General features: G+C 36.8%; 5 protein-coding genes across 6 annotated transcripts; all 5 read right to left on the reverse strand.

The window, feature by feature from the left end:
• Positions 1–8,687: 8,687 nt before the first annotated feature.
• LOC143852057 (uncharacterized) lies at positions 8,688–9,339 on the reverse strand. The gene has a single exon (XM_077361557.1). It carries the CDS (start codon positions 9,200–9,202, stop codon positions 8,999–9,001), a length of 204 nt encoding a protein of 67 aa, XP_077217672.1. The 5' UTR covers positions 9,203–9,339; the 3' UTR covers positions 8,688–8,998.
• Positions 9,340–11,005: 1,666 nt separating this feature from the next.
• LOC143849912 (metal tolerance protein C4-like) lies at positions 11,006–26,069 on the reverse strand. The gene is made up of 11 exons (XM_077359210.1): positions 25,937–26,069; positions 25,698–25,753; positions 25,400–25,514; positions 25,189–25,246; positions 24,995–25,113; positions 14,974–15,093; positions 14,379–14,480; positions 14,213–14,285; positions 12,447–12,514; positions 11,456–11,516; positions 11,006–11,362 (listed from the first exon to the last, which is right to left on the reverse strand). Exons 1-11 carry the CDS (start codon positions 25,979–25,981, stop codon positions 11,238–11,240), a joined length of 942 nt encoding a protein of 313 aa, XP_077215325.1. The 5' UTR covers positions 25,982–26,069; the 3' UTR covers positions 11,006–11,237.
• A 10,346-nt stretch (positions 26,070–36,415) lies between these two features.
• LOC143851725 (uncharacterized) lies at positions 36,416–37,075 on the reverse strand. The gene has a single exon (XM_077361209.1). It carries the CDS (start codon positions 36,927–36,929, stop codon positions 36,726–36,728), a length of 204 nt encoding a protein of 67 aa, XP_077217324.1. The 5' UTR covers positions 36,930–37,075; the 3' UTR covers positions 36,416–36,725.
• A 1,656-nt stretch (positions 37,076–38,731) lies between these two features.
• LOC143851316 (metal tolerance protein C4-like) lies at positions 38,732–49,470 on the reverse strand. Of its 2 annotated transcripts, XM_077360701.1 has the most exons (14): positions 48,951–49,038; positions 48,777–48,828; positions 46,278–46,349; positions 45,769–45,901; positions 45,530–45,585; positions 45,232–45,346; positions 45,021–45,078; positions 44,827–44,945; positions 42,702–42,821; positions 42,107–42,208; positions 41,941–42,013; positions 40,175–40,242; positions 39,184–39,244; positions 38,732–39,090 (listed from the first exon to the last, which is right to left on the reverse strand). In XM_077360701.1, exons 4-14 carry the CDS (start codon positions 45,811–45,813, stop codon positions 38,966–38,968), a joined length of 942 nt encoding a protein of 313 aa, XP_077216816.1. In that variant the 5' UTR covers positions 45,814–45,901; positions 46,278–46,349; positions 48,777–48,828; positions 48,951–49,038; the 3' UTR covers positions 38,732–38,965. The 2 variants fall into 2 exon arrangements, with proteins under 2 accessions (XP_077216816.1, XP_077216815.1); XM_077360700.1 differs by lacking the exon at positions 46,278–46,349 and having other exon boundaries at positions 48,951–49,470.
• A 3,749-nt stretch (positions 49,471–53,219) lies between these two features.
• Positions 53,220–58,707, reverse strand: LOC143850850 (uncharacterized). The gene is made up of 4 exons (XM_077360118.1): positions 58,600–58,707; positions 56,650–56,771; positions 53,790–53,897; positions 53,220–53,691 (listed from the first exon to the last, which is right to left on the reverse strand). The coding sequence occupies exons 3-4, from the start codon at positions 53,877–53,879 to the stop codon at positions 53,380–53,382; spliced, it is 402 nt and encodes a 133-aa protein (XP_077216233.1). The 5' UTR covers positions 53,880–53,897; positions 56,650–56,771; positions 58,600–58,707; the 3' UTR covers positions 53,220–53,379.
• Positions 58,708–60,948: the final 2,241 nt, after the last annotated feature.

Here is a 60,948-nt window from a genome sequence, read left to right on the forward strand (position 1 = left end):
CAAGATGTGTCAAGATGTGTCGGGCATCTTAAGGAGTGGCGTGATGAAATCATTTCCCTAATGATGACTTTCTTATTAAGTAAAGAAATTGGCTGATTTTTCTTAACAACAAAACAAACCTAGGGAAGTGATATGTTCGCCCGTTTTTTTTACTCAGGATAGCCCCCTCTAAGGAAGGGTTGAGAATCGGCCAAGTGCTAGATCGATTGAGGAACCTATATAATCTTTCTATATTTCTTGTTTAGTGAAATATTTCTCTAGATCGCATGTGGACGTAGGATTTTGTGCCGAACCACGTAAACCCAGTGTATCCTTTGTGTGTTACGCCGTGGTTTGTTTTATCATGGCTTTGGTCGCGGATTATGATTGGACCTTTGTCTGTCGATTTTCTATAGGGAGTGTGCACATGATTGGATGAACACTTTTTTGTAGTCTTATCGCCCTACACACAAAGTTTAATATATTATATGAAAATTTTTTCCCACATGGGTATTTTATGATGAGAAAATAATCATATATTTTTGTTTATAATATATAAATTTTTTTTGTTATTCTCATTTACCAAATTATTTTTAAACTTGCTTGGATTGCAGGAAAAATATTTTTGCAGAAATTTTTTCTTAGGAAATTTTGTTATTTTCAAAATTTGGAGGGAAATGATATGGTTATGTTTTATTTAGAGGGATATTACATAAATTAAAGGTCCCTCTAAGTAAAAGATGGACATTCATTTTATTTATCATCTCTAAATCAAATAATTGAAAAGGAAGAAAATTCAGAAAATTATTTTATTTTCAAGCTTCTCCAAAAATTTCCTAGGATCCAAAGAGGGCATTAGGGTTATTGTGCGTGATAAAAGACCACCTGTCATCTGAATATTTGCATCCACTTCCTAGGAACTTATGCACCCCTTAAATGTGTACCCATCAGTAATTATTCTTCTCTTAATAAGTTCCCTATGTAACTATCACAGTATGTTCCAAACACAAATTTCTGTTTAACTCAATCATGCTTTCTTTATGTTACAGTGAAGGATGATATATGGTTGGATCGTTGTTGAATGATCCTAGTTAATATGGATTAAAGCATGACTCCGTTAAATAATTACCAGCACTTGCGGTTCTATTTATACAGTGACCACTTCATTTTATACCCTCCATAGCTCTTTTATGGTAAGTGTTCCATTGACCCATTTATATGGTAAGTGCTTATGTATTTTCTACTGTCGGGCACCTGCTTAATTAAGAGAGGATTTACATTTTTAGAAGTGCAAATGTAGGACGTGCATGGAGGGAGGGCATCAGGGTTAGACACACACAAAAGTACTGGTTATTATGCTCTCTTTCATTCCTACCTTGGCAACCCAACTTGCATGGTGAGATCTTCTCGATGAGGCTCTTGTGCTTGGTCTCCTTCCTCGTGTCTTAATGTCCTCGAAATCATTATCTTCTTACGGACACGGAGAGAGAGAGAGAGAGAGAGAGAGAGAGGCTAACTTGAATTAAAAGAATTAATCAAAATGAGTGAGAGTAAGAGTGATGAGTTTCGATATCAAGGGTATCATGTCCTTGGTTGTTCTGCCCCTTCCTAAGACATTGTTCTAAGGTTTGGGGAGTAGTCTTGTTTCTTTTATTGTATCATCTTTCTTTATTTAATATACTGGTCGGGGTCCGCATAACCCCAATTTACCGATAAAAAAAAATGACGAGCATAGTTAAGAGAGAGTTAGTTAGAATAGAGAGAAAATGATGAGTATAATGTGTTAAGAATTTTTTGAACTTAAATTGAGTTGGAGAAGCATATTTAGGTGTAAGGTTGGAAATTATGAGATGACTTTATATGGTGCGAGGAAGTAGGGGTAATCAAGGTTTTTGTCTAGGACAATCTTTGACCATTACTTTAATATCTAGATGGGGATTGAGTTCATCTTAGCCTCATCATGACATAAGATTATGAGCCTTCTATGTAACTTTGGCATAAAGCAAAACCTCATATTTGCAGACTTGCATGCAAACGGTTGAGAGACGCACTCGTGAACATGCAACAGGCAACGATAACCTATCTAGAGAGATGGTCTCATTGTTTGGATCTAGTGAAAATTTTATGGAAAATTTTTCCAAGGCCTGGATGGGTTGCAATTTTCATGTTAAACAAGGAAATTAAATTTTCTTTGGTAGAAAAATTCCAAGGACAATGAGTCAGGCAAATGTTGGAAAATTCATTTTCCAAGAAAATTATTTTACAATATTGATTCTTCATGTATCCAAATAGCCTAGAAGTTGTGGGAGTAGAGGGATGATTACCGTAGCTTCCAAATAGCTTTGAAGTTAAGAGTATAGGGATGATTACCGTGGTAGAGTGAGGGAGTCGGATAGAATATAAAGAGACTCAGTGGCTCGTGTTGGATATTTTTGTACTTAAATTGAGATAAAGAGGGAGCAAATTAAGTTGGAAAAGGTGAGGTAATTTCATAGGGTGCAACCATGCAAGGTTAATCAACGTCTTTTGGCTAGTACAATCCTTGGTCATTAATTGGATCAATATCTAGATTAAACTGAGGTTATCCTAGCCTCATTACTGGGGTAGACTATATATAACTAGTTGTTTGATGAACACCAGGGTTTTATCACAACAAAGGAAAGTGATATATTCGCTGTATTTTACTTGGGACAGCCCTTCTAAGTGTATTTATGAGCATGGTTTTAAATTCCGGTTTCGGTATAAATTTTGGTCCTGGCTGAAACCGAAATTCAGTAGAAAGTCGTGAAATGTTAAATTTTGGACGAATTTCTGTAAAAAAAAATAGTATTTTGTCAAAATTGCTGAAATTTCCAAAATTTCGACTGAAAATTGGTACATTTCGGCAATTTCGGTTTCAGTCTTGACCGAAATTAATCTTGAAATTTAAAACTATGTTTACGAGTACTCTTATACGCTAGAGGGAACTGTCCCAGGTTAAAAAGGGGTGATTATATAATTTCCCCCCAAAATTCTCCTTTTCAGGTATTTTGCTCGGGTTGTGATGGAGGTTAGTAGTGTCTTTGTAATTCTGCTGATGTTTGGCAATTAAACGCCTGTAGCAGCCGACGTGACACCCCAAAACCGAGAATAATATCCAGTAAAGCTAAGATTTTATGTAACAAAATAGAGTCCTTGTATAGGAAATTGTTCCTTAAATTTTGCAAGTTTATATTTTGAATAGGTGGCTTCACTCTCATGCAACAGCCATTCCTCAAAATGCCTTCTGCGATTGTCCCTAGCAAATCCCTAAAGAACAAAATCAAGGAACAAGTAAAATGGGTTAGCTGTGATTGCTTAATTACATCTTCAAACTGTTAAATGGAAAATGCTTACAACAAAGTGACATTTATCTTCTTGAATATTAGTCCTAAACGGTTGATTTCTTTAGTCCTTTTGTCTTATGTTTGAAAATTCTGTTTAATATGGGGTTTATTTTTGTAGTCCGTTCGTCTAATGTTTGAGATGTCTGTTCGAGATGTGACAAAGACCATGTGGATCGCCTCATCATGTTCTTCAAGATTAATGGTTGATCTAGCATACATGACCCCCTATATATATGCCCTTCTGCTTGATCCAATAATTGTCTTTCACCCCTAATTGTAAAAGTGGTTTTTTTTTAAAGTTGCCACAGTTTATATAGGTATGAGAGAATTATTAGTAATCAGATAGGTGTTATCCATCATCCCGATCCTTACCTATGTGACGCTTCCTTCGTCCAACTGTTTACATCTTTCATTGGTGCCTCTATCATTGTCGTGCTAGAGTACATAGATGCTGTGACCACCGCAACGGATTCTGCTAAATAGATTGAAAATGTTTCATGTGGAAATGCATATGTACTTAATTATATATAATATGTTCTTGTAAGTTGTAACAACATTAATATTGTTCCCTTGTATGTACTTTGAACAACGTTTCCAAAGAAGGATCAACCGTTACTTATGTAATCAAATGGTCTTATTAGTAGAAAGATTAAAGGTTGAGTCTGGAGGAATTTCAACTATTAGATCCTTTAATATATATAAATAAAAAATGGTTTTTGTGTCTGTAAGGGATGGTTTTTGTGGGCCCGCTTAGAGTCAATATTGAAGCCTATATTGGGCTAAGGCCTTGAATAAAATTAGTGGTGCCCATTTTGATCAATCTTATTTCTTTAATTTTATGGAATTAAATTACACACTCCACTCTTTTGATAATGTCACTCCTCACTTTGTTAAAATCGTGTGTGATGGGCTCTTGGTGGCATTTTGAGCGGTTATAACATTATTTTTAAAAGGGAAGGATATCAGCACAACCATTGTTTGATATTTACGCTAACCTATCTTGTCTTTTAGTATTTAAAGAGCTGTCATAAGGTTATTACGGTTCCCAAAAAACTCTCACAACCCAATTAAAAAAGAAAAGACAAGCTAGACCCGTGCCAATAACAAACGTGGTTGGGCTGATAGCATTTCCTCTTCTAAAAATATAGAATAAAAATAGGCACTTGTATAATTTTTTAGGGAATTGATATCCAGACCATAAGCCCTTCTGTAATTGTATTCTTATCTCAACTAGATACCATCCACTCATATGACATGTTTTCTTAGCGTGTTTTGCTAGCTCCTTGTCATGCTAACAAAAATTAGGCGGAATTATCAACATGACCCATGCTTTTCAGAAAACGAGGGACAAAAGAGGTATTGTCATTAAAAGCTGGACGAAAATGCCCTTTTATTAAGCAATACGTTTTCTTTTCCACTTTTCCCTCTTCCCTCTTCTTTCCCTCTTTTTTTTTTTACTTTTTCATTTTCAACTTCATTTTTTTTTACCTTACCAGTCATCTTCTTCATCATTTAGCCACAATTGGAGGCGGAAAAGCTCGAAAACTTGAAACGTGAGCTCATTCCCATCTATCTCTCTATATCTAGGTTTTGTTTTTCGTTTGTTTTAGGGTTTTGCATTTGTCTTTCTCCCTTTCAATGGAGGATGAGGAAGATGAATCGTAGGGTAGAAAGAAAAAAATGGTGACAATGAAAGAGTGAAAAAAAAAACAGTAAGTAAAAATGTGTTCATAAGGGACTTGATAAGCCCATTCGGAATTTGTAATCCCATTTTGATACAGGATAACCCTAACCCCAAAGACTTGAAAACCCCCTTCCAAAACTCCAATACCCTCGACCAATTCTAAGGGACTTGATAAACCCATTCGTAAATTGGTAACCCCATTTGATACTAGATAACCCCAATCCAAAATACTTGAAAACCCCCTTTCAAAACTCTAGTACCCTAGGCTAATTTTCAGGGACTTGATAAGCCCATTCGGAAATTGGTAACCCCATTTTGATACTTGATAACCCCAATCCCAGAGACTTGAAAACCCCATTCAAAAACTCCAGTACTCTCGCCCAATTCTCAAGGACTTTATAAGCCCATTCGAAAATTGGCAACCCCATTTTTTTATACTAGATAACCCCAATCCCAGAGACTTGAAAACCCCCTTCCAAACCTCCAGTATCCTTGGCCAATTTTTAGGGACTTAATCACCCCATTCGAAAATTGGTAACCCTAATCATAGAGACTTGAAAACCCCCTTCCAAAACTCCAGTACCCTCGGCCAATTTTCAAGCACTTGATAAGCCCATTCGAAAATTGGTAACCCTACTTTTGAGAGTTATGAACCCCCTTCTAGAGAGTTGATAAACCCCTTCTGCTACATAACCCCCTTGCCTATAGCAACTCTTCTAATGGCATTGCAATTATGCTCATGATAGAAATAACAAAAGAAATGGATGTTGTTTTCATTAAATGTGCTTCTTGTATTATATCCCAATTTGTGTATTACAAATTTTTTTTGAAGTAAATAGAAAAATATGTAGCCATCCATTCATGTATTACATTAACTTTTTCTTATATAACCAGTTGTCTTTCAAAAAAGTGAGTGAAGCCATCCATGCATTATCTCCAGAACATACCCTAAAATACAAACTGCTTAAACCCTAAACAAGATAAATCAGAAACAGAGGAATGAAAAATAATGCAAAACCCTAAAAAAAGAAAAGAAAAACAAAACCTAGATACAAAGAGATAGATGGTAAGAACTCAACATTCAAGTTTTCAAGATTTGCAGCAACAATGGTGGCTGAACAAAGAGGAAGATGACTAGTAGGGTAAAAAATCAAATAAGGTGATAATGGAAAAGTAAAAGAAGAGGGGAGAAGGAAAAAACAAGGTCAAAACGTGTTGTAAATGCCAAAGAGCATTTTCGTCCGGCTTTTACTGACAAGACCTCTTTTGTCCCTCGTTGATAATCTTTGAAAAGCATGGGTCATGTTGATAATTTCACCTAATGTTTGTCCCCCATTGCTAATTGTTCCTAATCCAATAATTCCTAGAATCTTACTTTCCGCGTTTGGTTCGCAATTCATTTTAAATCGGATTGTCCATTAGAGTGTTCAAGTCCCATCAATCAATGATGCAGGACGGATCCACAACTAGTGTTCAACTGTTCATGTCCCATCTGACTATATTTAATTTGTGTCTATGTCGCTCACTTGAGACACTTTGACAGACACATAACTTGTGTCAATGTCCCATCGGACCATATTTCGGTAATCTATAGCTTCCACTTCACAATCTAACGGGCACACAACTAGTATTTATTTCCCATAGACTAGATTTCGATTGTGTCTATATAATTCACTTTAGACAATCCGATGGACCCACAACTTGCCCATCTAACTAAATTTCACTTATATTATATCCCAACTGGGATAAGATGCTCAGTATCCGGAGATTTTACATTGTTGTTTGCGTGAAGTCTTGTATTTTTCAAAAAGTACAGTGGGCCCACTTTATGGGATGATCCAAACCATTCATTTGTTGGGTCACAGCATGAAAACTCTCCAACAGACCCACAATTTGTGCCTACGTACCAAATTGGATCCTCTGGGTCTATTAGACCGTCGATGTTCATTCACAGCCCTACTTTTATAGCGTGGAAAAGATTGGCGTAGTGGGTCTCACCTTTGATTGATCTAAACCATTCATTTGATCGGACTTGCGGATTTCACATGACATGAAAATCACTCAATCCTTGCATCCATTTTAGCCAAATGATATTGGTACAATCATGTTTTGATAATTACACTAAGTCAGTGTCTTTATTATTTAAACAGCTGTCAAAGCTTTTTGACGCCAATTAAAGCAGAAAAGACAAGCTGATTTTGTGTAATTATCAAAACGTGGTAGTGCTGATATCATTTTATTGTATTTTTTTCATCAAAACTATTACCTACATATAATTTTTCAACAACCGTGTCCAATGACAAAAAATATGAACGCGAAATGTATAGCTTAGGCTTAGGACAAGAGACATCTAATCAAAACCTATTAAATGGATGATCCAGATCAGATCAATCAACGGTGAGACCCATTGTGCTGTAATGTGTTGGGTTTCCACACAAAAGCTGTAATGTGTTGGGTTTCCACGCAAAAGCAGATAGTCACACATCAGTCATGTGAAATTGATGTGGATGGGTTATAAGGGAATGGGCACCTTCCCTCTAATAGCTAGCTTTTAGGGGCGAGTTCTAACCGGTTAGATTCCTCTATCAAAGCTCGGGGTGGGGTTCCACGCAAAAGCAAACAGTCCCACATCGGACATGTGAGATGAGCTCAGGGTGGGTTCCATGCAAAAGCAAACAGTCCTACATCGGACATGTGAGATGGATGTGGATGGGTTATAAGGGAATGGGCACCCTCCTTCTAATAGCTAGCTTTTATAAAAACTTAAACATGAGGTTGCGCTCTACAGAAGCATTCCTCATGGAATATATTCTAAGTCAATAGAGGATCACTTCTGTGGTTTGCAGCTAACCAGCAGGTTCTCACGCAGAACCTTTTCAGAGCTGCAAGTGAGGGAGTGTGGTTACCATTTTCATGGCTACCGTATATACCCCAATATAGAGTTATGTACAAGCTTAAAGATGTAAACTCAAACAAAATGGCCAACATAGCCATGCTTGGCACCTAAGAATTTGTTTCTCAACCGTTGCTATGGGTTGCTATCCTTATCATCTTATTTGTTTCTCTGTTGTACTTTGTTCTTTTTAAAATATTAGCCATATATAGTGAAATATATCATGGGTCCACTTTTTGGAAACAATTAGAGCATCTGAACCCTATATTTGATGCATAGAATGCCAAACATTAGTTCCAGATAATATCAATTGTACAGTCAGTAAACTTTCCATGAGCTTCTTATGAAACATGAACACGTCGATTTATACTTAGAACACTAGTGCCTCCTTTAGGATTCTTTTCCATTTGCCAAGTCATATCTTTTTCCCTTCCTGACCAAGTAAAGCAACAGAACAGACTGTTCACAAACTTACCGGCCACTTCCATAGTTCCATCCCATAAATTTGGGGATTTGGGTGGCCAGGATATGTTTCTTGATCTGATTTGGGGCAAAATGAAGTGCCCCAAAATCTAAAACTAGGCCCTCCAAGACACTTGAACACGAGAGAGAGAGCTATCAGACCAATTGGCTTTGTTATTTACTTCCACAGTCCCACTGAAATTTATTAATTACATGCAAATACTCTGTTATGGGAATTAAATTAGGAGGAATTAAATCAACCATATTCTCAGAATTCAACCTTAAATTCTCAAAAAAATGAAATAAACACCAGAAATCTCATTCCATTTCTTAATCAAAGATAGAGAAAAAACTAACATACACCGACAAAAATAATAAGCATATACTACAGTCTACAGCAACAAGAACAGAGGAAAAACAAGACAGATCTTTGCGTTCAACGACAAGTCTCTTCAATTCTGCTTAAAATGAGTTTCCCATCAAGACCCACTTAAGAAATTCCATTCCCTTGAGACCAAATCAACCAAACCTCTCTTTCTCTTCTCCCTTTCCAAAACCTATCTATGTATATATCTAACTAAACCCAACCATATAAAGTTGAGGAAGATAGTGGTGTCATGGGTAAACGACTAAACGCCTTGCACAAATGGTGCAAAAGTACCTTCTTTTGGTCTTAAAGCTAAGAGGGAGAAAACAAAACGTCCACTGGCTCTCAACGTCCATGGCTTGAACAACTCCTCCACAGTATGGACAAAAACCTGGAGCCGTTTGAGTGCCCAACACCCTCTCTTCCTCGTCACAAATGAATAACAAACACATCTCTTTTCTGTGTTTTTAAGGAATAATCTCTTCCTTTTTACTCGATTATTGCCTTTGTTTTGCAAGAGTTGGGTGTGAAGAATATTTATAGGGGAGTGAGATTGTGGAGATGACTGTCTAGAATATTCGAGGAGGTCTGACTTGTGTAGCCGGGTATGGCTCGCGCGCGTCTCGCTTGTAGTCGGTTATATAGGCGAGACCCGCCTTTCTTTTTAGTCCACGTTTTTCTGCTGCTAAGTGAAAGGAGAGTGATATTTTCGCCACATTTTCCTTTCTGGGCCTCTGGGCCACCCCTTCTAGTGTAGAAGGATTAGTTATAAATACTAAGGTTGCAACTCGGGTAGCGCAGGTTGGGTATTCCAGAACCCTACCCTACCAGAGAAATTATGCCAGGTTGGGTCAATTTTTTTTAGATTCATAAACCCGACCCTATCCGAGATAGTTTCTCGAGTTTGGTAGGGTTAGGTCGGGTTTTTAATGTTTAGGTTAGGATAGTGACTAATTTTCAAGACTGTAGAACACAACAAATCTTCACACACAAAATCCCTAAGCCTCTGTTTCTTTCAACGTAAGATGGGAGTAAAACAAATGTATGACCATTTTCAAGGTAAATTTGTTTTACACCAAATTTACGTAGAAAGAAGCCAGGCCTATATGACTTAATTTTAAGTCATAAAGTGCATAAATTTTAAGAAGGAAACTACTTTTTCACATTACAATCTTGATAACTTTAATGAAAACAATTAATCAATATCTTATTATGTTATTCAGGAAATATTTAAGTATTTTATAATATGCCTATACAAGTCAGGTCGGTTCTCGGGGTTTTTTTTCTTCCTTTAAGCCTGACCCGACCAACCTGAGATTGGGTCAGGTTTTTCAAACCGAAGCCCGACCCAACCCATGACCTGTGATTTCTAAACCAGACCCAACTTATTTTCAGGACGGGTAAAATCCCACACAAGCAGCAGCCCTAATAAATACACTAATGCCCTGTTAGTTGGGATTATGACAACCGATTGTTATTTTTGGGTCCAATAATCAGATTGGTGGGTGGCAATTGGTTGCCACATTCTCAAACGAACAGGGCCTAAATGGGCTGGCCCGGGAAAAAGGAGCAAATATATCACTTACCACGTGAAATTGTGAAAACCTGGAAATTTGGACCCAATCCATTTTATATCTAATCACTGGATCTTGGCATAGAGCTAAATCGTTAGATCATGGCATAAACATGGGTCCCCTTGTGATAGCCCAATGTCCAGTGATGTCCCATTGATCCAACTACGAGTCTGAGCTGGACAGGTCTGTCATCAGGTTTTACACGAATAATATCATCGCTGTATAATTAACCAACCTTCAATGCATTTTATTACTTTAAAAAAAATTAAAAATGGACAGGCATCTCTCCACTTCCATTTTGTTCTTTGTATTTATGTTTCTTTCAATGGGGCTATTCTGGTTGATGAGCTTTCTTTCAAACGAATACAGATTTCTCATACGAATCCTAAGGTCTTGGGCAAAACCTAAGAGGTGTTGAACTTAAATATAATGTTAGATGTAAAAATGATGTATGTATTTATCTTATTTAAGAAGAGATGAATCATGAGTTATCATTTTTTTAAAAAAAATTATGTTTTAATACATTTTATTAGCACACCACAATACCACTATTTTTAAACCCAAAAGTGTTTATGTAATATTAGCAAGAGAGAAAATAATGTTTTTGTTTATACTTGATACTCATCCAAAGGTTAGCCAACTGGGTAGCAAGTTTCCTTGGTCCTCCAAAAAGAAAAGGAATTTTCGAAAAATATGAAAGCAATACATTTGCTGGAAGCTCTAGATCTCTTGATACATGTAACTTTTTCGTGTTTTGATTGAATTGAAACATCTTTTCTATTAACATTTCCAATACAATATTGGAGATGGGCTTCTAGTAATAGACAAGAAACCCTTCAGTAGAAAATTTCCTGAACAGATTAAGAATCATTAATGAAACAGTAAGTACGTATTTACCAAAAGAAGACAAGATTCATGGAGATGGGCCCTTTGGATTGTGTGCCTCGATGTCAACATGACGGATCCCAGGAACAATCCTTTGGATCTCTTTTTCCAGTCTATCCACTTCACTTCCCAGGGCTGTAACCACCTCCTCACCTGCCACTCCGAAAAATCAGAATCATAGAATCATTGACATATCATGCAATACAATACGCCATAGGAATCTAAGTGAAATCCCTCTGTACATACCATAGAATGACATGGCCTTCAGTAGTGCAGCATCATCTTTCTGATTTGCAGCCTCTTGAAACTGCCAGCATCACCAAAATTCCAGTCAGTAATGATGGACAGGCCAATGTCTACGTAGATACCATTTGAACGGAAAGTATGGGCACCAACATATGCGGAAAGGGTGCATACGTATGAATCATTTTCCTCAAAGACAAATACCCCGCTAATTTTTTAAATCATGGGACAACCAAGTGACCAGCATCCATCATTTTAGCAAACAGATTTAAAATTTTACCAAAATTAAAGCCAAGTTGGGGACTAGACTATCCCTGATGCTTACACATGAACACAGAAAGGGATTTGAGATTATAGTTGCACAAAGGTAAGCGCAGTGAGTATGATTTCAATAATACCAAACTTCCAATACCCATGAAAGGTCTTTCGAAATGCACAAGATGATCCAACTTCTACAGTGGCTTACATCTTACGACCAAATAGGTGGGAGTTAAGGACTAGTAATAAAAATCTGTCATCACTGGCTTTGCCAAGGTTGTGTACATTTCTATTGTGAGTGCTTGCAAGATGCAAGTAGCTCATGAGTGAGCTATATGTAACCAAGGTTTTAAATTTCGCTTTCGGTTTAGTTTCGGTCCCCATGGAAACGTAAACGTTTTGGTTTCAATTGGAAATTTAGGTGGAAATCCTGTAAAATTATAGAAACTTATGAAAGCATATGCAAATCAAAGAATTTAATGATAAAACTTCAGGAAATGCTAGAATACACACAAAGAAACCATCAAATAAGCAAGACAACTATCTGCAATGGTTTAATAACATCGGTCGCCTAGTGGCATGCACTGTCACGCATGTCTGTAATTTCACACATAGTTCATACAGATATTTATACGTAATACATGCACCACATTTCGGTTGCTTCAGTTCCAGTTTCGGTGGAGATGGAAACAGAAATTTAAAACCATGCAAGTAACATATGGAGTTAAAGAATGACCTGTTTGGCCCATTCTTCACGCCCAGTCCGTTCCAAATAATTTTGCACCAGCACCACGCCGTTGAAATCTGTTGCAAGTGCACTCAATCTGTCAGTAATACCATCTAGACATTTAGGAATCTTTTTCTATAAACATTGAAGAGATTGGCAAAAGTTTCCAGCGGCCTTTCATTTACTTCACGCTTGAATGTAGACAGAAATTTCCTAGGCACCTTTTCCATTTATAAGCATACAGAAGGAAGCTCCAATGAATTTCTATTGCATTTTATACGAAGCAAGTGGAGATTTAATTGGAAGTTTGAGCAATTTCTGGATTCCCAATAGTCAGATAGCACTTGTGTTAAATACCTAATATGGCTAGTTTTTACAATTAAGATGAATCAAAGGAGAGAGATAGTGCTGGCATTTTCTTCTTGTTTTTATGCAATAGTGATCATGCTAGGCAGTTGTGTAGTAATCTCAACTATTTTGATAGTTATTGCACTCTCTTTCTTTGCAGTTTGATATCTTAGTAGAATCACCCATTCAATAGAATGCATGAAAAGAACTGCGAATTTTAAACCTTGAAGAAGAGTCATGACTTGTTGTAAGTTGTCAGGGCAGTGGATTCCCTTTACTGCAACCATCAAAATTAGGCTTAATCCATTCCCTTTACCAGGGAACCCTCTAGTCCAAAAGCCTCCTTGTCTTTTCACGACTTAAAGCAAGCATCAAGCAAGTTGTTCATCATAAATACTCTCAAGTTCCAAAAGACGAAGACAAGCAAAATCAATTCCACCATATAGATGTAAACCAAATAAACTGGAAATTTGGGGATTAAAATATTCATAAGCCCCATGTAAGTTACATGGAAATGCCCTTTAATGCACGGTAAAAGAATCTTTTGTTTTTAATGGCAAAAGAATCTGAATGGTGGGGACAGGAATTTTGTCATCCCTTATTTAATTCAAGGGAAGCATGCGGTCAAGCATGCCAAGCAGCCTGAAGTCGCAGAAAGCGGAGCTGAGCAATCCTTAATCACTGGATCAGTGGAACTAAATGATACGGCTTTCTCTTTTTCTTTTTCTGTTTTTTTTTTAATGGTCTAGATGATACATCTCTTGTTCCTCCATACAGAGAATCCCAAGTTTTTTTATGTGTAGTAGCAAGTTATGCATGAGGCATGGAACACAGTAAACGGATATCACACATGGGACATTGTATAACTCCCCAAAGGAAGACAGACAGTGACATCTATAGAGGTCCATGAAACTATCTTCGAATAAGATGGTTTATTAGACCAAATGGGTAAGGTGGGTAGACTTGTACGGCATACCATATCGAGAACCAAGATGAACACATGATTTTGAAAGGATATGATTTATTCTCATGTTTAATGATTTGTTACCTTATGCTGAATACATATCAAGAACTAAGATGAACGCACTAGTTTGAAAGGATATGATTTATTCTCAAGTTTAAAGATTTGTTGTCTTATGCTGAATATATATAAAGACCAAGATGAACACATGAGTTTGAAGGGATATGATTTATTCTCATGTTTAATGATTTGTTAGTATTTTTTATGCTTTTTATGGTGTTTCGAATGTGTCATCCAGTACGTATCACATAACACGTGCTGACTTTCACAGTGTCAGTTTTTGGAAATCTGAGTTGTTAAGCTTGCTAAAAAGATCAACTTCCATAAAATGATTACACATCATCTCTCCTAAACATTAAATGTGATAATGAAATAGAATAGGAGTCAAAAGATGAAAAGAATTCACCTATTTCTGCTTTGAATCTAAAGAACCCAGGTCCGATCACCTCACTTTTGCAATCATATAGAGCATCCACAACCTGTCTCAGGAAACCAACTTTCCATTGTCAAACTATAGAAGCCTGAACATTACATGAACATTTATTGTAATTATATGGTGGGATTATCTTCACCGGATCAGATTTCAAAAACCGAAGCACTCTTTCCATATCATAATCATCAATTGCTCTACCAATTAAAGCATGACGATTCCTTTGGATGAGAAAAATAGCAACCTGCAAGATAAAATTCAAGCCAGTTAAAAACAGACTCCAAACACATGGAAAAAAAAATGTAGTTGACGCTACAAAAACTTGAAAAGGTGTAGAAATCCTTTTGCATTTATCCAGGCACAAGAGATTTTTGAACATCTACTACAGTCCAACCTACCAGAAGGAACTACACTTACAAGGAAGACCAAGACATGCTATCAGGTTGAGGAAGAGATTACTAGGAGCATCATGCATGTATAGTAGCTTTTTTTAATGGTGCCATGAATAGAAGCTTAATGTGATGATCAAATATAATGCAGTGAAACTCAATTACAAAACCATTATTAGCTGTGTGTCCTTATTGCATTGGTTTTTCATGGAGCTTGTTAATAAATTGTTTCTACACAAAATTTAAAAGCGTTCACATGTGTTCAATTTCAATTGATGAACCATAAATTAAATTAATGACGGTCAATACAAAGTACAAAAATTAACAAAGGATGAGAAGTATGAATACCATTCCGAGTAAGTTTCCGACTAAAATAGAACCGATTGGGTCATAGATTGGATTTCCTGTTTTATTGACAGCCACCAATGATGCTGCAGCAATAAGAAGACCAGTAACTGCAGCGCCATCCTGCAAAATCAGGATCAGTCTAACAATACAAGACAAAGTACATTATAAGCATATCATGACCAAAAGAAACATCTCTATCAACTTTCCAAAACATGAAGGTAAAGCAAACTCCTTTTCCAACCCATAGACACCATCCCTCTTTTGCCCATATTTAATATTGACAAGAATGATTTGAATTTTGAATTGCCGGGAAAATGGTACGGTTGTACTTTTAAAAGTCTGATCATTAATGTGTCCCTTTGATATAGTTGAATGCATGTTGTCCCCTTAATGTTAGATCAAGTGTGGTTGGGATGAATATGTCATAACCTTCTATGATTACGTTTTGAGATATGCATATTGTATGGATAGGAAAATTAGAAGACCAGAGCAGCTCAAATACTTGAAACTGAAAGGGAGGGACTGGAATACACTATTCAGAAAACCTATATAGCTTAATATGTCACAACAGATGATGTACAACAATGCAGAGTTGAACCTTGATGTATATAGTCAGGCCATGGTGAACCATAGGACTGTCGCTTATGAGAGTGATGAGATGGTTGGATGTGGGTTGAGATTTGTTGAAACCATTCCTTGTTAAGTTGCAACCGTTAGCAGTTGCAAAAAAATCCATGTGGCTGTGGATTCCAACTTAAAGGCCTCACAGTGTTAAAAACTTCAAAAGGTGTGGAGGAATCTCCATTTCTACCCCTTTCTGGCTCTGCTCCAGCACCCAGCAGATCAGGCCCCAAGTCAGATTTTATAAAATATAATTTTACAGAAGCTGCTCTATGCATATAGATATGTGGGATGAAGTTTAGCACCATGTGCAAGACAGAGTAAGGAGTACAAATCACCCAAGATTCTGTTAGAGAATTTTCAAAATGGTGTTGGAAAATTAAAGTGTTTTTTGCAAATTATATTTTAATTAGAAAAACAATTTTCAGACAGGCCGGTCGACCGGGGTATCCCGGTCGACCGCGGATTGGAACCTGGAAATATATGTGATTTCTAGAAAGGTATGGCCGGTCGACCACGGTTATTTGGATCGTAAAAAAATAAAAAAGTCCAAAAGCATAGCGGCGGGCGACCGCGGGTAGTCCAGTCGAAAATCTATTCGTTGGGCAAAATTGGACACAACTATTCACTCCCAAATTTGAATATTTTAGTGTCCTTTTGCTTCCCAACAGTCAGGGATCATTTCAAACTCAAGGGACACTTTATGGATGATCCAGATTAGTTATATCGCGAAGATGTGCGATCAAAAGGCCATTATACAACCAATCTAAAGGTACTTTGAAGGGATTTTTTCACATTCAAAAGACATTTGTGGCTCTATAAAGAGAGCAGAAAATCTGTCTTTTAAGAGTTAGTTATTGCTGGACTTTTCTCTCATGAAATTCCTCACTTTCTTGTTTACACTCTTATTTTAAAGATTGAGTTTTATACAAAACAATGCGCTAAATACTGTTTTACTGTAGAAACAGTTTTAGTTCATTTCTCTAAGGCTTATAATTCTCAAAGGGCGTTTTGGGTTTGATTCCGCTTGTGCAAAGCGCCGTCAGACATTTGTAGGACATTCCTACAAGGTTTCATTGTATCTTGGAGGTAATTTGCGGATCCCCTTTGCACACTAATGGTGGGGGCAAAATTTGTCTTAAGGAAAGCGATTACGCGCCCTGAAGCATCACTTCTTTTGATCTTAAATCTCCATTAGCCGCAAATCCCACCAACAATCTTAAGACAAATTTACTTTTCTAATGGAGATCTTCAATGCATGGTTTCAAGAAAACAAGAAGACAAATTCGATACAACGATATGAATTACTTTCGTTGGATTTGACTACATAAGGTACGCCTTTATTTTCGGATTCTAAATCATGTTTGATTTGATCAAGTTAAGCATAGGGAATTATATTTAATTCTATATGCTTTGTGATGTCTTCATATTTTCCCTATAAGAATAAAATTCGCCATATTGAAAATGACTAAATCACTAGTCTATGTTTCAAGGAGGTTTAATTCTCCTTAAAAATTGACTTTAAGTCAATATTTAGAGAAAAGTAGAGTTTAAAACTCTTACCTTTAAGATGGTTGAATCTCTTAAGAAAATTGACTTGAATGTCAATAATTAGAGAAAGTAGAGTATAAACTCTTACCATCATATACACAGCATGGTTTTAAATTTCGGCCGAAACGTTTTGTTTCGGCCGAAATATTTCGTTTCGGCCGAAATATTTCGGTTTCGGTGGAAACCGAAACGAAATTCACTGTGAGTCGGAAAAGTACCAAACTTCGCCGAAACGTTTCGGAAATTTCGGCCGAAACATTTCGTTTCGGTAAAATTTCGGTGAAACGTTTCGGAAATTTCGGTGAAACGTTTCGGTGAAGTACAAAATTTCGGTGAAATTTCAGAAGTTTCGGTGAAGAAACGAGAAAGGGCATAAATAACACTTTCTTGTTTAAGATGTAATTCTTGTAAAAGTGAAATTTATGTGAAGATATATCTATGGCATATGAGAATATTCACTTTCAATTTGAAATGTCATTTAAGACATCTATACTATCTATATAAAGCTGGATGTGGTACGCAGAGGGTGTGCCACGTGGCACCCCCTCTGCAAACCGCATTCAGCCCCCTTTCTTTTTTTAACGCATCTATTCACAATGCAACCCTTTCTTTTTGTAAAGCATCTATTCTTTTTTTAACACATCTATTCACTGCAGCTATTCAACCAGTTACTAATAACCGTTTTCTTCTCAATCAGCCCTTTTTTTTCTCACGCATCTATTCATTTCTTTTTTTTTTAAATTTTTTTGACGCATCTATTCATTTCTAATAACGCATCTTTTTGTGACTTTCCATTTGTGACTTTTCATAAACACCTCCTAACTTCCACCGAATTAAATGCTTCCCAAAAGTTTTGACTTTTTACAAATGCCTCCTCACCCCCAACGGTTTAAATACAATTCAGTGAAGCTGTTTTTTTGTTTAAACGTCCATCTCATATATGCTTCTTCTCAATTCTTCTGATCCGGATCCACCATTAATATCAGACACAGGTACGCTTTTATCGTGCTATGTTTTTTTTGTGTGCCTCTCTATCCCGTCTATTACAAAGTTTTCTAAAATCGTAATTAACGCGCAATTAGGGGCGTCTTGGGCAACGCATTTCATTCTCGCCTAAATCGCAATTAACGACAATTACGGGCGTCTTAGGGAACGCGTCTCATTAACACTCCCCTAATTACCCATTAACATGTTTCCCACTTATTTCTATAGAAACTGAGTTTTTGCTTTCTCCAATTAACGCTAACAAAATTTCATTTCCTAATCCTTTCGCTCAACTTTCAACTTCCTACTTTACCAAAAACCTCCAAATCGATTTCTATTGGAATTCCAAAAGCCACCTCACCTCTCTCTTAACAGAATCGCTACAATATCTCTCCCCTCTCTAATATAAGCTATTCGTTTCCTCTTTCCTCCCCATATCACTAAAATCCCTCTCCCATATTACAACAGAAGTAGATCTCTGAAAATAATGCTCTAATACCACCACTGGATGATGCCCTCCCTGTTGTTACTTCCACCCAGCTGCTTCTCACCACTGTCCATCGCAGTCTTATGAAAACCATTCTCCATTTCATTCCCGTAACGTACTTGCACTGATAAAGAAAGAGAACCCCATCTAAGGTACTTTCTTCTTTTCAAACTTCTTCTTCCCATCTCTTCCAGAGAAAATCCCATGCTAATTGACTTCTTTTCTAACTGGGTTTTGTCGTTGCTTCTCTCTCTCTCTCTCTATCTCTCTGTAGATTCGTTTATTCCTTTCGAACCACTTTGGATCATGGATCTGTTCAAAACATGTGAACTGCTCATTCCCCTCTCTATTTTTAATTTGTATTCCCTGTATTTAAAAGCTTCTCTATTTTAATCTTCGACTGCTCCATCAACATGCCTTTGTTGGGCATGAAATAAGCAAAGTAAATACAAAAAAGTACCATGGAATCTGAAATAACCTGTTACTTGAAAGAACTGTCTACTCGATGAAAACATCGGCAGGACCAATCATATGGAAAGTTCCTCACTTTCATTACCTCTTCGTTTCCTTCTTTTTCTTTTTTTTTGTTTCTAATATATCTTAAGAGTTGCAGGTGTGCTACTCTGTTTTTCTTGTGAGAGTTTTACGTCCCTGTTTGGATTGTAGGAAAAACATTTCTTCAAAGATTGTTTTATCCTGTGATGTCATTATAAATTAAAGTTCCCTGTAAATAAAATTAGAACTGATGTGGTTCAAGTCATTTTTTACCATATGTAATTAAACTATGGAAAAGCATAAAATTTTGGAAAATTTTCGCTGTTCCAAACTTTTCTACAAAATTCCTGCATTCCAAACAAAAACGTAGGACTATTTATATTTTTTGAATTTACGATTTTTTTTTAAAATTTTAAAATTTTATTGTTTTCATTTATTATTATAATTTTTGGGAGAGAAAAGCGTTCCTGCGTTGGGATTTTGTGTCATTTGTAATATGGTAGAAAAGTGAAGATTTGGACAAGCCATTGTTTATAACGAATGGGATTATGTTACTATAATTACTCAGAATTCATTGGAAAAGAACTGTGGGAATAATGACAACGGAAATAGGTTTTCCTTTTTACTTATTATGGAAAGCTTCATTTGAGTGTTCGAAAAATAAATTTTGCGGGTTTTCTGCAAGGAGATGGGGATTGGAGGAGAGGAATTTGGGATCTTGTTGCAGGTATCTTCTCTGCTTCTCTTTCGTTTCTCATATTTCCTGTTTATTTGTTTTGTTTTAAGTATATTTGACCGTTTTAATGTCTTTCATAATGGTTGTAGTTGTAGCACATACATATATACTTACATACAAACATAGAGAGAGTTGTATGCTTGCTTTCAGGGGAAGATGGTGATTCCCTAGTTGTTAATGATCACTAATGACTAAACTACTCCACTGGCTTTGCTTGGGCCATTTTAGAATAGAAGATATATTTAAAATCGCCTATACACCTAATCAATTTTTCCAAGAGTAAATTGCCAAAACTTACGAAATATTAATCTCCTCCAAATGGCAATATCTAGGATGCTACCGAGGAGAAAAATTAGGTGAGTATATAATTCACGAGTAACTTCTGTTTTCATAGAGAGAAGATTTATTTGGGCAACTTCCTTTTCTAAACGAAACTAATCTAATCTATTACATGAACCAAACTAATCTATTCGCCGCCCCGTGCATCGCACGGGTCTGCAACTAGTAATTGATAAAAGTGAATGTTATCTATGTATGATATAGTTAACTTTATAACCTTTTATTCCTTGGTTGGAAAACAGAAGAGAAACAAACATGTAAAGTGTTCTTAATAAGAACAAGTATGGTTTAGTTTTCCTAGTGGCTAAAGTTGGCCTAACTTGGTGCATACTTCTTGGAAGAAGTTAGATGCACAATATAATGAAGGAATTTTGAAGCCATGAAATCCGAGGTTATATCCTCGAAGATGAAAATGTTTGTATTGACGTGGGTGTGACAAGTAGTGTCTATAATAAGACAATGGCCTATTTTGACTTAGTGGTCAAATTTTCAAAGGCAATCGTCACTAATGAAGTCAAAGGATAAGGGATATTTGAATTAGAATTTATTCTAAGAAAATTCCTTGATTTTCCGATTTAAGTTGTCTGATAGAAACTAAAGATATTTTAATCTTTAGTAACACTTGTGATAAGTGGGGAATAAACTTGTTTTAAATAAAACCAGTGATATCTTTCAAGCATAGTTGAGAATAATCGGTTGTAAAATGTTAATGTCATACAAGTATACTCACATATTTGTTAGTATGAAAATGTTAATGTCATGATTAAGAATGATATGTTGCATGTTTAATCTTGATATCGTTTGGAAAACTTCAAGTATGATATCACATAATGAAGCATGGTTATCATTAGAAAATGCATGCTTTTATACTTTCTAAAGTATAAGTTATTTTCTAAAAGAATATTTACAACTTTATATGGTGACACATATATGATCTTTAATAAAGCATATGAAAAATCATGATAAGTTACCTAAGTTTTGGTATGAACATATTTTCTATATTATAAAGATGAGTTTTAAGAAAGTTAAAATTTTAGAAAATCAAGATGAAGCTAAGATTGAGTATCTTAGGTATAATATTAAGGTAAATTGCCTTTTTCTTGATTTTATGAAAACATAAAGGAAAGAAGTGAAATAAGTTTTTTGACTTATATATATACTTAGATGAAGTAATGAAGTAAAACTAATGAATAGGATATTAACAAAAATTCTATTTAGAGGGTAAAGCTTCAATAATCACTAAATGTATATATAGTGGACCCTTATGAAATTTGAAATAAATGAAAACCTAACTTAGGTTATAGGTATTAGTGTTGAGTACCCAATCATATCTAAAAAGTAAGGAAATAAGGGTATTGAGTGCATATTCCTAGATATGCAAGTTTACATACTTTAAGAAGTAGAACTTGATGTTCTATGTGAGGTCACAAAGTTGTTGAACCTTGGGTTGTAATATTTTAAGATTAAATTCTCCTCTATCCAAAAGTTGGAAGATTTTAATCTATTCTAAAATCATTGTAACAGTCTAAAGAGGAGATACTCAATGAGTAAGAAAAATAAAAGAGAATATGATCTAGTTTCCATAGCTTATTTAGTAAGAGAAACTAAAATATCTCTTAAACTTCCATCATGATAGATGTAAGAGTAGAGTCTGATCATCAAAATTAAAGTGAGGAATAATGTATCTAGATTCTATTGTAGAATGGAGATAGTAATGAAGTAGTCTCTTTTATGGAAGTTCTTTTGCTATAAGTGGATCTTTAAAAGAATCAAGACCAAAGATCAAGAGATAGAGGTTAATAAATAATTTTAAGCAATATGTTTGCAAAAGATTTATAAAGGAAGCCAAGATAAATTGTTTTGACAATTAGGCTTTGAATGCTAAAATTGAAAACCATGTTCTTAATCTCTAAGATCCATATTTATGAAATGGATGATTGAGATATAATAACTTGAATGGTAATCTTAATGGCAGAGTATATATAAATATATATTGAATGACTTCAAGTTTTCAGTCTAGAAATAAGATATGCAAGTCATATAATTTGCTCGAGTATCCAAATAGAATAAGAAATATTTGATAAGATTATAATATCAAATGATTTGATGCAATAAGTATGCATATAGAAAATCTGAAATGCTAAATTTGTTATCGTATTTGGATGACATGATTTTCATGTTGACATTAGTATTATAGATGTCATAAGTGATTTGTGATCAAAATCTGACACTAAATAGGGTATTAAAATGCCAAAGAGTTTTGTCATTTATAAAATGTTGGTGTTATAAATGATTTGTTTGGTATTGAAAATGTGAGAAAGAGTAACGGTCATGTTATGTCTCAATATAGAAAATGCCCAAAGGTCCAATCATTTGAACGTACACCAAGGTATATAATTTTGGTTCAAACCCAAAATTATAAAGTAGAAGAATTATTTTCAGTCTAAGTAAAACTATGTTATTGATAGTTTTTGTATGCTTTGATAGCTATTAGACCTGGTAAAACAAAAGCAATATGTAACTTGTATGTTTACTAGAAGTTCAGGTCAAGTACATTAATATGTATGGATTTTCAAATGGCTGAAAAGAATTTTGAAGTATAGAAATGTCTATAGTTGGTTTCCTGTATGATAAAAGGATATGGAAATGCCAATTAGATGATTGAGCACAAATGAATGAGTGAATGATATGCGCTCATGGTGGGGGTATATCTCCCAGGCCTCTAAGAGCAAGGATGCATAATTGATTCTATGGCGCCAGAATTCAATGCGGGCTTTTAGGATAAAGAGGCAAATTGGCTACGTAATTCATTATTGGAAATTCCAATTTGAAATAAGCCAATGCTATTTAAATTTCAGTAGTGGATTCTTGCACTATTGAGGGCTTATAACCAAGTGGTAAGTCATGATATATGACTTAGGGTGGTTATGTATAGCAGTTACTCACAGGTGGTGTGGTAACAATTGATTATGTAAGTCTAGACCAAAATCTGATTGAAAGATCTCGCGAGATGGATGGTATTTAAATGCCATAAGGGGATGTGGTTAAAGCCATTAATCTATAATCACCAAAGATGGAACCTCGACTCAACACTTAAATAAACATCAAGTCTTGAATTCAATGAGTCCAAGTACATCATATGGAGTGGTTGCAAGCACTATAATATATTTCATTTGTTATCCCAAGGTAAAGTGCTTGGTACCTGTAATGTTTAAAAGGGTAAGAATGAGCAATTGAGCTCTTAATAGACTTATAACATAATGTTGGAGTGTTTTAATTACAGGGACACTCTTAATAAGTCTACCTATGTGAGTGTGGGAGTGGTGCCGCTTCCTATGAGACTTGGCTAGTCTCTAGAGTGCGCTCATGAAACCAAGATATAGACACAAGGCAAATACATGTGTCGGCTCTTAGACACTACCTAATGAGATGAAAACTTACGGGTGAGATATGTCCGGTTAGCCGAATAGAATAGCTAGTTCAAGGATACGTCTATTATGCAATTCTGGCTAACTTTGATGTGTTTCACCAAGTGAAGGTTCAAATCGAGAGATACCTTCATTTATGCGTAAGGTGTCCAAGCATGATGAGAAAACTTTCTTTGATTTTGAAAATAGTGGGGGATTCTTAGAGAATTTTCAAAATGGCGTTGGAAAATTAAAGAGTTTTTTACAAATTATATTTTAATTAGAAAAACAATTTTTAGACAGGGCAGGTCGGCCGGGTTATAGCGGGCGACCGCGGATTGGAACCTGGAAATATATGTGATTTCAAGAAAGGTATGGCCGGTCGACCGCGGTAGATCCGATCGACTGCAGTTCTTTGGATCATAAAAAATAAAAAGTCCAGAAGCATAGCGGCGAGCGACTGCGGGTAGTCCGGTCGATCGCGGTCGCGCAAAAATCTATCTGTTTGGGTAAAAGTGGACACAATTTTTCACTCCCAAATTTGAATCTTTTAGTGTATTTTTGCTTCCCAACAGTCATGGATGATTTCAAACTCAAGGGACACTTTATGGATGATCCAGATTAGTTATATCGCGAAGAGGTGCGATCAAAAGGCCATTATACAGCCAATCTAAAGGTACTTTGAAGAGGTACTTTGAAGGGATGTTTTTTACATTGAAAAGACATATGTGGCTCTATAAAAAGAGCAGAAAATCTGTCTTTTAAGAGTTAGTTATTGCTGGACTTTTCTCTCATGAAATTCCTCACTTTCTTGTTTACACTCTTATTTTAAAGATCGAGTTTTACACAAAACAATGCGCTAAATACTGTTTTACTGCAGAAACAGTTTTAGTAAATTTCTCCAAGGCTTGTAATTCTCAAAGGGCGTTTTGAGTTTGATTCCGCTTTTGCAAAGCATCGTTAGACATTTGTAGGACATTCCTACAAGGCTTCATTGTATCTTGGAGGCAATTCGCGGATCCCCTTTGCATACTAATGGTGGGGGCGAAATTTGTCTTAAGGAAAGCAATTATGCGCCTTGAAGCATCACTTCTTTTGATCTTAAATCTCCATCAGCCACAAATCCCAACAACATATTCAAATTCAACCATAGAATCTTGTAAGTTACATCTTCTGAAATATAACAAAAGTTTTTATGGCTTAGTTCATAATACTTGTTCTTGATATTGCAACTGTAAATAAAATTACCACTTCCAGTCACTCTTGTATTTCGATTCTGACTTATAGTCAACATTCTCAAAAAAAAAAAGGAAAAAAAAAACTGACTTTCAATCAATCTAATAAAACATGGGAGCAGAACAACAACTGCAAATTGCACATGCGTTGGACATGAATAATTACCTCCATCATGACTGCAACAGATGTTGGGTCATGACCACGCCAGACATAGTCACGCACTTTCATTCCTTCTGCCGCTGCACCTTTCTTGACAGCATTCATAGCTACAACAAGCGAAGCACCTATAAAACAAAAGTTAACCAAATGAAAATCGTGCTTTGTAATAGTTAGCAAACATCAGTGAATGAACACCTTACCTTCAATGAAAAATGAACCACCAATTACCAAAGCTGCATATTGAATATTTGCAGGGGGCTGCTCTAACAAGGGATGCACATAATCAATACATGTAACATGCGTGTGCCGAGCCAAATTATGGGGATCAAAAGCACTAAAGAATTCAGAAGAAGCTTGTGTTCATTAACAAAGTTTTGACAAATTTTATATAAAAATTAAACTTCAGTTCACCTGCGAACTCCACAAGTACTGAAATCCATGGACAATTGTAGCACCAGAACCAAGGCAGAAAATACCAACAGCAGATATCAAAGACCAGACAAATCTTTCCTTCGAATAGCCATAACTGTAGAAAAGCACATAAGAAACAACATAACAGTGATGCAAGTCTTCCAAGATACTCATGAATACCGGCCAAACAAGACAATCTGTAGGCTGAATCCTTCCAATTCCCAAAGTGACTGATTTTGAATGACCAACTTCATGGTAACTCAAAAACTGTATAGCATATGGTGGATAAAAAACTCACGGGTGCAGAGCATCTGGGGCACGTCTTGAGCTACTCAGACCATAAGAAAGAAGGGCCTACAATATCAACAGGGGCAAGTTTTAGAGACAAAATGTATATACCTCAAGAGAGTAGAAAGAAGAACATGGGAAGAAAGAAAAAGGTAAAAACATCAAGTCCCAATGATTGGTTTCAGATGATATAAGCTGTATGAAAGAGGGAACATCTTAAGCCTTAGGCCCTTAGTTAAAGGTAAATACCTGGTTTGCGAAATCAGCAACTGAATGTACCACTTCAGCAAACATAACATGGCTAGAACTCACCAACCACACACCAAATTTCAGAGAAAAGACAAGGAAGTTGCACCATAATGCAATAGTAACTGCTCGTTGGCTGGAGTATGCATGTCATAAATAGTCAGTCAAGAGACGCAAAAAAAAGAAAAAAAAAAGAACTGGTAGCAAAAAAATCGAAGAAAAAAAAACCGCATGACAGCTGCATGTGAATGTTTTGGGTCTTAGAAATACTCTCAGAACAATTAAGGAACAGCTGAAAAATATTAAAACATGGATCTTTCATTAAAATAAAATACAATAGATTGATTTATAGGTCACTGTAAATTTAATTACGACCATACTAGTTACAAAGCATTTACCAGGTTCGTAAAGGTTCATAATACACCACTTTCTTAGCGAAGAAAGCATGACTATTCATTAAAGAAGTTCTGAACAAAACACAAGGATCAAATACACAAAAGAACAGCAGATACCTGCAAGCTAGGCATCTCAGATCAAGTTAAGATGTGCAAGGAACTTCTAGGTTAGCAAGGCAGTCAGCAAAGCTAAATGAACCCCAAAAAAAAAACAGTTAAAATAAATAAATAAAACTAGCATGCAATTTTATTGAACTCCTACTGAATTTTATATCAAACAGCAGTTTATTGCATGCAACGGATTATGATCATAATTCATGCCATAACACTTTATATAATGGCACCGGAAGGAATCACACTGTAGAATGCACCTTGCGCTCATAAGTAACTTATGTAGACCTTGTTTTTTTTTGTTAGGTAAGCTAGGATTGAACCTCCAAGCTCCAGGTTGAAGAAGTAAGCCTTGACCATTAAGCTAGAGGCTCAATCCCAATGTAGACCTTGTTACAACCACTAAATTTGCAAAGAAGACAAAGCCATCAACGAAATAAGAAAAGAAGAAAAATATGAAATATTTTTGGTGACCACATGATACCTGGATACTTGTGTATGCCTGACGTTTTGTTTCTGACATCCTACGTTAGGATACATGCTATGATATCTAGCCTCTTTTTTTTCATGGGAAGCCTGCCTATCAGCAATATTTTATAAGAAGAATGCAACAATAGGAAATTGCTTGTTACTCTCCATATTTTAATAAAGAAGTACAATTGGGGGATCATATTATTCACTTCTGCTTATATTTTGATTCACAAAATATAGGGTCAACAAGGGGAGTGAGGGGTGAATCAAGATATGGCCCAACAAACCGAAATCTGGAATTTTCAACTGATGTGAGAGCTGATCAACGCTAAGATTGCTGATAGGCATAAAATTTTCAATTTTTTAAGTGAAAAATTGGGCATAAAATTTGCTCTACGCTAAAATTATCTGCTATTTATGCATTACTGCTGTATGTGAGAGCTGATCAACTGATGTTTTTTGATGTTCTTTATCTACCTAACAATGCCTCGTTTGGATAGCATTTCGTGTGTTTCGTGTAGAAAAGAAATGTATTCTGTTTTACTTAGTCGGTAGACTTTAGTCAACAAAGGGTGGTGGTAATCTTGATTCGGGCAATCATACATTAGCAATAGAATGATTTTACTAGAATATGTCGCATTTGGATTGAGCCTTGATCATTGAAACCACAATCACTTTCGTATTGCCATTCAAAATAATAATGACAATAGGGAAATGATTTCTCGGCACTCAACGGTTTTTATAAGATGCACAAAATCATCTTATCGTTTAGTAATTAGAGGGCTTGTAAAAGCTTTTTGAGAACTGTAATATTCTCCTGACAGCCCTTTAAATAATACATGACAAGATGTACTACACGACAAGATGTGTCAAGATGTGTCGGGCATCTTAAGGAGTGGCGTGATGAAATCATTTCCCTAATGATGACTTTCTTATTAAGTAAAGAAATTGGCTGATTTTTCTTAACAACAAAACAAACCTAGGGAAGTGATATGTTCGCCCGTTTTTTTTACTCAGGATAGCCCCCTCTAAGGAAGGGTTGAGAATCGGCCAAGTGCTAGATCGATTGAGGAACCTATATAATCTTTCTATATTTCTTGTTTAGTGAAATATTTCTCTAGATCGCATGTGGACGTAGGATTTTGTGCCGAACCACGTAAACCCAGTGTATCCTTTGTGTGTTACGCCGTGGTTTGTTTTATCATGGCTTTGGTCGCGGATTATGATTGGACCTTTGTCTGTCGATTTTCTATAGGGAGTGTGCACATGATTGGATGAACACTTTTTTGTAGTCTTATCGCCCTACACACAAAGTTTAATATATTATATGAAAATTTTTTCCCACATGGGTATTTTATGATGAGAAAATAATCATATATTTTTGTTTATAATATATAATTTTTTTTTGTTATTCTCATTTACCAAATTATTTTTAAACTTGCTTGGATTGCAGGAAAAATATTTTTGCAGAAATTTTTTCTTAGGAAATTTTGTTATTTTCAAAATTTGGAGGGAAATGATATGGTTATGTTTTATTTAGAGGGATATTACATAAATTAAAGGTCCCTCTAAGTAAAAGATGGACATTCATTTTATTTATCATCTCTAAATCAAATAATTGAAAAGGAAGAAAATTCAGAAAATTATTTTATTTTCAAGCTTCTCCAAAAATTTCCTAGGATCCAAAGAGGGCATTAGGGTTATTGTGCGTGATAAAAGACCACCTGTCATCTGAATATTTGCATCCACTTCCTAGGAACTTATGCACCCCTTAAATGTGTACCCATCAGTAATTATTCTTCTCTTAATAAGTTCCCTATGTAACTATCACAGTATGTTCCAAACACAAATTTCTGTTTAACTCAATCATGCTTTCTTTATGTTACAGTGAAGGATGATATATGGTTGGATCGTTGTTGAATGATCCTAGTTAATATGGATTAAAGCATGACTCCGTTAAATAATTACCAGCACTTGCGGTTCTATTTATACAGTGACCACTTCATTTTATACCCTCCATAGCTCTTTTATGGTAAGTGTTCCATTGACCCATTTATATGGTAAGTGCTTATGTATTTTCTACTGTCGGGCACCTGCTTAATTAAGAGAGGATTTACATTTTTAGAAGTGCAAATGTAGGACGTGCATGGAGGGAGGGCATCAGGGTTAGACACACACAAAAGTACTGGTTATTATGCTCTCTTTCATTCCTACCTTGGCAACCCAACTTGCATGGTGAGATCTTCTCGATGAGGCTCTTGTGCTTGGTCTCCTTCCTCGTGTCTTAATGTCCTCGAAATCATTATCTTCTTACGGACACGGAGAGAGAGAGAGAGAGAGAGAGAGAGAGAGGCTAACTTGAATTAAAAGAATTAATCAAAATGAGTGAGAGTAAGAGTGATGAGTTTCGATATCAAGGGTATCATGTCCTTGGTTGTTCTGCCCCTTCCTAAGACATTGTTCTAAGGTTTGGGGAGTAGTCTTGTTTCTTTTATTGTATCATCTTTCTTTATTTAATATACTGGTCGGGGTCCGCATAACCCCAATTTACCGATAAAAAAAAATGACGAGCATAGTTAAGAGAGAGTTAGTTAGAATAGAGAGAAAATGATGAGTATAATGTGTTAAGAATTTTTTGAACTTAAATTGAGTTGGAGAAGCATATTTAGGTGTAAGGTTGGAAATTATGAGATGACTTTATATGGTGCGAGGAAGTAGGGGTAATCAAGGTTTTTGTCTAGGACAATCTTTGACCATTACTTTAATATCTAGATGGGGATTGAGTTCATCTTAGCCTCATCATGACATAAGATTATGAGCCTTCTATGTAACTTTGGCATAAAGCAAAACCTCATATTTGCAGACTTGCATGCAAACGGTTGAGAGACGCACTCGTGAACATGCAACAGGCAACGATAACCTATCTAGAGAGATGGTCTCATTGTTTGGATCTAGTGAAAATTTTATGGAAAATTTTTCCAAGGCCTGGATGGGTTGCAATTTTCATGTTAAACAAGGAAATTAAATTTTCTTTGGTAGAAAAATTCCAAGGACAATGAGTCAGGCAAATGTTGGAAAATTCATTTTCCAAGAAAATTATTTTACAATATTGATTCTTCATGTATCCAAATAGCCTAGAAGTTGTGGGAGTAGAGGGATGATTACCGTAGCTTCCAAATAGCTTTGAAGTTAAGAGTATAGGGATGATTACCGTGGTAGAGTGAGGGAGTCGGATAGAATATAAAGAGACTCAGTGGCTCGTGTTGGATATTTTTGTACTTAAATTGAGATAAAGAGGGAGCAAATTAAGTTGGAAAAGGTGAGGTAATTTCATAGGGTGCAACCATGCAAGGTTAATCAACGTCTTTTGGCTAGTACAATCCTTGGTCATTAATTGGATCAATATCTAGATTAAACTGAGGTTATCCTAGCCTCATTACTGGGGTAGACTATATATAACTAGTTGTTTGATGAACACCAGGGTTTTATCACAACAAAGGAAAGTGATATATTCGCTGTATTTTACTTGGGACAGCCCTTCTAAGTGTATTTATGAGCATGGTTTTAAATTCCGGTTTCGGTAAAAATTTTGGTCCTGGCTGAAACCGAAATTCAGTAGAAAATTCTGAAATGTTGGTTTTTTTTTTAAAAAAAAAAAAATAATTTTGGACTAATTTCTGTAAAAAAAATAGTATTTTGTCAAAATTTTGGTCGAAATTGCTGAAATTTCCAAAATTTCGACTGAAAATTGGTACATTTCGGCAATTTCGGTTTCAGTCTTGACCGAAATTAATCTTGAAATTTAAAACTATGTTTATGAGTACTCTTATACGCTAGAGGGAACTGTCCCAAGTTAAAAAGGGGTGAGTATATAATTTCCCCCCAAAATTCTCCTTTTCAGGTATTTTGCTCGGGTTGTGATGGAGGTTAGTAGTGTCTTTGTAATTCTGCTGATGTTTGGCAATTAAACGCCTGTAGCAGCCGACGTGACACCCCAAAACCGAGAATAATATCCAGTAAAGCTAAGATTTTATGTAACAAAATAGAGTCCTTGTATAGGAAATTGTTCCTTAAATTTTGCAAGTTTATATTTTGAATAGGCGGCTGCACTCTCATGCAACAGCCATTCCTCAAAATGCCTTCTGCGATGGTCCCTAGCAAATCCCTAAAAAACAAAATCAAGGAACAAGTAAAATGGGTTAGCTGTGATTGCTTAATTACATCTTCAAACTGTTAAATGGAAAATGCTTACAACAAAGTGACATTTATCTTCTTGAATATTAGTCCTAAACGGTTGATTTCTTTAGTCCTTTTGTCTTATGTTTGAAAATTCTGTTTAATATGGGGTTTATTTTTGTAGTCCGTTCGTCTAATGTTTGAGATGTCTGTTCGAGATGTGACAAAGACCATGTGGATCGCCTCATCATGTTCTTCAAGATTAATGGTTGATCTAGCATACATGACCCCCTATATATATGCCCTTCTGCTTGATCCAATAATTGTCTTTCACCCCTAATTGTAAAAGTGGTTTTTTTTTTAAAGTTGCCACAGTTTATATAGGTATGAGAGAATTATTAGTAATCAGATAGGTGTTATCCATCATCCCGATCCTTACCTATGTGACGCTTCCTTCGTCCAACTGTTTACATCTTTCATTGGTGCCTCTATCATTGTCGTGCTAGAGTACATAGATGCTGTGACCACCGCAACGGATTCTGCTAAATAGATTGAAAATGTTTCATGTGGAAATGCATATGTACTTAATTATATATAATATGTTCTTGTAAGTTGTAACAACATTAATATTGTTCCCTTGTATGTACTTTGAACAACGTTTCCAAAGAAGGATCAACCGTTACTTATGTAATCAAATGGTCTTATTAGTAGAAAGATTAAAGGTTGAGTCTGGAGGAATTTCAACTATTAGATCCTTTAATATATATAAATAAAAAATGGTTTTTGTGTCTGTAAGGGATGGTTTTTGTGGGCCCGCTTAGAGTCAATATTGAAGCCTATATTGGGCTAAGGCCTTGAATAAAATTAGTGGTGCCCATTTTGATCAATCTTATTTCTTTAATTTTATGGAATTAAATTACACACTCCACTCTTTTGATAATGTCACTCCTCACTTTGTTAAAATCGTGTGTGATGGGCTCTTGGTGGCATTTTGAGCGGTTATAACATTATTTTTAAAAGGGAAGGATATCAGCACAACCATTGTTTGATATTTACGCTAACCTATCTTGTCTTTTAGTATTTAAAGAGCTGTCATAAGGTTATTACGGTTCCCAAAAAACTCTCACAACCCAATTAAAAAAGAAAAGACAAGCTAGACCCGTGCAAATAACAAACGTGGTTGGGCTGATAGCATTTCCTCTTCTAAAAGTATAGAATAAAAATAGGCACTTGTATAATTTTTTAGGGAATTGATATCCAGACCATAAGCCCTTCTGTAATTGTATTCTTATCTCAACTAGATACCATCCACTCATATGACATGTTTTCTTAGCGTGTTTTGCTAGCTCCTTGTCATGCTAACAAAAATTAGGCGGAATTATCAACATGACCCATGCTTTTCAGAAAACGAGGGACAAAAGAGGTATTGTCATTAAAAGCTGGACGAAAATGCCCTTTTATTAAGCAATACGTTTTCTTTTCCACTTTTCCCTCTTCCCTCTTCTTTCCCTCTTTTTTTTTTTACTTTTTCATTTTCAACTTCATTTTTTTTTACCTTACCAGTCATCTTCTTCATCATTTAGCCACAATTGGAGGCGGAAAAGCTCGAAAACTTGAAACGTGAGCTCATTCCCATCTATCTCTCTATATCTAGGTTTTGTTTTTCGTTTGTTTTAGGGTTTTGCATTTGTCTTTCTCCCTTTCAATGGAGGATGAGGAAGATGAATCGTAGGGTAGAAAGAAAAAAATGGTGACAATGAGAGAGTGAAAAAAAAAACAGTAAGTAAAAATGTGTTCATAAGGGACTTGATAAGCCCATTCGGAATTTGTAATCCCATTTTGATACAGGATAACCCTAACCCCAAAGACTTGAAAACCCCCTTCCAAAACTCCAATACCCTCGACCAATTCTAAGGGACTTGATAAACCCATTCGTAAATTGGTAACCCCATTTGATACTAGATAACCCCAATCCAAAATACTTGAAAACCCCCTTTCAAAACTCTAGTACCCTAGGCTAATTTTCAGGGACTTGATAAGCCCATTCGGAAATTGGTAACCCCATTTTGATACTTGATAACCCCAATCCCAGAGACTTGAAAACCCCATTCAAAAACTCCAGTACTCTCGCCCAATTCTCAAGGACTTTATAAGCCCATTCGAAAATTGGTAACCCCATTTTTTTATACTAGATAACCCCAATCCCAGAGACTTGAAAACCCCCTTCCAAACCTCCAGTATCCTTGGCCAATTTTTAGGGACTTGATCACCCCATTCGAAAATTGGTAACCCTAATCATAGAGACTTGAAAACCCCCTTCCAAAACTCCAGTACCCTCGGCCAATTTTCAAGCACTTGATAAGCCCATTCGAAAATTGGTAACCCTACTTTTGAGAGTTATGAACCCCCTTCCAGAGAGTTGATAAACCCCTTTTGCTACATAACCCCCTTGCCTATAGCAACTCTTCTAATGGCATTGCAATTATGCTCATGATAGAAATAACAAAAGAAATGGATGTTGTTTTCAATAAATGTGCTTCTTGTATTATATCCCAATTTGTGTATTACAAATTTTTTTTGAAGTAAATAGAAAAATATGTAGCCATCCATTCATGTATTACATTAACTTTTTCTTATATAACCAGTTGTCTTTCAAAAAAGTGAGTGAAGCCATCCATGCATTATCTCTAGAACATACCCTAAAATACAAACTGCTTAAACCCTAAACAAGATAAATCAGAAACAGAGGAATGAAAAATAATGCAAAACCCTAAAAAAAGAAAAGAAAAACAAAACCTAGATACAAAGAGATAGATGGTAAGAACTCAACATTCAAGTTTTCAAGATTTGCAGCAACAATGGTGGCTGAACAAAGAGGAAGATGACTAGTAGGGTAAAAAATCAAATAAGGTGATAATGGAAAAGTAAAAGAAGAGGGGAGAAGGAAAAAACAAGGTCAAAACGTGTTGTAAATGCCAAAGAGCATTTTCGTCCGGCTTTTACTGACAAGACCTCTTTTGTCCCTCGTTGATAATCTTTGAAAAGCATGGGTCATGTTGATAATTTCACCTAATGTTTGTCCCCCATTGCTAATTGTTCCTAATCCAATAATTCCTAGAATCTTACTTTCCGCGTTTGGTTCGCAATTCATTTTAAAACGGATTGTCCATTACAGTGTTCAAGTCCCATCAATCAATGATGCAGGACGGATCCACAACTAGTGTTCAACTGTTCATGTCCCATCTGACTATATTTAATTTGTGTCTATGTCGCTCACTTGAGACACTTTGACAGACACATAACTTGTGTCAATGTCCCATCGGACCATATTTCGGTAATCTATAGCTTCCACTTCACAATCTAACGGGCACACAACTAGTATTTATTTCCCATAGACTAGATTTCGATTGTGTCTATATAATTCACTTTAGACAATCCGATGGACCCACAACTTGCCCATCTAACTAAATTTCACTTATATTATATCCCAACTGGGATAAGATGCTCAGTATCCGGAGATTTTACATTGTTGTTTGCGTGAAGTCTTGTATTTTTCAAAAAGTACAGTGGGCCCACTTTATGGGATGATCCAAACCATTCATTTGTTGGGTCACAGCATGAAAACTCTCCAACAGACCCACAATTTGTGCCTACGTACCAAATTGGATCCTCTGGGTCTATTAGACCGTCGATGTTCATTCACAGCCCTACTTTTATAGCGTGGAAAAGATTGGCGTAGTGGGTCTCACCTTTGATTGATCTAAACCATTCATTTGATCGGACTTGCGGATTTCACATGACATGAAAATCACTCAATCCTTGCATCCATTTTAGCCAAATGATATTGGTACAATCATGTTTTGATAATTACACTAAGTCAGTGTCTTTATTATTTAAACAGCTGTCAAAGCTTTTTGACGCCAATTAAAGCAGAAAAGACAAGCTGATTTTGTGTAATTATCAAAACGTGGTAGTGCTGATATCATTTTATTGTATTTTTTTCATCAAAACTATTACCTACATATAATTTTTCAACAACCGTGTCCAATGACAAAAAATATGAACGCGAAATGTATAGCTTAGGCTTAGGACAAGAGACATCTAATCCAAAACCTATTAAATGGATGATCCAGATCAGATCAATCAACGGTGAGACCCATTGTGCTGTAATGTGTTGGATTTCCACGCAAAAGCAGATAGTCCCACATCGGTCATGTGAAATGGATGCGGATGGGTTATAAGGGAATGGGCACCTTCCCTCTAGTAGCTAGCTTTTAGGAGCGAGTTCTAACCGGTTAGATTCCCTACAAATGGTATCAAAGCTCGGGGTGGGGTTCCACACAAAAGCAAACAGTCCCACATCGGACATGTGAGATGAGCTCAGGGTGGGTTCCACGCAAAAGCAAAAAGTCCCACATCGGACATGTGAGATGGATGTGGATGGGTTATAAGGGAATGGGCACCCTCCTTCTAATAGCTAGCTTTTATAAAAACTTAAACATGAGGTTGCGCTCTACAGAAGTATTCCTCATGGAATATATTCTAAGTCAATAGAGGATCACTTCTGTGGTTTGCAGCTAACCAGCAGGTTCTCACGCAGAACCTTTTCAGAGCTGCAAGTGAGGGAGTGTGGTTACCATTTTCATGGCTACCGTATATACCCCAATATAGAGTTATGTACAAGCTTAAAGATGTAAACTCAAACAAAATGGCCTACATAGCCATGCTTGGCACCTAAGAATTTGTTTCTCAACCGTTGCTATGGGTTGCTATCCTTATCATCTTATTTGTTTCTCTGTTGTACTTTGTTCTTTTTAAAATATTAGCCATATATAGTGAAATATATCATGGGTCCACTTTTTGGAAACAATTAGAGCATCTGAATCCTATATTTGATGCTTAGAACACTAGTGCTTCCTTTAGGATTCTTTAACATTTGCCAAGTCATATCTTTTTCCTTTATGACCAAGTAAAGCAACAGAACAGACTGTTCACAAACTTACCGGCCACTTCCATAGTTCCATCCCATAAATTTGGGGATTTGGGTGGCCAGGATATGTTTCTTGATCTGATTTGGGGCAAAATGAAGTGCCCCAAAATCTAAAACTAGGCCCTCCAAGACACTTGAACACGAGAGAGAGAGAGAGAGAGAGAGAGAGAGAGAGAGAGAGAGAGAGTTATCAGACCAATTGGCTTTGTTATTTACTTCCACAATCCCACTGAAATTTATTAATTACATGCAAATACTCTGTTATGGGAATTAAATTAGGAGGAATTAAATCAACCATATTCTCAGAATTTAACCTTAAATTTTCAAAAAAATGAAATATACACCAGAAATCTCATTCCATTTCTTAATTAAAGATAGAGAAAAAACTAACATACACCGACAAAAATAATAAGCATATACTACAGTCTACAGCAACAAGAACAGAGGAAAAACAAGACAGATCTTTGCGTTCAACAACAAGTCTCTTCAATTCTGCTTAAAATGAGTTTCCCATCAAGACCCACTTAAGAAATTCCATTCCCTTGAGACCAAATCAACCAAACCTCTCTTTCTCTTCTCCCTTTCCAAAACCTATCTATGTATATATCTAACTAAACCCAACCATATAAACATGAGGAAGATAGTGGTGTCATGGGTAAACGACTAAACGCCTTGCACAAATGGTGCAAAAGTACCTTCTTTTGGTCTTAAAGCTAAGAGGGAGAAAACAAAACGTCCACTGGCTCTCAACGTCCATGGCTTGAACAACTCCTCCACAGTATGGACAAAAACCTGGAGCCGTTTGAGTGCCCAACACCCTCTCTTCCTCGTCACAAATGAATAACAAACACATCTCTTTTCTGTGTTTTTAAGGAATAATCTCTTCCTTTTTACTCGATTATTGCCTTTGTTTTGCAAGAGTTGGGTGTGAAGAATATTTATAGGGGAGTGAGATTGTGGAGATGACTGTCTAGAATATTCGAGGAGGTCTGACTTGTGTAGCCGGGTATGGCTCGCGCGCGTCTCGCTTGTAGTCGGTTATATAGGCGAGACCCGCCTTTCTTTTTAGTCCACGTTTTTCTGCTGCTAAGTGAAAGGAGAGTGATATTTTCGCCACATTTTCCTTTCTGGGCCTCTGGGCCACCCCTTCTAGTGTAGAAGGATTAGTTATAAATACTAAGGTTGCAACTCGGGTAGCGCAGGTTGGGTATTCCAGAACCCTACCTTACAGAGAAATTATGCCAGGTTGGGTCAATTTTTTTGAGATTTATAAACCCGACCCTATCCGAGATAGTTTCTCGAGTTTGGCAGGGTTAGGTCGGGTTTTTAATGTTTAGGTTAGGATAGTGACTAATTTTCAAGACTGTAGAACACAACAAATCTTCACACACAAAATCCCTAAGCCTCTGTTTCTTTCAACGTAAGATGGGAGTAAAACAAATGTATGACCATTTTCAAGGTAAATTTGTTTTACACCAAATTTACGTAGAAAGAAGCCAGGCCTATATGACTTAATTTTAAGTCATAAAGTGCATAAATTTTAAGAAGGAAACTACTTTTTCACATTACAAACTGGATAACTTTAATGAAAACAATTAATCAATATCTTATTATGTTATTCAGGAAATATTTAAGTATTTTATAATATGCCTATACAAGTCAGGTCGGTTCTCGGGGTTTTTTTTCTTCCTTTAAGCCTGACCCGACCAACCTGAGATTGGGTCAGGTTTTTCAAACCGAAGCCCGACCCAACCCATGACCTGTGATTTCTAAACCAGACCCAACTTATTTTCAGGACGGGTAAAATCCCACACAAGCAGCAGCCCTAATAAATACACTAATGCCCTGTTAGTTGGGATTATGACAACCGATTGTTATTTTTGGGTCCAATAATCAGATTGGTGGGTGGCAATTGGTTGCCACATTCTCAAACGAACAGGGCCTAAATGGGCTGGCCCGGGAAAAAGGAGCAAATATATCACTTACCACGTGAAATTGTGAAAACCTGGAAATTTGGACCCAATCCATTTTATATCTAATCACTGGATCTTGGCATAGAGCTAAATCGTTAGATCATGGCATAAACATGGGTCCCCTTGTGATAGCCCAATGTCCAGTGATGTCCCATTGATCCAACTACGAGTCTGAGCTGGACAGGTCTGTCATCAGGTTTTACACGAATAATATCATCGCTGTATAATTAACCAACCTTCAATGCATTTTATTACTTTAAAAAAAATTAAAAATGGACAGGCATCTCTCCACTTCCATTTTGTTCTTTGTATTTATGTTTCTTTCAATGGGGCTATTCTGGTTGATGAGCTTTCTTTCAAACGAATACAGATTTCTCATACGAATCCTAAGGTCTTGGGCAAAACCTAAGAGGTGTTGAACTTAAATATAATGTTAGATGTAAAAATGATGTATGTATTTATCTTATTTAAGAAGAGATGAATCATGAGTTATCATTTTTTTAAAAAAAATTATGTTTTAATACATTTTATTAGCACACCACAATACCACTATTTTTAAACCCAAAAGTGTTTATGTAATATTAGCAAGAGAGAAAATAATGTTTTTGTTTATACTTGATACTCATCCAAAGGTTAGCCAACTGGGTAGCAAGTTTCCTTGGTCCTCCAAAAAGAAAAGGAATTTTCGAAAAATATGAAAGCAATATTCATTTGCTGGAAGCTCTAGATCCCTTGATACATGTAACTTTTTCGTGTTTTGATTGAATTGAAACATCTTTTCTATTAACATTTCCAATACAATATTGGAGATGGGCTTCTAGTAATAGACAAGAAACCCTTCAGTAGAAAATTTCCTGAACAGATTAAGAATCATTAATGAAACAGTAAGTACGTATTTACCAAAAGAAGACAAGATTCATGGAGATGGGCCCTTTGGATTGTGTGCCTCGATGTCAACATGACGGATCCCAGGAACAATCCTTTGGATCTCTTTTTCCAGTCTATCCACTTCACTTCCCAGGGCTGTAACCACCTCCTCACCTGCCACTCCGAAAAATCAGAATCATAGAATCATTGACATATCATGCAATACAATACGCCATAGGAATCTAAGTGAAATCCCTCTGTACATACCATAGAATGACATGGCCTTCAGTAGTGCAGCATCATCTTTCTGATTTGCAGCCTCTTGAAACTGCCAGCATCACCAAAATTCCAGTCAGTAATGATGGACAGGCCAATGTCTACGTAGATACCATTTGAACGGAAAGTATGGGCACCAACATATGCGGAAAGGGTGCATACTTATGAATCATTTTCCTCAAAGACAAATACCCCGCTAATTTTTTAAATCATGGGACAACCAAGTGACCAGCATCCATCATTTTAGCAAACAGATTTAAAATTTTACCAAAATTAAAGCCAAGTTGGGGACTAGACTATCCCTGATGCTTACACATGAACACAGAAAGGGATTTGAGATTTCAGTTGCACAAAGGTAAGCGCAGTGAGTATGATTTCAATAATACCAAACTCCCAATACCCATGAAAGGTCTTTCGAAATGCACAAGATGATCCAACTTCTACAGTGGCTTACATCTTACGACCAAATAGGTGGGAGTTAAGGACTAGTAATAAAAATCTGTCATCACTGGCTTTGCCAAGGTTGTGTACATTTCTATTGTGAGTGCTTGCAAGATGCAAGTAGCTCATGAGTGAGCTATATGTAACCAAGGTTTTAAATTTCGCTTTCGGTTTAGTTTCGGTCCCCATGGAAACGTAAACGTTTTGGTTTCAATTGGAAATTTAGGTGGAAATCCTGTAAAATTATAGAAACTTATGAAAGCATATGCAAATCAAAGAATTTAATGATAAAACTTCAGGAAATGCTAGAATACACACAAAGAAACCATCAAATAAGCAAGACAACTATCTGCAATGGTTTAATAACATCGGTCGCCTAGTGGCATGCACTGTCACGCATGTCTGTAATTTCACACATAGTTCATACAGATATTTATACGTAATACATGCACCACATTTCGGTTGCTTCAGTTCCAGTTTCGGTGGAGATGGAAACAGAAATTTAAAACCATGCAAGTAACATATGGAGTTAAAGAATGACCTGTTTGGCCCATTCTTCACGCCCAGTCCGTTCCAAATAATTTTGCACCAGCACCACGCCGTTGAAATCTGTTGCAAGTGCACTCAATCTGTCAGTAATACCATCTAGACATTTAGGAATCTTTTTCTATAAACATTGAAGAGATTGGCAAAAGTTTCCAGCGGCCTTTCATTTACTTCACGCTTGAATGTAGACAGAAATTTCCTAGGCACCTTTTCCATTTATAAGCATACAGAAGGAAGCTCCAATGAATTTCTATTGCATTTTATACGAAGCAAGTGGAGATTTAATTGGAAGTTTGAGCAATTTCTGGATTCTCAATAGTCAGATAGCACTTGTGTTAAATACCTAATATGGCTAGTTTTTACAATTAAGATGAATCAAAGGAGAGAGATTGTGCTGGCATTTTTCTCTTGTTTTTATGCAATAGTGATCATGCTAGGCAGTTGTGTAGTAATCTTAACTATTTTGATAGTTATCGCACTCTCTTTCTTTGCAGTTTGATATCTTAGTAGAATCACCCATTCAATAGAATGCATGAAAAGAACTGCGAATTTTAAACCTTGAAGAAGAGTCATGACTTGTTGTAAGTTGACAGGGCAGTGGATTCCCTTTACTGCAACCATCAAAATTAGGCTTAATCCATTCCCTTTACCAGGGAACCCTCTAGGCCAAAAGCCTCCTTGTCTTTTCACGACTTAAAGCAAGCATCAAGCAAGTTGTTCATCATAAATACTCTCAAGTTCCAAAAGACGAAGACAAGCAAAATCAATTCCACCATATAGATGTAAACCAAATAAACTGAAAATTTGGGGATTAAAATATTCATAAGCCCCATGTAAGTTACATGGAAATGCCCTTTAATGCACGGTAAAAGAATCTTTTGTTTTTAATGGCAAAAGAATCTGAATGGTGGGGACAGGAATTTTGTCATCCCTTATTTAATTCAAGGGAAGCATGCGGTCAAGCATGCCAAGCAGCCTGAAGTCGCAGAAAGTGGAGCTGAGCAATCCTTAATCACTGGATCAGTGGAACTAAATGATACGGCTTTCTCTTTTTCTTTTTCTGTTTTTTTTTTAATGGTCTAGATGATACATCTCTTGTTCCTCCATACAGAGAATCCCAAGTTTTTTTATGTGTAGTAGCAAGTTATGCATGAGGCATGGAACACAGTAAACGGATATCACACATGGGACATTGTATAACTCCCCAAAGGAAGACAGACAGTGACATCTATAGTGGTCCATGAAACTATCTTCGAATAAGATGGTTTATTAGACCAAATGGGTAAGGTGGGTAGACTTGTACGGCATACCATATCGAGAACCAAGATGAACACATGATTTTGAAAGGATATGATTTATTCTCATGTTTAATGATTTGTTACCTTATGCTGAATACATATCAAGAACTAAGATGAACGCACTAGTTTGAAAGGATATGATTTATTCTCAAGTTTAAAGATTTGTTGTCTTATGCTGAATATATATAAAGACCAAGATGAACACATGAGTTTGAAGGGATATGATTTATTCTCATGTTTAATGATTTGTTAGTATTTTTTATGCTTTTTCTGGTGTTTCGAATGTGTCATCCAGTACGTATCACATAACACGTGCTGACTTTCACGGTGTCAGTTTTTGGAAATCTGAGTTGTTAAGCTTGCTAAAAAGATCTACTTACATAAAATGATTACACATCATCTCTCCTAAACATTAAATGTGATAATGAAATAGAATAGGAGTCAAAAGATGAAAAGAATTCACCTATTTCTGCTTTGAATCTAAAGAACCCAGGTCCGATCACCTCACTTTTGCAATCATATAGAGCATCCACAACCTGTCTCAGGAAACCAACTTTCCATTGTCAAACTATAGAAGCCTGAACATTACATGAACATTTATTGTAATTATATGGTGGGATTATCTTCACCGGATCAGATTTCAAAAACCGAAGCACTCTTTCCATATCATAATCATCAATTGCTCTACCAATTAAAGCATGACGATTCCTTTGGATGAGAAAAATAGCAACCTGCAAGATAAAATTCAAGCCAGTTAAAAACAGACTCCAAACACATGGAAAAAAAAATGTAGTTGACGCTACAAAAACTTGAAAAGGTGTAGAAATCCTTTTGCATTTATCCAGGCACAAGAGATTTTTGAACATCTACTACAGTCCAACCTACCAGAAGGAACTACACTTACAAGGAAGACCAAGACATGCTATCAGGTTGAGGAAGAGATTACTAGGAGCATCATGCATGTATAGCAGCTTTTTTTAATGGTGCCATGAATAGAAGCTTAATGTGATGATCAAATATAATGCAGTGAAACTCAATTACAAAACCATTATTAGCTGTGTGTCCTTATTGCATTGGTTTTTCATGGAGCTTGTTAATAAATTGTTTCTACACAAACTTTAAAAGCGTTCACATGTGTTCAATTTCAATTGATGAACCATAAATTAAATTAATGACGGTCAATACAAAGTACAAAAATTAACAAAGGATGAGAAGTATGAATACCATTCCGAGTAAGTTTCCGACTAAAATAGAACCGATTGGGTCATAGATTGGATTTCCTGTTTTATTGACAGCCACCAATGATGCTGCAGCAATAAGAAGACCAGTAACTGCAGCGCCATCCTGCAAAATCAGGATCAGTCTAACAATACAAGACAAAGTACATTATAAGCATATCATGACCAAAAGAAACATCTCTATCAACTTTCCAAAACATGAAGGTAAAGCAAACTCCTTTTCCAACCCATAGACACCATCCCTCTTTTGCCCATATTTAATATTGACAAGAATGATTTGAATTTTGAATTGCCGGGAAAATGGTACGGTTGTACTTTTAGAAGTCTGATCATTAATGTGTCCCTTTGATATAGTTGAATGCATGTTGTCCCCTTAATGTTAGATCAAGTGTGGTTGGGATGAATATGTCATAACCTTCTATGATTACGTTTTGAGATATGCATATTGTATGGATAGGAAAATTAGAAGACCAGAGCAGCTCAAATACTTGAAACTGAAAGGGAGGGACTGGAATACACTATTCAGAAAACCTATATAGCTTAATATGTCACAACAGATGATGTACAACAATGCAGAGTTGAACCTTGATGTATATAGTCAGGCCATGGTGAACCATAGGACTGTCGCTTATGAGAGTGATGAGATGGTTGGATGTGGGTTGAGATTTGTTGAAACCATTCCTTGTTAAGTTGCAACCGTTAGCAGTTGCAAAAAAATCCATGTGGCTGTGGATTCCAACTTAAAGGCCTCACAGTGTTAGAAACTTCAAAAGGTGTGGAGGAATCTCCATTTCTACCCCTTTCTGGCTCTGCTCCAGCACCCAGCAGATCAGGCCCCAAGTCAGATTTTATAAAATATAATTTTACAGAAGCTGCTCTATGCATATAGATATGTGGGATGAAGTTTAGCACCATGTGCAAGACAGAGTAAGGAGTACAAATCACCCAAGATTCTGTTAGAGAATTTTCAAAATGGTGTTGGAAAATTAAAGTGTTTTTTGCAAATTATATTTTAATTAGAAAAACAATTTTCAGACAGGCCGGTCGACCGGGGTATCCCGGTCGACCGCGGATTGGAACCTGGAAATATATGTGATTTCTAGAAAGGTATGGCCGGTCGACCGTGGTATAGGTCCTGTCGACCACGGTTATTTGGATCGTAAAAAAATAAAAAAGTCCAGAAGCATAGCGGCGGGCGACCGCGGGTAGTCCGGTCGAAAATCTATCCGTTGGGCAAAATTGGACACAACTATTCACTCCCAAATTTGAATATTTTAGTGTCCTTTTACTTCCCAACAGTCAGGGATCATTTCAAACTCAAGGGACACTTTATGGATGATCCAGATTAGTTATATCGCGAAGAGGTGCGATCAAAAGGCCATTATACAACCAATCTAAAGGTACTTTGAAGGGATTTTTTCACATTCAAAAGACATTTGTGGCTCTATAAAGAGAGCAGAAAATCTGTCTTTTAAGAGTTAGTTATTGCTGGACTTTTCTCTCACGAAATTCCTCACTTTCTTGTTTACACTCTTATTTTAAAGATTGAGTTTTATACAAAACAATGCGCTAAATACTGTTTTACTGTAGAAACAGTTTTAGTTCATTTCTCTAAGGCTTATAATTCTCAAAGGGCGTTTTGGGTTTGATTCCGCTTGTGCAAAGCGCCGTCAGACATTTGTAGGACATTCCTACAAGGTTTCATTGTATCTTGGAGGTAATTTGCGGATCCCCTTTGCACACTAATGGTGGGGGCGAAATTTGTCTTAAGGAAAGCAATTATGCGCCTTGAAGCATCACTTCTTTTGATCTTAAATCTCCATCAGCCACAAATCCCAACAACAGATTCAAATTCAACCATAGAATCTTGTAAGTTACATCTTCTGAAATATAACAAAAGTTTTTATGGCTTAGTTCATAATACTTGTTCTTGATATTGCAACTGTAAATAAAATTACCACTTCCAGTCACTCTTGTATTTCGATTCTGACTTATAGTCAACGTTCTCAAAAAAAAAAAGGAAAAAAAAAACTGACTTTCAATCAATCTAATAAAACATGGGAGCAGAACAACAACTGCAAATTGCACATGCGTTGGACATGAATAATTACCTCCATCATGACTGCAACAGATGTTGGGTCATGACCACGCCAGACATAGTCACGCACTTTCATTCCTTCTGCCGCTGCACCTTTCTTGACAGCATTCATAGCTACAACAAGCGAAGCACCTATAAAACAAAAGTTAACCAAATGAAAATCGTGCTTTGTAATAGTTAGCAAACATCAGTGAATGAACACTTTACCTTCAATGAAAAATGAACCACCAATTACCAAAGCTGCATATTGAATATTTGCAGGGGGCTGCTCTAACAAGGGATGCACATAATCAATACATGTAACATGCGTGTGCCGAGCCAAATTATGGGGATCAAAAGCGCTAAAGAATTCAGAAGAAGCTTGTGTTCATTAACAAAGTTTTGACAAATTTTATATAAAAATTAAACTTCAGTTCACCTGCGAACTCCACAAGTACTGAAATCCATGGACAATTGTAGCACCAGAACCAAGGCAGAAAATACCAACAGCAGATATCAAAGACCAGACAAATCTTTCCTTCGAATAGCCATAACTGTAGAAAAGCACATAAGAAACAACATAACAGTGATGCAAGTCTTCCAAGATACTCATGAATACCGGCCAAACAAGACAATCTGTAGGCTGAATCCTTCCAATTCCCAAAGTGACTGATTTTGAATGACCAACTTCATGGTAACTCAAAAACTGTATAGCATATGGTGGATAAAAAACTCACGGGTGCAGAGCATCTGGGGCACGTCTTGAGCTACTCAGACCATAAGAAAGAAGGGCCTACAATATCAACAGGGGCAAGTTTTAGAGACAAAATGTATATACCTCAAGAGAGTAGAAAGAAGAACATGGGAAGAAAGAAAAAGGTAAAAACATCAAGTCCCAATGATTGGTTTCAGATGATATAAGCTGTATGAAAGAGGGAACATCTTAAGCCTTAGGCCCTTAGTTAAAGGTAAATACCTGGTTTGCGAAATCAGCAACTGAATGTACCACTTCAGCAAACATAACATGGCTAGAACTCACCAACCACACACCAAATTTCAGAGAAAAGACAAGGAAGTTGCACCATAATGCAATAGTAACTGCTCGTTGGCTGGAGTATGCATGTCATAAATAGTCAGTCAAGAGACGCAAAAAAAAGAAAAAAAAAAGAACTGGTAGCAAAAAAATCGAAGAAAAAAAAACCGCATGACAGCTGCATGTGAATGTTTTGGGTCTTAGAAATACTCTCAGAACAATTAAGGAACAGCTGAAAAATATTAAAACATGGATCTTTCATTAAAATAAAATACAATAGATTGATTTATAGGTCACTGTAAATTTAATTACGACCATACTAGTTACAAAGCATTTACCAGGTTCGTAAAGGTTCATAATACACCACTTTCTTAGCGAAGAAAGCATGACTATTCATTAAAGAAGTTCTGAACAAAACACAAGGATCAAATACACAAAAGAACAGCAGATACCTGCAAGCTAGGCATCTCAGATCAAGTTAAGATGTGCAAGGAACTTCTAGGTTAGCAAGGCAGTCAGCAAAGCTAAATGAACCCCAAAAAAAAAACAGTTAAAATAAATAAATAAAACTAGCATGCAATTTTATTGAACTCCTACTGAATTTTATATCAAACAGCAGTTTATAGCATGCAACGGATTATGATCATAATTCATGCCATAACACTTTATATAATGGCACCAAAAGGAATCACACTGTAGAATGCACCTTGCGCTCATAAGTAACTTATGTAGACCTTGTTTTTTTTTGTTAGGTAAGCTAGGATTGAACCTCCAAGCTCCAGGTTGAAGAAGTAAGCCTTGACCATTAAGCTAGAGGCTCAATCCCAATGTAGACCTTGTTACAACCACTAAATTTGCAAAGAAGACAAAGCCATCAACGAAATAAGAAAAGAAGAAAAATATGAAATATTTTTGGTGACCACATGATACCTGGATACTTGTGTATGCCTGACGTTTTGTTTCTGACATCCTACGTTAGGATACATGCTATGATATCTAGCCTCTTTTTTTTCATGGGAAGCCTGCCTATCAGCAATATTTTATAAGACGAATGCAACAATAGGAAATTGCTTGTTACTCTCCATATTTTAATAAAGAAGTACAATTGGGGGATCATATTATTCACTTCTGTTTATATTTTGATTCACAAAATATAGGGTCAACAAGGGGAGTGAGGGGTGAATCAAGATATGGCCCAACAAGTATATTGACACTCTTACTCAAAAGTTGACAGATTAACATCATCGACAGTTTGTTTGGGCTCTCAGGGGCGAAAAGCGCTTCCTTCTTGTCATCCAAGGTATTGGTGCTCTCGGTTTTTTGGGCTAAAACCCTCCCTGGCTTTAAGTTTGTTTCAGCCTCTGAGTTGTGGAATGGATGGAGGGAAGTGTGCTTCTACTCTGAGAGCAACACTCCCATAGTCTAAGATTGGGAGCCTCTAGAGAGGAGATTTATCAAGCTTAATTTCGATGGCTCTAGTCATGGAAACCCGGGCCCAGCCGGCATAGGGGTTGTTCTTAGGGATGAAGAAGGGGTGGCGAAGTGGGCTTTCGTGGGTCCTATTGGCACTACTGACTCTAACGAGGCGGAAGTCCGAGCGGTTCACCAAGGAATCAAATTGCTAAAAGGAGAAGACTTCGATCGAGTGGTGGTGAAGGGTGATTCTTTAAATGTGATTCGATTGTTGTCCGGCTCTCATATCTTTCCTTGGCGGTTTGTGGATCTCTTTAATGAGTTAAGGGACATTGTGGGTTCTGCTAGTGTTTCCTTCCTTCATATAAGAAGATCGGCCAATGGTGTGGCAGATAAGCTTGCTAGGAGAGGAGTTCATCTGGAATAATTGGAGCAATATGACTTTCTCCCTCCTTGAGTTTTTTGTTGTGTCCTCTTTCTTGGTTGTTTAGCATTGACTTTTCTCTGTATCTTTATCCTGTATTTTTTAACCTTCTCAGTCTTTTTAATGATATCTTTCACCATTCCAAAAAAAAAACGTCATCCATAGTTTCCTTGTTTTCCCATTTAGCCTATGGAACACAATGGAACCTCCCTCTCATTCAATAGTTTGACATGGAAGCGAGCCAAAGGGACAGTCATGGAAGCACAATCCTTATCAACCTGGTTCCACAATGTTCCCTTTCTTACATTATCATCCCCTAGAAAATACGTGCTCAAGGTGGAAAAAATTGGATGAGGATTGGATCAATTAGTTCATCGTAAAATGATTGAGCCAAGCTTCGTAACATTGATAGTTTCAGTGAAGGGAATCCTATAGTCCAGACATTCATGAATATGGAACAAGATTGTCTTGCAAAAGAGAAACACAGATGCACTGCTAAGGCTAGATCACTCAAGCTTCCCCCCTCGTGCCCTTAGCATGTGGAACCCACCAAACGCCCCCACATTGAGTTTTGTTATTTAGTTTTTTTGTCTCAAAAAACAGAAGAAAAAATCCCATGTTGATCCTTTGCAACTAGGGTATAGGCTGTTTTCTCCAATCAAACTACCAATATAAGTGGAGTGGGGTGACTATAGGCTCATAGTTGTTCTCCTCTCCCTATTCAAGTTTGCAGAGAAACAATGTAGACAGCTTCAGAAGCGCCTGCATCACCCTTCCTTTCATAAATAATGTGACTTGAGAGGAGGATCTGAAAAAAAAAAAAAAAAAAATAGCAAGGAAAACACAGTCCTTATTGGTCTCCAGATTTTCAATTCCTTACCTCACACACGTTTATACATTGAAGGCAATGCAATGATTTACAATAAATACTATCTGTTTTCATCTAAAAATTTCCCAAAAAATAAATAAAGAAAGAAAGTCATCTCCATGTGCATCGGAATTAACAACATGATTCAGCACAAAAAATTAAAGCCAATGATAACGAAAATAGCAGAAAACCATAACAATCTACAAATTATACTATTAAAAAAAGAAGAAACGAGAAAATAATCACCTTGTTTCATCAAGCTCAGTTCTTTTAACCACTGAAACTCTGGAGCAGTAATCTACAAGCAGAAACAACCAAATTTCAATATATTATTAAGTAATCAAAAAAGAAGAAGAGAGAAAAAACCTAACATTATTGTTATCACACCAAAAAAACAAATTAACAAAAAAAAAAACTTACTACGGGAAGAAAAACGTCCTTCAGAACCGAAGGATACCAAAGATACCGAACCGATTCCTCTCGAACGAGATCTCAGAATAAAATCACCGATCGTTCTCGAAGAAACTACGAACTCGCTTCCTCTGAAGAGTGTATCGGAACCGATCGGAAACTGAGGAAGATCTTGTGCGAATTTTGGCGATGGTTCTCTACATCTATGAGGATGATAAAAAGAGGCGAGAGGCGAAGAATTTTTGGGATTGAGAACGGATTCCCGCAAACACTTGAAAATGAGAGATGCTCGCATCACATCGAAGCAAGGATTTCTCTTCTGCATGCTAGAGATTTTCCATGAAAGCGCCAAGCAAGGTCAGACAGAGATCAGTGGGTTTGGTTTTTCCAAATTAGGGTTTGAGAAATCTCGGAGTAGAGTCGCGGGAAGAAGAGAGAGGAGATGGAAGTTAGAAAGTTCTGAGAATATTCGGTTCTCAGCTGCTCATCTGTTGTTGTTTTTTAAGGGCGACGATAAATTCGCACCCTCTGTAGGATAATTCGCACCACTCTGCTACTGTGTTTTATAAAGCTTTGGTCAAAACGCTTAAAAAATGGGAAACGAGCTAAAGACACGCTCGCGTAAATGTTGTTGTCCTAAAACACTAAAACAGCCTACGATGTAGGGCTGGCAACGGGGCGGGGCGGGGCCGGATGTTGGGGTCCCCTACTCCTTCCCCTATGCGGGGAATTTCTCCCCTCCCCTTCCCCTCCCCACTGTGGGGATGGTGGGGAATCCCCCTCCCCTCCCCACGGGGAATATCTAATCCCCATCCCTCCCCTTCGCCGCCCCGCATCCTTCGGGGACAATCACTTTATTAAATGTTAGGTTTAAAACTAAATCTTTGCTAGGGACAATCACTTCAGGCATGTTGCGGCTTGGCTGTTGCATGTGAGAGTAGCCACACAACCCACATAGGCTAAGATTTTGTCTTATTCATTTTATTAACCTGGGGACTAAGGTGGTTGCTCTCAGATTCATTTAATTGATCACTAGTCCCTAGCAGATCCCTAATTCCCAATCCCACTTGTCAAAAAGTACTGTATGTGCCACACCATAGGAAGAACCAAACCGTCCATTTGATGGGCACACCATACTACCATAGGCATAGGATGATCCAAACCTTCCACTTGATGGGCACATTGTAGGATGATCCAAACTGTCCATTTGATGGGCCACAACGTAAATAGGTTGTGGCCCAAAAATCATTTCCATAGGATAATCCCAACCCTCTGATCTATAGAGGAATTGCATATTATGGTACCTTCTATAGATCGGAGGGTTGCAATCATCCTATGGAAATGATTTTTGGGCCGCAGTCTATTTACGTTGTGGCCCATCAAATGGACGGTTTGGATGATCTATGGTGTGGCCTGTAAAGTACTTTTAAATTGTAGCCTATCAAATGGACGGTTTGGACCATCCTATGCCGTAGCCCATACATTACTTTTTGAAAAATGATGGACTATAGGAGCGCACACCATATAAAATCTCATCACTCATCAGAGAGATGTTGCCTTTATTTGGGGAAGGGAGATTTTGAAAGAATTTAATGTTGCCTTACAGTGATGGTTCGAGGGAGAGATTTTAAGGATTTCTAAGGGTAATATACTATTATAATGAGGGACAATGCCCAATGGATTATGGGTAAAAGAAAACATAAAAAGCTATGTCAGGAACAAAATTGTACTAATGGAAATTATGAAAATTTTGGGAGAATCTTGTAGATATGTTTTGATCCAAGGGGTTTCTAGTAGTTTTCCCAAAAAAAAAAAAACACTTAAAAAAATACAAGAAAAAAATGGCATTAATGCGAGGCGGGGTGGGGCCAACTTCATCCCCTTCTCTTCCCCTTTCCCGCACCGGGGAATTTTTTAAATCCCCTTCCCCTTCCCCACTCAAATCGGGGAATCCCCTCCCCAAGCGGGGCGGATCCCTGCTTTTCCGGGTGAAATTGCCAGCCCTACTACGATGTACCATGTGTCATTTTGTCAAAAGATAAGGTCCCTTTTTTCCTGAAAAATTAGGGCGGTGATATTTTCCTTGAGGCCGTTAATTGAGTAGACCCATTGATTTAGTGGGCCACTATGACTTGAGAGTTCATTTTCAATCCCACCATGATCGGATAATCTCAGCCCTTTGATCCAAAAGAATTCTTTTACATTTGGAAAATGATATGGTAACCGAGAGACTAAGACCAATGGGAGAAACCAACGATAAGAATGTGCAATTTCTGATAAAAAAAACCATTTTGTGATTTTCCTAAACCAAAGGACTGGTTATAAGTCACTTGCAATGTGGGGGCAAGAACCCATTTGTTCGGTTTCATGCTTAGTTGTAAAACCGGTTTTCCCATGCCTTGTTCGCAATTATGACAACGTAATCAAGTCTACCTGATTCCAGTCGAGCATGAGGATAGTGGTGAAGAAGAGACTCCAGAACTTGAGGAATCATATGAATCATGTCAAGAAGTTCACAAGAAAATTTGGCAAAAACGCTCACAAAGAGCCCAACATACCCTTCCAAATTAGCTGATTTAATTCACAAGTAATGAGCATTTTGATTTTTTAGGCTAAGTGTTTTGTCGCTCATATCATATGTGCTGAGCCTTGATTATCCCTCTCTTGCATGTTCCGAGTTAGGGTTGGCTTTGTGCTTTCATTGTATCATCTATCTCTTTATCTAATAAATCCGTAGGGGTTCCTGCCGCTAAACCCCAGCTTACCCATAATAAAAAAATTATGACAACTAATTGTGAGTCCAAAGCCAATTATGGGTCTCAAAATTAAATGTATTTCTCTCGAGTGTAAATAAACACCAAATTAACCAGCTTTGTCATTGATTTAGTGATCTAGAGAGCACGTGGATTAATTGATGTTTTCATTACAATCTTTTATACGAAAATTACAATGCCCACAATTTCATCTACACAATCCTCGGAAGCATATCTTCCTGCCACAAGTTTTAAAAGAAAGTTCGAATAATTGAAAATCTCTTGAAAAAATCTGAAATTTTGAATGCAATGTTTTGAATTTTAAAAACTCCATTTTAAAAGTCACTGATGAATTAGATAAGGAGAACGGTTATCCCCATTCATGTTTTTAATTGTGGGAGAAGCCTTAAGCAAATTCATTTTAAAATTTCTCAAGATATTGATTAATTTTAATATGCAGATGATGTATTGATCTTCCCACGGAAGAGCATGGAGGGACTTCTGAATCTTCGTGCAATTCTCGCATGGTTTGAAGCCAATTTTAGATTAAAGACAAACAATTTCAAAAAGCTCCCCGGGGGGTTATTAATATTGGGGAAGAAAGATGTAGAATTCATGCAAGAGAGTTTGGAGAATCGAATAGTTGCCTTTTCTTCTACCTTAGACTGCCATTGTGTTTCGGTTGATAAAGGCAGAATCACATTGATAAAGGCGGCATTGACAAATCTCCCAGCCTACTACATGTTGATGTTCGAAATCCTCACTTCCATTGCTAAGAGACTTGAAAAACTAGAAAGAAACTTTCTATGGGATAGAAAAGCGGATAAGAAGAAACTGAATACCGATAAATTGTACGGAAGTTATCATTTAAAAAAAAATAAAAAATTGTGAGGAAGTTCGTCTGCTGAGATATCAATGAGGCCAAGGTACTGACAAACATCAAATGGAGAAACATAGCCTTGCTTGAAAAGTGACAATTGGAGGAATGGAGAAGGATTACAGAATTTTTGGAGAAGCGTCATTGCCTCCGAGGCCCTCTTTGTTTTGGATTTTGAGAACCGATTATGAGTTCAAAACTGATTACTGGACCCACCAATAAGCAGTTTTGGACTCACAATCAGTTTTAAAAATCCAAAACAAACAGGGCCTGAGTATGGTAACGCAGACACTGCCAAATCCTAATCTAGCAAACACACGCACTTGACCATCCCTTCATACTTTTGTTTCATCTTATTTAAAAGCATGGACAATGTCAAATTCTAATCTACCAAACACATGCACTTGACCATCCCTTCATAATTTTTTGTTTCATCTTATTTAAAAGCATCAACATATACAGTAAAATAGAAAAACTTCACTTTTTCAAATTTATCCCAAGATTTTCTCATATATATGCAGAAATTTTGGAGTATTTGCCTTGCCAAATTATTCCCCAATCTAAACTTTGTGACTATGATATCCTACATGCTCAAGAACATGAACCACTTGGCGACCAATAGGCAAAAGACATGATAAAGAAATAGTATCAGTCACCTAGTAACTTGATGTGGATTTATAGCTTCCCTTACCAACGAAAAGAATCAAGCACTAAAGAAAACTCAAATGAAATGGACAAAGGGGAACTAAAACACATTCAAGGGAATTACAGTTTGCAGGTTGCAAGTTCAGTGACCTACATAAACTGGCTAGAAGAAATTGTTGTACTGGCTAGTGAGAGAATTTTTGAGATTTGAATAAAGGTTATAAAGAGAGTACTGCCAAAGATTGGAAACCTCATACCATGAGTTGAGCACTGCATCATTCTTATCTGTGCCCGAGAAAGCCAACTGGATGCCGAGACTGCAGTCAACTGAGCCACCCTGGCTTTTACAATTGGAGGTTCTGATTGCACAGTCCTGCTTATTGATGCAAACAAAAGATGACTTCCCTGAACATGAGGCGCATCCATCCCTCTTCCAATATAAGTTCTGTAGGGTACCCTTATTGAATTCAAGTACCTTCATACAAGTGCATAAACCAAGTTAAAAAATGATGAGATGAAAAAGAATATTAAGATTCTAATTATGCACACAACCAATTTAATTGTCTGACTTACCAGAGTAAAGCTCGTTATGATGTAGGTGCCATTTCCAACAAAAGTAGGGATGGACCTTGCAGCATACTTCCGTCCAGCAAATGCTACCATGTACCCACCATATGTATCCTGCAAAAACCCATGAAATTACCCAATGAAGGTTGAACTATTCCATAGAGTGGTATATCCATTTTAAAATGATCCATTGTGGGTGTTAATAAAGATAGAATGATGTTACTGTTGAGACATTGGAATAATAAAATATGCTACAGTGAAGATGAGAAGCAGGAAAGAAATTCTTTCACTAGATCTATGAAGATTGGCTAAGTTTTTAGATGAAATCATCGAGTGTTGTACGACTCTTGATTTTTCTTCTGTGTCCCTGAGAGTGCTAAAGGCTTGGCAGATAAATTGGCCAAATATGGTGTTAATAGAGTTTCAATGTATACAGGGAAACCTCTGTCAGCTGATTTCAAGACGTAATCTTTGTTCTCTTTAATTGCAATTATATTTTCTCAAAAAATGGAGAAGTTCGAAGAAGTTATATTCAACAAACACAAAATAATGGCTTTATCTCAACTATTGAGCTCTCTTATATTCAGTAATTTTAAGGGTCACTTTCCAATTTCATATTCGACTGGGTTATGCTTTCTCTTGAAGGGTTTCTGTAAAGAAAATCTTCTGAGGGATGACCCTTACTGATACTTTATTTTCTGGGTTTCTTCATAAAATTAATTTCAGAATCTTGGAAGATAATGAAAATACAACTTTCCATCTATGAGTGGGAATATCATTAAGAAACAGCAAATATGGCAGAGAAAAAGATACAAGGCAAGCTAGAGGAGGAAAGATAATATAAAATTAACAAACTAACAGTTTAATAGATGACGATTAATGTAGACCACAAAAACCTTCATCTCTGCCCCTTTGCGGCCGATGGGTTTGAACATGAAAACACTACCACCGGATCTATAGATCAATGGATGAGATAAAAAGGTTTTTTAGTAAATTGCAAATGGGTTGAATCGTACCGGAGAGAAGGTGTGGTGTTGATGGTGAGGAGAGAGATCTCGTCAATTTTGGGGTGGAAGATGGCAAGTTGGGCATTTGAAAGAGAGAGGCGGCGATCACAAGGAGAGAGCTCGACCTGGTTCATGAAGAAGGATTCTCTGCTGGAGAAAACAATTCCAAAGGTGAAACCATCCCATTTCTGGATCTTCGCATCTGCGCAGGGCTCGAACACGTGGTTTGTATCGCCCGCATTAGCCCCTCCGATCATCATTGCCATTATCATCACCATCGCGTCCGCACAAGGCTCAAACATTTGGTTTCTATCTCCAGCAAATTTGAAGAACAAGGATACAACAAATCTGCTCAATTATAGTTTCAAAAAGTAATAAAGTGCAAGGAAACAAAATAACAATATGACTATTAATTAATGTCGCTAAATCATAATGACAAATAAAATATATGAAACCTAAGAAGAAAGAACATATTACAATTACAACATCATATAATATAATGAGAGCTGTCGAAGTCATGTTGTGTGTCAGGTAGCTTCTTGACAGCCCTTCCTAACAAGCCACACAACTAACAATGCATTAATGGCAGCAGTTTTTGGACACAGATACCCTCATTTTCTTATAAAAATTGACCAAAGTGGAAATATTTTTTTTTCAAACATCTGCGTTAGATAAGATCTTCATTTCCCACCATGTTAGTAATGAAAGACATCATCTAGCTAACCTGTGCATTGTATGCAAAAATTCTGAAGAAAGTAAACCATAATTTTAGCCTTGGTGTGGTAGTTAGAAGGTTTGGAGCTTTTTTCTCAACCAACTTAGTGCAATTGTGCACTTTCTATGACTGCCGAAGTCTTTGAAGGGAAGTTGAAGTCATCTTGAAGAAAAAGGTAATGGCGAGAGCAACTCTTCAATTGAAAGCAATAGTGGTAGGCAGCACAGAGCAACTCTTCAAGTCCAAGCAATAGTGATAGGCAACAACACTCACTATCTCTTGCAATGTGGAACCAATCACATCATAAGTTAGGATGAGGCTTGAGCTATTCACATCAGTGTTTAAAAACTCGTTGACTCAACTTGAAACTCGCTGAGTCGACTCCCTTTTACCTTGGCCGCGTTCCGCGTTGCACTGCATCCGCATTTCTCGTTTTGCCCTACAGAGTCAATAAAAACTCCTTTGACTCTCCCGAGCTATGACCGCGTCAACCACGTTCTTGGATGTGTCCGTGTCGAGTCGACAAGGATTTTTCATGGCCGAGTTCCGCGTCACATTCACGTTTTTAAACACTGATTCACATATGATGGGGACTATTACACCTGAGTCTTTGGATAAAAAAGAACTTGGTTTCCGACCATAGGGAGGCCACCTAGGTTGAAAGAAATGACAGGGACTCAGGGAGGCCACCAACAAATAAATCAATTCTCGTATGAGTGAGAAATATGGAACACATGTATCTTTCAATAGGTAAAAAGCCAATTTGAAATAATTGAGTTTTGAAGTCGCAAAATAAAATAAGAAAAAAATGGATCTGGGAGTAGGTTCAAGGTCAGGCTTCTTGTCAAGTTCCAAAACAAACTCCAAATTGCACACTATAGTTAGGCAAATTGTTTATGTGCTTTGTTATTCATGTTAGAGAGTACCATGAGCAGATAAATAGCAATCACACACAACGCATAGATGAAACTCATAAAAAACCTAATTGCAAAAAATGGAAAGGCATGAGAATTGACATTAGGGATGAATGTACATCCCAAAACTTCCCTTAACTTCCAAAGCTTTCGATCCACCCAAACAAGTATCCAAAAGAACCCACCAATCCACCAAACCTTTTAAACAAAAAAAATCTCCAGGGCTGTACCTGCTTCCAGAAACAGTGACGGTGATAATGACAATGACGATGATAACAAACAACAACAACGACGGCAATGGTGAATGAGGCGCACGTCTCACAACGATGGGGAAGTCTGATATTCGGCTCCTCTGTTCATGATGACAACAAAAGGAGAAAGAGGGTGATGTCAATGATAACCCAAAGGTGCATCACCGGAGAGCGTTGGAGGCTCACGACCATTTACAACAAGAAAATTATTTCTGTATATGAAATGAATAACTACAAAAAAAAATAAAAAAATTTGATGGGTAAACTACAAAAAGTTGTGATTACTGTAAGCGACCTTAGAATATTTAATACGAAGGAAAACTGAACAAATGGGAAATCTTGCATTACCATGCACAAGCCACGAAGTAATTTAAAAATCTTATATAAAGCTCACTAAATATTGAATACTTTATAAATCAGAATGTGGTTATTTAAGACCTTGTAAATGTAAATTCCTTTTATAGATATCAAATACCTAATAAGTACAGGTAAGGAGACTGAAATGTCCAATAATAGTAATCAGATACTCGGAAACCTTAAATAATTAAGTGGCACAATTAGAGGTTGTCAAGACTATATGTTGATTGGTGACCATATGCACCACACATTTATAGTGGGCATTGAAGAGGCACAATTTGGGATGGTCATATGAGTTACCTAACAAGTCCATTTAGTTCTTTTAATGGTATTATTACAGTAAGAAATTTCCCTACTCTTATTAGGTGTCGATATGAAATGCCAAGTTGATGTGTATTATTGCACTCAACATTGGAAAGTTCTCATTTTTCTTCAAGGGTTAATAACAATGTTTCCCTGCCAATGCTAAGCAGACACAACAAACCAATCAGTTTTGGATGTTATCAAAGGAAAGTGACCAGCTAACCTCTTAGGTTTCGTGAGTGAACAGAAAACCCTTAAAATTGTGATTTGTCTATTGACACCTTATAATCAACATTAAAAAAGAGAGAGTCAAGGATAGTTCTTTCTTAAGTGAAAACAGAAAAAGACTCGAAAAAGGTAAAGAGAATTGGAGAACTAAAACTCTATGCACAACTCAGAAGTTGTAGTCTAAGGGAAACATACAAAGCTGTGACCACAAACTCTCAGAAACAGTTTTATAAAATCAAACTCATGTAGAAGCCAATTAAAAGATTTATTAAAAAACAGAGGAAAAAAGAAAAAAGAATCATCAATGATCAACATGCTCTTTCTAGAGACATTCTAGGCGAGATCATCGGTGTGGCCAATAGTTGGGATCTAGCAAGAGAACAATTTTAGGAATCAAATACCAACTGAAGGCTACAACAATTCAAAGGCTAACTAAGACACTTAAGAAGCAAAAGGAATGCTTATCACTAAATCCATCTCAAAATTGCTTCTTAATTATATTATTCAAAAGTGACCATTCCCAGACCAATTGAGGGGGGTCTTTATGTGAGAGGTCTTTGGGAATTTGAGAACCCCATGTATTCTACAAGCCATTAAAACCTACATTGTTAATTCTAGAAGTATTTCAAATGCCACCCTAAGATGGTATCGATTGTAGGTTGAAAATGGGATTAAATTCATAAAACTTGATTTATATAAGAAATTTCGGGGTTGTTGGGGTTGAATTAGGATATCTTATTCTTGACAGTGATTTCAGGTGTGTTTAACATTTAGGAGTTAAGTTTCTGGAGGGTTATGAAAATTTTTAAGATTAGTACAGAAAATCAGATCGAGTGCCCACAAATCAAAAATCGAGAAAATGGGATTAAATTCACAAATTAAAACTGAGACAATGACGCCAGAATAGTGATTAAGATTAATCTCCAAATCCAATGAATTCAAAGTTCAAACAAAGACCCAAATCTTTATAACCTTACAATTTCAAGAGCGAGTCTACAGCAGAATTTCCAGGAAAATAAATCAGGGAAAAAGAAGCCACACCAAACTTTGAAATCTCATCGGACTGGCTTTCAATTTTCTTGTAACGGAGCCGGAGAGAGAGAGAGGAGGAGGAGGAGGAGAGGAATTTTTTTTTATGGTGAGTGCGCGTGAAGTACCTCTCACCATATAAAATCAGTCGCTAACTCACTACCTTAACAATTCCGAAAGAATAGGGCCCACTTAACAGCCAATAGGAGTTTTTTATATATGGGAGAAATTGTAGGGAAATGTTATCAGTACTAGTGTATTTTGATGTGAGCACTCCTGACTTTATTAAAAGTACGGTATGTCCCGCATCATAGGATGATCCAAACCGTCCATTAGATGGGCCACAGCCTAAATAGATTGTGCCTCAAAAATCATTTCCATAGGTTGATCCTAATTCCTAACCCTCCGATCTGAATGTAACCCTCTATAGATCGGAGGGTTAGGATTAACCTATGAAAATAATTTTTGGGGAACAGAAATGTTTATATGATTAATGGGCGTATAAACTCGTATTTATTTCCTCGATTTTTTTATTTTTTTTTGGTTAGGGTTTTGTGATATCTAGAATTTAAGGAGAATTTTCGACTAATTGTCTATTTTTATTTCATAATTGTTAGTATGGATTTTTTTAGAGGTATTATGCAGCCTTCAAATTTTTATCTTTCATCTTAGGCTCTTCCAACAAAGCAAGCTTGGACCAAAAAGGGGCCGGGCCTCAGGACTCCATCATCGAATCCAAGAGACCGGTTTAGGCAAGGCTCTTTGGTAGGAGTTGGGGTTGAGGGAACTCCATAGAGGATATTGGAGAAAGTGATCCAAACAAATTTTGATTTGTTTTCTTGCCCAAATAAATCGAGCCCCCCACCAAAGGGAGATCCATCAATTCATTTCTATTAATGAAATCTGAAAATACCAGCATACTTGGAGTGATTCCCACTCAACTAGCTCTAGAGTGACATTGAAGTGTCCCCACTTATAACACCATGGGTAGCTCCAGCAACCTCTGACCGAATCAAGTTCCTCCCATAAATTGTTATGGCTTGCCACACGATTCGCCAAGAATGAGTCGTTGATGTTCTATTTGATCAGAATGGAAACCGAGAAAGAGCCAATCTGATCTTCCACCAAAAAATAAAAAATAAAAAATCAAACTATCCCAAGGCACCAGAATGCCTCCCATTGTACCCTCCATGTCTAGAGAAGAGAGACAAAAATTGCTATTCCACCCAGGATCCCTTAAAAAAGACTTGTTAATACCCTCTAGGCCTCAACTTGGTTGGGATTTGTATATCCTCAAAATTTCTTTCACATAGAATGATCTCCCCAAGGGAGCCCAAACTCCATTGTGTGTCTTTGGCTGATGGGACTTCATCTCCCGTCTCAGGGGTATGGGTAGATTCCCTTCCATCCGGTCTTTCCTTTTCCTCTGTACTGTGTGTTCCTAAGTTTCCCTTTATTCTACTTTTTGTTAGTCAGTTAACCAAACATCTAAGTTGTTCTGTTTCTTTTTCCCCTTCGTCGTGTGTTTTTCAGGATCTGAATACGGGAAGGACGATTGGTTCGGGTTGTCGGGTGAACGGCCTTTATTACCTTCATCAGCCGAGTACCATTGTCGCTTTACATAGCTTGGTTGACTCTTGTTAGTGGCACCGCTGATTGGGACACCCATTCATGGATAAGTTACGCAGATCTATTTTTATGTCGAGTCCTGCTACGACGTTTCGGTGTGAGTTTTGCGAATTGGAAAAACACCATAAGGTGTCTTTCCTATCACATTTATTTAGTCGTGTTGCCTGTCCTTTTGAGTTAGTTCACTCTGATGTTTGGGGTCCTTGTTGAACCTCATCTTTATTTGGCTTTAAATATTTTGTTATCTTTGTTGATGACTATTCACGTATGACATGATTATATTTAATGAAAGATCGTTCTAAGGTGTTATCTGCTTTTTGCACCCTTAATTATGAGTGTTGATTGTTAGAGAAGAGAAAGAAAGGAGAAAAGAGTGAGTTGGAGAATGCTCCCCCTCACTTATATAAAGGAGAGAACATATACATAAGACCACTATGCCCTTAGGCATGTACCCAACACATACACACACATCTAACACTCCCCCTCAAGCTAGAATGTAGATATTATACATTCCAAGCTTGTGACAAATCATTTAATCTTGCTTTACTCAAGGGCTTAGTGAGGATGTCAGCTAGTTGGTCCACGGATCGAGTGAAGGAAACATGAATCTCCCCTCTATGTATTCTCTGTTGAATGAAATGACAATCAAAGTTTTCTATTTCAGCAATCAAAGTTATCTTCAAGCATTCTCACCAGCTTTTATTTCTTTATACGTGATCGACTTATAGGAAC

Source organism: Tasmannia lanceolata, unplaced genomic scaffold (genome assembly GCF_043159265.1).
Source record: "Tasmannia lanceolata isolate RefF3 unplaced genomic scaffold, GAP_Taslan_0.1 ptg000018l, whole genome shotgun sequence".
Lineage (NCBI taxonomy): Eukaryota > Viridiplantae > Streptophyta > Magnoliopsida > Canellales > Winteraceae > Tasmannia > Tasmannia lanceolata.

Excerpts from the sequence above, each read along its gene's own strand:
- LOC143851725 (XM_077361209.1), bottom strand. The coding sequence starts at position 36,929 with ATGTGTTTGTTATTCATTTGTGACGAGGAAGAGAGGGTGTTGGGCACT.
- LOC143849912 (XM_077359210.1), bottom strand. The coding sequence starts at position 25,981 with ATGTTTGCTGAAGTGGTACATTCAGTTGCTGATTTCGCAAACCAG. Across the intron at positions 25,515-25,697 it reads GCCCCAGATGCTCTGCACCC|TTATGGCTATTCGAAGGAAA; the intron begins GTGAGTTTTTTA and ends GCTTTTCTACAG. Across the intron at positions 14,481-14,973 it reads TCGGAAACTTACTCGGAATG|GTTGCTATTTTTCTCATCCA; the intron begins GTATTCATACTT and ends TTTATCTTGCAG.
- LOC143852057 (XM_077361557.1), bottom strand. The coding sequence starts at position 9,202 with ATGTGTTTGTTATTCATTTGTGACGAGGAAGAGAGGGTGTTGGGCACT.
- LOC143850850 (XM_077360118.1), bottom strand. The coding sequence starts at position 53,879 with ATGGTAGCATTTGCTGGACGGAAGTATGCTGCAAGGTCCATCCCTACT. Across the intron at positions 53,692-53,789 it reads TCATAACGAGCTTTACTCTG|GTACTTGAATTCAATAAGGG; the intron begins GTAAGTCAGACA and ends ACTTGTATGAAG.
- LOC143851316 (XM_077360700.1), bottom strand. The coding sequence starts at position 49,266 with ATGCAGAAGAGAAATCCTTGCTTCGATGTGATGCGAGCATCTCTCATT. Across the intron at positions 45,079-45,231 it reads AGTACTTGTGGAGTTCGCAG|CCCCCTGCAAATATTCAATA; the intron begins GTGAACTGAAGT and ends TTGTTAGAGCAG. Across the intron at positions 40,243-41,940 it reads TAGATTCAAAGCAGAAATAG|ATTTCAACGGCGTGGTGCTG; the intron begins GTGAATTCTTTT and ends CACTTGCAACAG.